The following is a 64,451-nucleotide window of genomic DNA, read 5'->3' as shown; positions in this document are numbered from 1 at the left end:
ACAATGGATCGAGGCAGTGATGACCTCGTCAGTAAATTAAGAAAACTTGAGCGATGCCAAAAACATTTCCCCAAGACTGCAGCTGAGCTCTCCCGGCCGGTGGGGCAGAAACAGGTTTAGGAAGGAATCGGAGGAGCATGGCGCAGGGTGCCGAGAACTTTCTTTGTAGGTTTTTTTGGGGGTAGGTGTGATGTGGTCCCAGGGGCCCTGTGGTCACTGGAACGTGCCTCACGTGCAGGAACTGCCTCTCCTACCCGACATGCTACTGGGGTCCCCCAAACCTTGCTTCCCTAGTGTGTTTGATAGCCACTTTGGAGTTGGTAAACCTGGCTTTGAATCCAGGCTCTGTGACCTTGGGCAAGCTACTCCACCTCTGTTGTCTTCTCTGTCTGTGAAGCAGGAGAGGTATGAGGTCCCGTCACTAAGAGCCCTCCTTCCCCACTTCAGTTAGGGATAACTGGATTAGGCCTGAAACCTCGGGGCCCACATCCTGTCTGCCTTCTCTCATACCTCTCATCCTACCCATGAGCACATCTGGTTGGTTCTACATTAGGAATCTGCTCCCTGCCCAGTCCTTGGCCACAGTTACCTGCTCCACATTGCACATTGCTATTCTAATTTCTCTCCTGTCCACCCTCTGTGCCCAGTTCATCTTCCACTTTGCAGCCAGACAGATTTAATTGGGTCAGGTCACTCCTCTGCTCAAAACCCTCCTATGACTCCCTCTCACTCTGGACAAAAGCCAAAATTCTCCCTCTGACCAGAGGTGGATGTACTGTCCAGGCCCCTCACTCGCCCCAGGCACCTTCCAAAGCCCTGAGTCAAAATTTTATTGGTAATTTTGATTTTTTTAAAGGACGGCCCCTTAAATTGCATAAATTCAGGTCCCCCTAGATGTGGGTCCATCCCCCACGGTGGCCCATGAAACCCTACACGATCCGGCCCCTGTGGCTCTCTGACCTTATTTCTCACCCCTTGCCTCTTTGTTCACTCCAGCCACACTTGTCTCCTTGCCGTTCCTCAACCCTGCCAGGCACACCCCCCACCTCAGGGCCTTTGCACTTGCTGCTCCTTCTACCAGGAAGGCATTTCCCCTTAATAAGTGCAAGGCCCACTCGCTCACCTCCTTAGGGGCTTTATTCACATATCACCTTTTCAGTGAGTCCCCTGCTGACCGCCTATTTAAAATTGCACCCTTCCCCCATCTCAACCTCATTCTCTCTTTTCCTTCCCTGCTTTATTTCTCTCCAGAGCACTCATCGCCACTGCTGTGTTTTATACTTACTTACTGTCTCTCTCTCCCACCACCTCCCCCACTGCATTGCAAGCCACACGAGGGCCCAGGGCTAGAACAGTGCTTGACACATGGTAGGTGTTCTGTGTCGAATGAATGAATGTAACCCAAGCTTCTCTGTCTGCCGCAGTGCACTCAGGCCCTCCCTGGGCAGGGTCCCAGAGACCCGCAGGCCCTGCCTCGCCCCCTGGAACCCCCTCTAGGGGTGGGAGATAGTCATGCAGAAGATCCTGTGGCTGGAAGTAGGGACAGAGTTTGCCCCTGGGACCTGAAGTTGGAGCTTGGGAACCCATTTGCCTTCCTCTCTCAGGCCCTTGGTACTGCTTCATGTGGGAGAGGTAGAGAGCTTTTTCCTCCGATGGAGGAAGGCGGTTCTTCCCCAGCCTTGTTGGAGATGGGTTCCAGCTAGTCTTGGGGGGACATTTACTGGATATTTAGGAGCCTGTGAGATACACCAGCCTGATTCTCTCTTACTCAAGAATCTTGAGTGCCCAGGCCTGGGCCTTTGAAACAGTGTCTATCCTCACCTCTGTTCACTGACCCCCCAGGCATCCTGTGAGTCTTCAGGCTGAAAATACCTGCTGTCTGAGATTCTACCGCGATTGCTCCCTTCCTTGAGAATAAGCATGACCTTCTCTGGGATTCTCTTTAAAACGTCCCCCTCGGTACATGCACACACCTACACCTACACACGTGCAGGAGCACATACTTGTGCATGCACGTGTGGGCGTGTGCACACGCGTACACACGACTTTCTCTTGCTGACCTGGCTCAGAAGCCAGGACACATCCTCTTTTGAAGCCACGGCAACGTCTGGATTATTGAGAACGTATTCTCTTTCTCCAGAAGTCACAAGCCTTGCAGTTCCCAGGATGCTAACCTCACAGCAATAGTCAAGTTTTCCCTGTCCAGGTGCTGCTGGTGTCTCTATCCTTCCTGCTTCCCTGTGGGGCCGAGGGGGAAAGATGTCTGTGGAGTGTTTCCACCTGGCATTCGGGGAGGAGACTGTGTGGTCCTGGCTGGGGACCAGATGAGCTGGGTCCTGCAAGTCACCCCTTCCCTAGGGGCCTATGGGCCAGTCACTGCCTCTCTGGTCCTCCAGAATGAAATTGGAAACCTTCCCACTCTGCCTTGTCTGGGGACTGAGGAGATCAGGAAACACAAGCAGAGGGCATTCCAAAGTAAAGAGCATGTTACCCTGTGTCTGGAGAGCTTTGGAGGGGCAGAAGGAGAGGGGGAGGGGGGCATTATGAAGCCATAGGAGCTGGAGTTCTGTCTACGGGTTCTGTCTGCGAGGGAAGTAGGGTGTTGGTGGCACTGACAAAGTCAAGGAGATGCCCTCCATCTGGGCCTGTTGGTTTCTCTGGGAGAGAGTAGACTCCTCTTGATCTCACCAAGGAGGTAGATTTCAGCTAAGGGAGGGAGAAGCTTGCTGAGACCTTGTCCTGGCTGGAGTGGCAGGGAGCTCCTTGTTAGTGCAGGTATGTTAGATTACTGGTCAGGTGTTGGGTATCTTTAAGGACGGAGCATAGTAGAGTTGGGGAGGATTTCATCAAGAGGCTCCCCCAGCTTCCAACCCCCATTCTTTAAGGAGAGCCAACATCCCAATGGCCAGAGCCTGGCCCTCTGTATTGTCTTGTCTTTGGCCCAAATACCCTCCTCCCCAGATCATTCCTCTTCCTGGGTCAGGTCATCCAGGAGCAAATGAGAAGGCCCAGGGTATCTGAATGGTGTGGCAGGTGGCAGGGTTATTGCCTTCCTTTTCCCAGGAGGCCCTGCACTTCTGAGCTTTGTCCCTACTCAAATTTCAGAGGTTTGGGGGCAGGGCCCCTCATGGAGGGGGTTGACTGAGATGGCCCATCCGGTAAGAGCATACGGGAACTGGCTCCGGGGTCTGATTACCAGGATGCTTGGTGGATGTCTAATGTCCCCAAGCCTCTGGTTTCCTCATCCATAAAACAGGCTGCTAATAACAGCACCTTCCCCAGAAGGCATGGCGAGCAGTAAATGAGACATCTGTAAAGCACTTAGCCAATTTGTATTGTAAAGCCAATACGACTAGCTATTCACATTCATTCATTCGCATCTAACCAGCATTCTTCCTTGAGCAAGACACTGTGGGGACACATGGCCCCTGCCCCTACGTTAGTCACAGACTGCCTGGGAAACAGGACAGTGCACATCAGGCTGTGTGTGTGTGTGTGCACGCGCACGAACAAGTGTGCGGAGGAAGTATCTGATTGAGTTGGGTCAGAAAAGGCTTTCCTGGAAGGGATGACGACTAACAGGAATCTTAAATAGGGAGGCAGTGTCTGATATGAAGAGTGTCTGACGTGGGGAACAGGAAGGGTATACTGGGCAGGGGACCAGCATGAGCAGAGGCTTAGTGGCATACAAAGCCTGGGGTTTACCGGGGAGGGGGAAGTGAGGGAAGGGGGTCTGGAGGTTCTGTGCTGGAGTGTTGCAAGGAAGCATGCTGAAGAGCAGGCATGTCATCATGGGGTGACCACAGTCCTCAGCTCACAGAGTCGTTATGAGGACTCTTGAGTTTGCACTGTATAGGACAGGGCATGGGGCCTGGTACACGGAGAGAGCTCACTGCCGACCATCGTGACCACCTGCAGACGTGTGTGGCAGGAAGACTCTTCTGATGGCAGATGTGTTGTAGGGGTGACACTGGCACTGGGAGGCCAGCCCATGGGACTGTGGTCTCCAGCCACAGCCAGAGGACATGACCTCGACCTCCGGGCTCCGGCTCGGCAGCCCATTCCTTCTGCACCCTCAAGCTGCCAAGGACAGGTGCTGGCTGCTGCTCACCTGGGCCTAGGGGGAGGTTAGTGAGTGGAAGGATCTTCTGGCAGGGAAGCTGGCCCCAGGAGAATAGGGAGGGCAGGGGAAGAAGGGGCTGCCATGCCAACCTCTTCCCCGGGGAGTGGGGCATCAGGGCCAATACTGACTTAGTGTCAAGGGCATTCAGAAAAGGCCGTGTCCCTCCCTCTCCCAACTCTTCTCCTCCTCCTCCAGTCTCCCTAACTTCCTCCTCTTTGGCTCCTTTCTTCGTGTCCACATTTTCTTTCACTGAAGCCACTCTGGGGTTTAGGGGTCCACAGGTGAGTTGTTACTATTGCTGACTCCCTTTGAACCCCTGACTCCCCTCCTGAGAGTCCCCACCCTCTCCCATCACAGATGAAAGCAGAGCCCACATGTCCATGCCTGCAGGGCTCAGCAGGTGACATTCACGAAGGAAGCAGGAGGCCGTGGTCAGTGGTGGCAGGATTAAAGGGGCGCTTGCTTCAGCTCTGGCTGGCTGGTGCCCTGTGGTGGATGGGCTTAGGCTTGCCAGAGCTCCTGATCGGTCAAGAGCAACTGGGCATCTGGACATTGTGGGTAAAAGGATGCTGATAGGGATTATCCCATGGCCTGAGAACTGTGAGGCGAAACGGAGGACACAGGAGTGTCTGATGAGATGCCGCCTGCCGGGCCCAGATATCCACCCCCTGCCCCCTGTCTGGGGCTTACTAAGTCACTCCGAGAGATGGGTACGCCCTCAACAAGTGGACCGACCTCTGCCTCTTGGCTGGAGTCTGGAAGTGCAAGGCCTGCAGACCACCTGAATGCTGGCCATCTGAGATCCTTCATTCATTCTTTCAATAAAGATTTGAGCACCAATTCTCTGCTAGGTTTGGAGATACAGTACTGAACAGATGAAAAACGTAGAGAGTACTCTGGAGAGGGCTTGAGATATATCTTCTGGAACTCAGGAGGTGTTTGTGAACGAGTAAATGAGGTCTGTTTCTGCCCTGGAAAATTTCTGATGTGGGAGGCCATGAAGTGGCCTGTGCTGGCTTGAAGGGACAGTGGTGTTGGGGAGGAAAGGCAGTCCTGCCTTCCCTCCTGGTGTTCTGAGGCCCGGAAAGGTAGGCACATGGAGGACCCCATGGCTGGAGGGGCCCCGAGTGTTGGTGTAGGGAGGGGAGGGGAGGCTGGAACTGTGGGGGGGGGGTACAGGTGGCTGTGAAGCCAGCACACTGATTCGAGAAGCAGATGGGCTGTGAGCCTCTGGTGGACTAGACGGAAGCTCCCATCCTATCTGAGGGTCCAGGACAAAGCTCTCATCACCCCCCCAAAATTACGCCTGTTGTCACCTGGGGACCCCAGCATCAAAAACCCCACCCAAAGCACCTAGTATGAACTAGAGCAAGAGCGCCTCCCCCCGACCCCATCCGCATCAGGCCAGTGAAGAGATACTTCACTTCTCTGTTTTCCTTCTCCTCATCCTACCACAGAGGAGCAGCAAAGGTCTAAAAGAGGTCAGGGAAGACCTCTTGCAACTGCGGTTCTAACTGGACTGGACCGAGTCTGAGAGTCAAAGAAATCAGTAGTTATTGCTTGGGCTGTAGATGCGGAGATGAGAAAGGGGGCATTGACAGAGGTCAGCTGGATGAAAGAAAACACTTCCTGTTTGTACCTTTCATTGAACCAGTTATGCATTACACACGTCAGTCATCCCATTTGTAAGTGAAATACTGTGTTCTCTCTCTGCCGGGCACTCTTCTAAGCATTTGCCTCTAGTAGCTCATTTAAACCTCACAACCACCTTGCAGAGTAGGTGCTGTCATTACTCCCATCGTACAGATGAGGAAGCTGAGGTTAAGTGACTTGCCCAGGGTCACACAGGCTGGTGCCCCGCAGAGTCAAGACTCAAATTTAATAATATGCCATCATGCCTCTTATTACATTTAATAACATGCGGGCAAGAGCGTGTTGGTGGGTGGATCTGGGCCGTGGGCTGCCACTTTGAGGCCTGTAGTTTCAGTGTGTTGGGAAGCTCTGTGGGGGAGAGGTGGAGGGCGGGGGGGGGGTGTGTACTGAACTGGGCCAGGCCCATGGCCCCTTAAGAATCATGGATTCTCACAGATGGGCAGGATCTTAGAGACAGTCAGGTCGACCTTTAACCCCATTGTACTGATGCGGAAACCCATAGGGGGCAGGACTTGCCCAGGATCACCATGGCTCAGGCCCTCTGCCTGTCCCCCTCTTCTTCATAGGCTTCTCACTTGAATTTATGTCCTGGGAACCAGGAAGCCTACAGGATGAAACTGCATTCCTATGATTCTAATCTGAAGGAGGGGAGGGCAGGACTGTCTTGGAAGCAGAACACCTAGGTCTGGGTCCCTTTCTCTTAGGGATGCCTGCCTGCCCCAGGAGTGGGCCATCCTGGATTGAAGAGCAGCCACCACGGTTGGGCTTACCCAGGCCCAGAGGCAGCTGCGCAGAAGGATGGTGCTGACCAGGGTGCTGAACCTGGATGGCCCCTTCCTCTAACACTCAGCCTAGCTGAGGGGGGAGGGAAGTGGAAGGGAAGGAGACTTCCAGCTTCAGGAATGGGTTTTGCACAGAGATCCATGCTTCTCCCCTGGAGAGGGTGTGGGGATCTGGGTACAGCAGTTCTACGAAAGAGCACTGGCTTGAGAACCAGGCTGACCCAGGTTCCCATCATGGTTCTGCCATCCCTTGAGGGGCAAGCCTAGCACGGCAACCACTGCTGCTAACAGTGTTTACCTTGCGGGTGGCTAGAGTACTACACGAGACTAGGAAAACCAAGTACACTGTGGGCACCAGATAAATGCTTGTTTCTTGCATTGGAGAGCAGCCTTATCTTGAGCCCTCAGCTGTATCCATCCATATGGCCTCAGTAATAACTGGCACCCACTGAGCTCCAACTATCTGTTTATAAGACACACTATTTGGTAGGACCCTGCAGCAATCCTGAAGGTAGAGGTATGGCTGACTGCAGATAAGGCCACGCACCAGCAAAGGGAAGTCTGTGAGTCATACCCATACCTGCCTGATGCTCAGACTCCTGCTTGGCTTCGAGTAAGCCAAGCCTACTGGGCTTTTCAAACCCTCTTCTTCTCATCTAGAGAATGAGGACACTACCTTATTATGGTTGTCACGATTTGAAGATATAACGTATGCTATTTTACAAGGGTACATGCATATTTAGACACATATATGAAACACATGTGAGTGACCCATGGGGGCAAGGGAATGGAATGGGTACGGGGCCAAAACTTGAAAAACAATATGAGGGAGTTCTTGCATATGTTAGTCATAGTGTGTCATGAACCAAGAAGACTGGCTGAATCCTTTGCACCTGATAGCCAGGTGAAAGGAAGCGATACAGATATTACACTGGAGCGTCTCAAACTTTTCATGTGCACGTGAATCACCTGGTGAACTTGTTAAAATGCAGATTCTCGTTTACTAAGTCTGGGGTGGAACCCGGGATTCTGCATTTCTAACAAGTTCCCAGGTGATGCTGCCGGTGCAGCTGGTTTGAGTAGCAAGGATAGAGAGTCTTCCCTTTCCTTCTTGGGAGTTCTCAAACTTGCCGGATCATAAGCATCTGAGGAATTCATAAAAAACAGATTTAAAAGCCCGACCCTAGAAATCCGGATCGAGGTGTGGGTTGCAGCCAGGATGTACTGTGTACTTTGAGCAAGCACCACAGGAGACTGTTAAGCCCAGGCAAGCTGGGAAGTGTGGCTGCGGTAGTCCTCTCTACCCCTGCCCTGGTGCAGCCAGACCCAGGACACGGAGTAGACAGAAGCAAAGAGAAACAGGGCCAGCTCTAGAAGTGGGAAGGAAACAAGGCAAGGAACAGAAGATGGGGGACGTGGGGGCTGCCAGAGGTAGGACAAGTGGTCTATGGCAGGTCACCATAAGATAAAGATTTGGAATCAAACGTTTCTTTTCCTTGTAAGCCACTGGGTAAACACAGAAATTTCAAACCAAGCAAAAGCAGTGCCATGAACTGCACTAGACCTGGAGAGGTCATGAAAACTTGCCTACAGACAAGACCCGTCCTATAGCACATCCTGACCAGAACCTTTCGAAGTCAAACCAACCCCTCTGTAGCTTACCAGCCACGGTCACCCCGAGGTGGCTCCTACCAAAGCCATGCTCTTCTCCCCAGGGGTGACGGGTTCTGGTCTCTGTCTTGCTCAGCCTAGGTCAAGTTCTTTTTTTAAAAAACAAACAGAAAACAAAACCACAATGAGATACCACTTCGTACCTACTAGGATGGCTCTACGCAAGAAGACTAGCAAGTACTGGCGAGGATGTGGAAAAACTAGAACCTTCATGCCCACCGTCAGGGTATGGTGCGGCCAGTTTGGAAAAGTCTAGCAGTTCTTCAAAAAGTTAAACTGAATTGCCACACAATCAAGCAATTCCACTCCTAGGTATAGACCCAAGAGAAATGAAAACCTAGGTCTACACAAAAACCTGTACACAAATGTCCACAGCAGCATTATTCACATAGACAAAAAGCGGAAACAACCCAACAACTGTCCATTAACTGCTAAGCGGATAAAGAAAATGTGGTATATATCCACACAATGGAATATTCTTCAGCCATCAAAAGGAATGTAGCCCGGGCGCCTGGGTGGCTCAGTTGGTTGGGCGACTGCCTTCAGCTCAGGTCATGATCCTGGAGTCCCGGGATCGAGTCCCGCATCGGGCTCCCTGCTCAGCAGGGAGTCTGCTTCTCCCTCTGACCCTCCCCCCTATCTCTATCCTCTACCCTCTACCCTCCCCCCCATGCTCTATCTCATTCTCTCTCTCAAATAAATAAATAAAATCCTAAAAAAAAAAAACAAAAACAAAAAACTCTTAATTTGAAAACTTAGAAACTCAAAATTGTACTTTAAGACTGTGTTGCACAGCTAAACACTGAGCAATCAAAAGATCTTAGTCAGGGCGCCTGGGTGGCTCAGTTGGTTAAGCGACTGCCTTCGGCTCAGGTCATGATCCTGGAGTCCCAGGATTGAGTCCCACATCGGGCTCCCTGCTCAGCAGGGAGTCTGCTTCTCCCTCTGACCCTCCTCCCTCTCATGGTCTCTGTCTCTCATTCTCTTTCTCGCAAATAAATAAAATCTTAAAAAAAAAAATTTTTTTTTAAAAAGGAATGTAGTACTTAACACCGGCTACAGCGTGGACATGAATCTTGAAAACATGAAGTGGAAGAAGCCAGACACAAAGGCCACATATTGTGTGATTCTACTAACTGTCCAGAACAGGCAAATCCTTAGAGAGAAAACAGACTAGTGGTTGCCTGGGGCTGGAGGGGGGCTGGGGCGGGGGTGACTGTTAATAGGTTACGGGGGTTTCTTTTTGAGGTGGTAAAAAATGTTCAGGAATTCGATGTGGTGATGGACGACTACACTGTGAATACGCTAAAAACCACGGAATCGCACACTTTAAAAGGGTAAACTTTATGGGTATGTGAAGTATATCTCAATAAAGCTGTTATTAAAAGAAAAAAAGTAACAGGTTATTGAGTGCTGATTTTATTGTTAGGCTTCCACCTTTCGAGTTCTACAAGACATACCCGCAACCATTCCCGCTAGCTGCCTGGGGACTGCTCATGGCTGGAAGGAGGGAAGTGGCAGCATGATGTGGAAGCTGCTGAAGGCCCCGTTCACCTCCCCCCACACAACTAAGACATTGTCTGTGTTCCTTAGTGTCCTTGATACAAGGAGACCCATGCAAAAAGTGGCTGATTCTGCAGATGAAAGTCAGGAAGTTTCTGTTCTCAGAAAACAGAATTATGTCTAAGACCATCCTTTTGACCTTTGCTACTAGAAAACCTAAGTGGCAAATCTGTTGTTCCAATCATCTTTTCCTCGAATCATGGTTCTAAAAGTGATCTACTTTCCCTGCTTGTCTGATGGTTTCTAGTGTGATGTTTCTTTAAATGCTTCCTTTCATAATAAAGGATGTTTGTGTGACCAAAGTGCCCCAAGTCCTTTCCGTAGCAGGTATGAACCAATTCCAAAACAAAAACATTCCACCCATTTGCGGGCCCGTGAGGAAGAAGACTATGACTGGTGATTCCATTTGTAGCTCTGCCCAATCTCTGAGTCTCTCTGCAGAGCAGAAATGTTCTCAAGGCTGTGAGGTGGTCTTTTACCAAATCAGTGCTTGAGATGGGGTCTGCCAGAAATGCCCAAGCCTGCTCATGCTAGCCTCCCCACCCAGGCCCCAGTTTAGTGTACCCCTAACCCACACTCAGACAGGCAGTCCCAGGCTAGAGCATATTAGCACACACCTCAGGAAGGCTCTGGTAGCCTACCCTCTGCCCACAGATAAATAGTATGCCCTAATATCAGGGAAAGAACCCAAGGAGCTGAGAAGTAAAAGGACCCACCCATGGATGAAATGCTAGTTGTGGAAGGAAAGTGACTAGTGCCTTGATCTCTTGCCTCTGAGCCTGGTGCTCTATGGTGCTCTTTCCACTCCAGCAGAGGGGTTCATCACTGACCACGTCTGTCAGGCCTCGGGCTGAAAAGGATCCGGAGAACACCAGAGGTCAGGCGGGCCTGGACAAAGGCCACAGGCTTCTAGAGGCTGGGCTCCCTGCTCCTGCCAGAGTTCAATACCATACCCAGATGGAGCCCATACTCCTCGGCTCCTCTTGTCTGGGCCCCAAGGGGCACCGAGTTACTCTGTAGGTAAGTACCAGACAGAGCCTCGAAACTTCATTCCTTCCTTTGCCCCCGTTTCTACAGGTGGCCACACAGAGAAGTAGACACCACAGTGTTTTAGAGTAGGAAGGGCCCCTCAGATTTCATAGGCAATAAGAAAGCCCTGGGAGGGGAAAGCCCTTTGGGTCAGCTCAGTAAGTCAGTGGCAGAAATGAGATCAGCCTTCCAGTCTGTTTATTCTTCTGCTTAGAGGCTGCCATCGTCCAGGCACAGACGGACCGGAGGATGTGCGCACACAGGCGGGACTGAAGGATGCTGCCCTTCTCAGAATGACGCAGACTTTCTGCAGTGTGCCTGCCCTTGTGAAAGTCATCCTTGTGGCCCTATGGGGTTTCCAGCCCCTCATTTTTGGCCTTGCAACCACACTGGGACCCACCTCAGTGATGTCAGGAGCAAGAAAGCAATTTATGACGGGAAGGGGCCTAAGAAGCAAGAATAGGCCGTGGGTAGGAGAAGAGTCATTTAGCCCCACAAAGATTAAACTCTCGAGTCTCAGAAATGGAAGGAGCTGGGCAGTAAAGAACAGTGGGAGACTGGCAACATGATTTTTGTATTGACATTTGGTTCTTATAATAACATCCAAAATGCGTTCTGTTCTTATGGTGCTACAGCTGGGACAGCATCGGGCCGAGGGGAGATGTTGCCGGAGTCTCCCTTGAGAAGTGTGGGGGAGCTGGTGGTGAGAGAGACACACTGATTTCTCTTTGGGACCTATATGCAGCCAGGTGGAGAGCTGCAGCAGGTGCCTTGGCTCTGACAGGGGGTGGGGAGGCGATCCCAGCCGGCCCACAAACACATGGGCAGAGTCCCTTGCCCCCAGCCCGCAAGAACACGGTTGCTGATGGGGCCAGCGGTGGCAGCTCCAGGACAGTGGAGGGAAGGCTGGGATGTTACATTCTTGAGGCCTTCACAGGTACATGTCATCGAAGCCCGGCGGGGGGAGATGGTCTGGGTTAGGTCTGGAATGGAAAGAGGGGCTGGTGAGTTGGGAGTAATGGAGGGGCCGGGGCACACAGGCAGATGGGCCCTGAGGGCAGAGGGAGCCTGTCCTCCAGAACGATGCGGTACTTTGTGGGGCTGAAGAGCATGTGCTCTACAGCCAGGGCTTGAATCCTGATTCTCCCACCTGGGAGAAGTTAATTCATCTTTCAGGGCCTTGATTTCTACAGGATGTGAAGGGTAATATGCACCCAGGAGTGTTGCTATTAGGATCCAGCGAGTCCCCGACACAGACTAAACTTCAGTAAGTGTGAGAAGCTCTTCCTCCTCTGAGTGCTCCCTGAAGGGGGCTGGGGGAAGGGGGGCACCGAGGAATGGGGAGCTCCAGGGAGCCATCAGGCGGGGGCCTGGAGGCGGCCCCACTCCCTTGGCAGTGGCGGATGCAGCCGCAGCACCTCTGCACCTGCAGTCACACCCCTCGTTCCTGCAACGCTGGGCGGAGCTGCCATCAGGCCCTACTTCCCAGCATGCCTGAGTGAGTACCTACCCAGATGGGCTGGTCCCAATGGGTCCAAAGGGGTCAAAGCGTGCTCCTGGGGGCACAGCTCCTGGAGGAAGACGGTTTGGGAGGCCCGAGGATGGGTCAATGAGTGCTCTTGGGAAGCCAGACCTCAGGGGATCCACAATCATGCCACCTCTCCGACACCTGAAGCAAGAAGAAAAGATGGGTGAGAGGGTGTGGCAAGGAGCTGCTGGAGAAGAGGCGAAGGAGGGGAGAGTGGACTAAGAATGCCCGGGCCAGCTACTGTGGACAGCTCAAGCAGACACAGGTGGATGGTTACCTGAGCGCCAGCAGAAATGGGCAAGAACAAGAAGACCAAGAGCACGCGGCCTGTCCTTGTAGCTCTCCAGGCTCCCTGAACCCACAAAACAGATTCCTGCCATGTCCTACACCCAAGGGGGACAATTCGATCAAGAACAGGTGCCAGAATGTCAAGGTCCATGAAGAACCATCGCAAGGCTCCGCAGGGCACTACTTTAGGTCTACGGACTAGTAGCAGCATTGAGACAATTCATGATGCTGGCTTTCTTGTGGTTTCCTTAGAGGGCCTCAGGGTGATCGGTGACTCCCCACTGGGGCCAGCAGGTGACAGAGGAGCTGCCTGCCTGGCTTGCTCGGCCCTCCCCCACAGCAGAGCTCGCTGCAGGGCTCCAGGCATGGCAGAGTAGAACAGTGGGGGGACTTAGCAGCTGCTCAGCCACGGCGGCCTCCTTCACCCCAAAGGAAGACTGACGGAAAGCTCTAAGGTTAGAAGATGAGCAGGGGCTGAAAAGTCACAGGAGTAAGCTGTGTTGCTGACCCCTCCCCAGCAGTACTCACCCAAAGGGGTCCAGGTCCTCTCCCCCGACAGCAAACGGGCCCAGGGGATCACACCTGAAACAAACAAGGGGCAATTATCACAAGTCCCAGAGCAGTCGGGCACCTGGGTTCCCAGGGGCTTGAAAGCGACGCCCGTGGGGTCACAACTCCACTCCCAGGCAGGGGAGAGCCCTGCCTGAGACCATAACACAAGGGATACTTCAAAGTGGTCTTCGGCACAGACTAACGCTGATAACGTTACAGGGGCAATACTGAAAAGAGCTGACCACAAATCAAACACAAGGAGGATCCCAATACTGTCAAAAATACAAATATTAACCATGGTATCCTCCACATAAAATTTTATTTATTTACATTTTTCTCAAGTTCCTAAACTTTGTGTAAAGAACCCAGAACTTTTAGATCAGAAAATATCCGAACACTGAAACCAGAATGCCAAGACCAAGATTTAAAAGCTTACAGGATGGATCGTGAGATGGGTGCCTGCACACAGCTCGAACAGGGCTCCGCAGCCTTTTTCCATGACGGCCTCTGCAGAGGCCACTTCGTTCCCACAGACACCGCGTATCTGTTTACGCACTGCAGCCCACCGGAGGGCCACAAACCACTGTCACCTTGAAGAGTTTTGCACCCCAACACCAAGAGCCCATTTTTACTCTCACTGGGAATGCGCAAGCTAGAAGCATTACGAGGGTGTGCTTTCTGGAGAGCGACCTGTACTGTCTAACATACACACCATAACAGGCGTCTTTCAGAAGTCTTAGACTCTTTGACCCAATAGTTTCATATCTAAGTATCCATCTTAAAGAATACATCATTCAAATTAAAATAGCACCATAGAGACTTTGATCAAGGGAACTGGAGTTGGCCTAAATAGGGACCAGTTAGGCACGTTATGGTATATCCCTAAATGCAATTATGGAGACAATGTTCTTAGAGAGTTTCAAAGTGAGATGAAAAGATGCTTATGCTCCAGTGTTAACTGTGGGGGAAAAGGACAGCCTAGGAATAGCCTAGGAAATCAACGGTGAGAAATGCGTGTGTGGGTGTGTATGTATAAATAAAACTAGAAAGAAGCACACTGAAAATATAAACAGTGGTAACTTACTCCTGAAATGATTTTCTTTATACTTTCCTGCTTTTTTCTATAAAGGATATGGATATAATAAAACAAAAAATATTTAGAATTTGCAAAAGCGTGCTTTAGAGTCTGCCTGGAGTCCTAGCGAGCGATACGAACCCGGCAGTTGTGAGGTTGGGGTGGGGTGGGGTGTTCCTGCCAGACCTCTGGAGCTAAACAGCGGCTAAAATATGCTTATAGGTAAGGAGCCATTAAGTAAAGAACTGGGAAAAAAATCCAGAAGAAGGTGTTTCTTCAGCCAGTTTTACCTAATATGCTGGAAAGGATACTGTGATTTAGGTGGATGTGGCCAGGCTTCCAAGGGAAGGAATTTTTCCTGACCTAGATGACTGTTCCCAAGTTATGGTTCATGGAGCTGGTGGTGGAAGTTTCTGGTGACCTCTGTTATCATCCTGCCACCCTGGATACACCAGGTGTGCTGGAGAGTTGCGAACACCTTACTTACTGTCCCCATGACCTGCCCTGCTACAGATCAGCAAACAGAAGGGGCTTCTAATGGCTATAAGAACACCTGGGAGAACAGAGCCGTATTGCTCCTGAAACACGCAGCCATCTCTCTTTCTCTCTCCTGGGCCACAGAGCGTGGGGCAGGGAGAACAATGGAGGCTGGAAAGGCAGCTGCCGGGCCCGCCCTGACCACTGGGTACTTGAAATTGTCACAGCATATCCTTTGACTCAACACTTAACACACCCTCACTGTAACACATGCACACTTCTGTGAACTCGTTAAGTGCACGCTCAGAAGCCACATTAAAATAGTCTCAGTCCAGAATGTGTTGAATGAGGCAGGCTACAGGGATTAAAAGAAAGGTAATTTTTGTATATGGTCTCTGGAATCAAGCCCCTACTACTTCATCTGGTAATCAACTGAAGGAGAGTGTTACACACGCTAACGCTACAGGCGAAAGAGCCTGGCTGGGCCCATGGGACCATATGTCCCAGCTGCAACGGGGCCCCTCTAGGGAATGGGAGGGTGGTCCTGACCACACCCAATTTCTTCCTTCTGTGCTCCCCTCTCCTCTTAGATAAAAACAACACTCACTCCTCATTTCAGGTCAGGTTTTGCTACCGAACAAGGTTTGGCACCAGTCTTATGGAAAAAAACCCCTTGGTTTCCAGAGCTCTTTTGATATCAGAATTGCACATAAAAGATTATGAGCCCAGAAAAGTAAAAATTCTCCTTCTCACCTCTGTTCCCCAGCCTCCTAGGTCTTCTATAGATGACTAAGATATCAGTTTCTCATATGTCCTTCCAAAGATACTCTACATATAGAGTGAGCAAATATGCATCTCTCCTACTTTTTTAACAGATGGATGTGCTGCGTTCCTTATATACATTATCTCCTTTTGTCTTTGCAGCAGCCCTCTGAATACATGATTTTTATTCTTATTTTACAGATGAGGAAACTGATGCTCAGAGAAGCAAGGCTTCTTATACAAGGCCACAAGAGTAGTAAGTGGCCAATATAATATTCATCCCAGGTCTGCCCAACTTCAAAACCCATGCTCTTTTAACTGATGTATTGAGACCATTTACATTTAATGTGATTTTATGTGAGATGTTTAGATTTATATCATTTATTATTTGTTTTCCAACTGTTCCCTCTGTTTTTCATTCCTCTGTTTCCTTTTTTTTTTTTTTTAATTAATTTTAGGGCCTCTGACTAGATCTCTTTGTAGAGTTTTTTCCCAGGTGGTTGCTCCAAGGATTGAATATACATACTTAACTTCTTCAGTCTACTTAGAAACAGTATTTTACCATTTCAAGTAGAAGGCCAAGACTGTACCAGCATAGACAGGTCCACTTATTCTTCTCCCTTTATGCTTGAGTTGATCCGCATTACACCAACATACACTGAGATGCTGTAATTTTTGCTTTCAACTTTAACATATTTTGGAGAATTCAAGAGGAGAGCAGTCAATTATATTTACCCAGACATTTACCTTTTCTATTGCTCTTCTTTCATTCCTGATGTTCCAAGTCTCCATCTGCTATCATTTGCCTTCTGTCTGAAGAACTTCCTTTAGCAATTCCTTTTGAGAAGAGCTGTTGACAAAGAATTCTCTTAGTTTCCTTTTGCTAAGAATATCTTAATATCCTTCGGAAATAAATTCTGGATTAAGAATTCTGGGTTAACAATTCTTTTTTCTCCACACTTTAAGAACATGGATCTACTTCTTCCTGGTGTCCATGATTTCTGATGAGAAATCGACATTCAAGTTCTTATTCTTCTGTAAGCAAGTCATTGTTTTTCCCTAGCTGCTTTCATGATTTTTTTCTTGATCTTTAGTTTTTTTTTTTTTTTAAAGATTTTATTTATTTATTTGAGAGAGAGAATGAGAGAGAGAGAGAGAGAGCATGAGAGGGGGGAGGTCTGTCAAAGGGAGAAGCAGACTCCCCGCCGAGCAGGGAGCCCGATGCGGGACTCGATCCCGGGACTCCAGGATCATGACCTGAGCTGAAGGCAGCTGCTTAACCAACTGAGCCACCTAGGCGCCCTTGATCTTTAGTTTTAAGCAGTTTGATTACATGTCCACACATGGACTTCCTTGGGTTTATCCTATTTAGGGTTTGCTGAGTTTTGAATTTGTGGGTTTATGTCTTTTGCCCGATCTGGGAAGTTTTCAGGCATTATTTTCTTCAAATAATTCTTCTGTACTGTACTCTTTCTCTTCTGAGACTCTGATCACCCCAATGTTAGACCTTTTATAATTTGCCCACAAATCCCTGAAACCTCATTTTAAATCTTTTTTTCCCTCTGTCTTGAGACAGGATAATTTTTAGTGTTCTATCTTCAAGTTCACTCTTTCTTCTGTTATTTAACCATTCTGATGATACTCATTCATCCAGTGAGGTTATTTTGATTATTTTATTTTTCAATTCTAAAATTTCCATTTGGTTCTTCTTTATAGCTTCTTATTTCTTTGCTGAGACCTATTATTCCCCTCATTTCAAGACTGTTTGCCCTCACTTCTTGGAGCATTTTTATAATAGCTGCTTTATATCTTTGCCAGATAATTCCAACATCTGTGTCATCTCGGTGCTGGCATCTGTTGTCTTTTTGTGAGTTGACATTTTCTTGGTTCTCTGCATGCCCAGTAACTTAGGATTGTATCCTGTAAAGTCTGAACATTTGTCATGAAGCTCTGGAGGAATCCTGCTATTTTTGTTTTAGAAGGCAATCAACATAGCTGGGTTCAGGATCCAAATTCTGGTTTCAATGTCAGTTCTGTTTTCAAAGCCTTTTGCAGTGCTCTTCAGTTCTGTACCACGTATGTGCTGCACTGTCTGAACCACCTCGGCCGTTGTACTCAAACTGTTATGTGCAGATGAATCAATGCAGGATCTTGCTAAAGTACAGATTTTAATACAGAAGATCAAGAATGGGACTTGAGATTCTGCATTTTTCACAAGTTCTCAAGTGACCTGATTTTGCTAGTCTGGGGAACACAAATGGCTAGGCCTGTCAGAGTACAAGTTCAGGTGGGAAATTCTGGTGGTCTGGGATTATCTACTTTGTTCTGCTAAGTGTGGAAACCTAGGACTGAGGACATGGGGATGCTGAGAAGTGTAGACAAAAGTGTATATACATGGTCACATGGTCATGTGGAGCACCAGTTACAGTGCTCTGAGCAAGTGGGACACTAACCCTTTCCTTTTCCCCACCCTGAGAATATCCTGTGAGTTCAAGGGTGGAGAATGGCTGGGAAGTATTGCATTTAGGCTAGGTGAACAAAGATTTTTAAAAGAAAAAAAAGATATGCATAAATTATACTAACAAATTGTAAGAAAAATGTCACCATAAACACGATTCTTTTTGCTATTCTTTTCTAGTCTTCTTTCATAAACATGCTTTTATAAAATTATAATATTATAATTTTAGATCCCACCGCTTTCCTCCACTTATGTCCTGTATTTCCCAAGTTGTCTGTCTTTGCTATTGACATTTTTAATGACCAAGTAATACTCATTCAAGTGAAGCAAATTTTTAACATTTCATCTTTGACTGTGGGTACTGATACTGCTTCTGGTCTGTGTAACTATAAATAATGGTGCAATTAATAATTTTTGTGCACATGTTTTTTTCCTCTCAGAAATCAGTAACTGTTATCCTCTGCTTGTCCCACCACTGTATGATGGAGGCAAATCTGTTTCTCTGGTCAAAAGATAGGAGTTGTGTTCAGGAGCTTCAATTGTACCTGACTTAGACAATTTAGAAGGTGAGATTGGGTCCTGCTAGCTCAGGAGATTCAGGTAAGATTTGACACTGAGCTGATACAGTAATGGGTAAGACTCTTAAGAACCTTAGGGGAGGGAAGATGTATTTTGCATTTGGGAGGCCAGAGGGTAGACTGTGGTAGGTAACATTTCTTGAAATGGCCCTGCTCAGAATTCCATGCTGTCTAATCCCCAGAACCTGTGTATGTGATGAGAAATCACTCTTGTGATTGTTTTATGTAATATGGCACAGCTGACTTCACAAAGGGGCGATGATCTGAATAGGCTAATCTACTCATATAAGACCTTAAAAAAGTAGAAAACTTTCTCTAGTTGGCAGCAGAAGAGAAGGTGGAAGGGGAGAGTCAAAGCATGAGAAGGGCTTGACAAACTATTGCTGGCTTTGAAGATGGAGGAGGCCACGTGAGAAGAGATGTCGCAAGTCTTCAGGAGCTGAGAGAGAGGCCCTAAGCCAACAGCCAATGAGGAAAGGGGACCTCAAGTCATACAAAAACAAACAACTGAATTTGGGTTCAATTAGTTTACAAATGTTATGGGGATGATGCTTTTCTAAATAATTTGAAAGGAAATGGAGACTAATTCCAGCAATATGGCAAGGATAGGGAAACATCAAAATATAGTGGGAATGCCCAGTAGTACAACTGTTCAGGAGGACAACTGGGCAACATCAAAATCTTAAAAACAGGCTTAGTCCTTAATGGAGTAATTCTACTTTCAGCAATGTATGCTAAGGAAATATCCAGAGATGTGCTCTAAGTTTGAAAGCATGTTCACTGAGGTGTTAGCTGTGGTTGCACCAAATTAGAAATGACTTTGGCTAAAAAACCCCATGCGCATCATCCTTGATTTGTCTCTCCTTTGTCAAGCTAACCCATCAGCAAGTCCTGTCAGGTATACTTCCAAATATACCCAAGATCATCTGCTTTGTCTGCCATTTACTACCTACCACCACTGTTTCTTGCCTGGCTGCCTGTGTCAGCTCCTGACCTGGTCTTCCTGTTTCTACTCTTGTCCCTTTATGATCCATTCTCTACAAAGGAACCAGAGAGATTCAAAAATAAAATGTAAACAGTATGAAGTCCCTCCTTTGTTAAGCACACCCAGGGGTTCCTACTGCTTCTCATCTTGCCCCCAAGGCTCTGCATGCCCTGGCCCATGCTTACCCCTAGAGTGTCATCACCCACCTCTCTACCCCACCAGTTTACTGAGCTCCATCACACTACTTTCTCTTTGTTCTCGGAACAATCTAAGTCAAGATTGTTTCTTTCAAAATGATTGCTGACATGTGTGCTACAAGGAGGAAATACTAAGGGCTGAATCCTGCTCCAGTGTTTATGAGCTGTGTTGGTTTGGGTAAGTTAATTAACCTCTCTGTGCCTCAGTTTTCTTTTCTATAAAATGGAGATAACAACAGCACCTATCTCATTCTCATTATGAGGAATAAGGGAGATTACAATTTACACTTAATGTAACTGCTTGGCACACAGTAAGGGCTTACTAAATATTAAGTTGTCAGAACCTAACTGGGATTCCTCAAAAGAAAAGTCAGTGGTTCAAGGGGTCCCAACCAGACTGCTTTCTACCCCAAATGTTCTGATGGGTCCCATTACCCAGGATCAAATCTAGCTCCTTAGCACACAGCGCCCCTCGTGATGTGCTCCTTACATTCCCCTACTCCTTCCGTATGCCAGTACAGGCAAAATATGATGCCCCCGTTCCCTCCCTTGTCCCCCCAACACACACACACGAGATGATTTCACAGCCTCATTTATACCCACTGTCCCCTCAGCCATACATGCCAATTACTCCCAATATCACACAATTTTTATTAGTCCTTAAAACTTCGCCCATCAGGTATTATCTCTGTGAGGCCTTTCCTTCTATCTTGTCCCACTCAATCCTTCAGAATAATCACCCTTCTCTCTGTGCTTTAGCAGACCTCAGAAATACATCATTGTTTTTAAAAGACTTATGATCTGGAATGAACAGGGCCATCAGCCTTGATCGACTGTGAACTCCTTGAAGGCTGGGTCCATACCTCGTCATGTATTCCCAGTGCCCAGTACAGTGCTTGACATACAAGCAACACTTAGACCTACTTGGGAATAAACAGATTGTGAGACAGTCAAAGCAAAGGTCTTAGAGTTAGACCCAAGTTCAAATTCTGGCTTCACCACCTAACAGCTGTGTGATTTAGGGCAGGCCCTGAAATCCCTAAGCCCTAGCTTTCTCTCCTGTGAAATGTGACAACACTATCTATTTCTCAAGGTTGTTTTAAGTATCAAATGAGAATGTTTACAAAAGTGTAACACCTGGTACATAACGAAGAGTTCAATAAGTGGTATCCAATATTCTATTATTATATCACAATTTCCGCTTTATACTGATTGTGATCAAGTTACTTATTATAGATGAACCTCAGTTTCCTTACTTGTAATGGGGATAGCCCTTATCAAACTCATGGGGTTGAGAGGATTAAATAAGAACATATGGATGAAGGCCTAGCTTGTTGCTTGGAATAGCTGACACTCAACAAGCAGAGGCTGTATAATTATTATTATTATTATTATTATTATTATTATTATTATTTTTAAGATTTTATTTATTTATTCATGAGTGACAGAGAGAGAGAGAGAGAGAAGCAGAGGGAGAATCAGGCTCCCAAGGAGCAGGGAGCCCGATGCGGGACTCGATCCCAGGACCCTGGGATCATGACCTGAGCCGAAGGCAGACGCTTAACCGTCTGAGCCACCCAGGTGCCCAGAGGCTGTATAATTATTATTGAACTAACTTGGCCATCCGTGGAAAAAACCGAAGAGATCAAGTTTATTTGGCTCCAAGAGGAAAAGCAATGAGGGCAAATTTTAAGAACAGGGAATAATAGCTTCATGATTAATAATTTAATGAAATTAAATGAAAATTTAATTATTAAGGTGACATAGGATAATTCTTTTCAAAATATGGTGCTGGATATCAATATAGTAAAATATCAACCTATCTTGTACCACACATGAAAATTAATTTCAAATGGATTACAGATCTAAATATAAAAGGTAAAACAACAAAGCTTCTAGAAGAAAATATATGAGAAATTCTCCATGACCTTAGGGTAGGGCAAAGATTTCTCAACAGGTCAAAAAAACACCAAACATAAAGAGAAAGCATCGATAAACTAAATTACATACAAATTAAGAACATTTAAATTTAAAAAAACACCACCGACAGAGTGAAAAGGCAAACTATAGAGGGAAAATATTTGTAATACATTTATCTGACAAAGGACCTAAATCCAGAATATGTAAACAATGCCTACAAATAGGCATAAGAAGACAAGACAACGAAAGAGAAAAATGGGCAAGAGATTTGAAAGACTCTTCAACAAAAGGGGATATCTAAAAGGGCTTGTAAACATTTTTTAAAACGAAAAAGAAAGGATGCAAAATGTCCTCCATAGAATCCTGGGGGTCCCCTGAAACTTGTTTCAGGAGGTCCATGAGATCAAAGCTATTTCATCTTAGAAGCTATGTACTTTTTTTCACTGTGTTGAATTTGCACTGATGGTACAAAAGCAGTGGTGAGCAAAACCACTGAAGCCTTAGCACGAATCCAAGCAGTGGCCCTGAGCTAGCTGTCAGTGTGCCCTCCCTCACCAGCCACGCGCTACACACATCTAGTGTCACTTGAGAATGTCCTTGATAAAGCAGCAAAAAATTACCAACTGTTCTAAAACTGCCATCTTTGAACACACCTCTTTTTTACTATATTCTATGTGATGAACTGGGAAACAGGCATAAAGCACTTCTGCCGCATACAGAAGTACAATGGTACTTATCAATACTTTTGCAATTAAGTTGCTAGCTGAACTGGCCATTTTTTCATGGAAAACCATTTTTACTTAATGAAGGACTTGACAGACAAACCACGGCTATTCAGACTTGGGCTACATAGTAGACTCAAAACAATGTGAGCCTGTTACTACAAGGAAAGCAACTGACATTGTTGCCAATGATAAAATTGAAGATTTCAAGTGAAAATTAGCAAGTTTTCCAAATTTCCAAAATTTGGAAGTTTGTATTCAAATTTGATGGCTTCCCAGTACTGATGGTGATGAGATTGGTAATATTAATAAATGGGATTTGATATTGGATAATCAAATGAGTCAGCATTTAGCAAATCTGCGTAACTCAGTGAACCAGTATTTCCCAAATGATCAATACATCTTCTTCCAATACCATACCTGGGTAAAAGATCCACTCAAAGGACATGACAGACCAGTGGATTTAATTTTTATTTTTTAAGATTTTATTTATTTACTTACTTACCTACAGCGTGGGTGAGCAGGGGGAGGGGCAGAGGGAGAAAGAGCGAGAATCTCAAGCAGACTCTGCACTGAGCACAGAGCCTGACGTGGGGCTCGATCCCATGATCCTGAGATCATGACCTGAGCCGAAATCCAGAGTCAGACGCCCAACCAACTGAGCCACCCAGGCACCCCTCAAAACATTATTAAACTACTCTTCTCTTTTATCTAATAACTTGTCTTGGTAAGGCTTCAGCAAAAACGTCACTGCCTGCAGACTAAATGCAGAAGCAGAAACGAGAATCTAATTGTCTTCCATGCCTGATGATAAATAGGTCTGCCACAATGTGAAACAAGTCATTCTTCTCGCAGAATTTTTGTGTTTGGGAAAAAAAATATTTTTGTAAAAATTTCTTATTTGTGTTAACATGTGATGGGTTTATTATTGTTGTTTTTAAGTGAATGAAAGTGTATTTTTAGAATTTCAGCTGTAATTTTTAATATGGTAAATACTGATTGATAAGAACCCAAGCAAGAACTCTTCTTTTTAAAAAAAGATTTTATTTGAGAGACAGCAAGCGAGAGAGCGAGCGAGAGAGCATGAACAGGAGGTAGGAGTAGAGGGAGAGGGAGAAGCAGACTCCTCACTGAGCAGGAAGCCTGAGCGGGACTCGATCCCAGGACCCCGGGATCATGACCTGAGCCAAAGGCAGTCACTTAACCAACTGAGCCACTTAAGTGCCCCAAGAACTCTTTAATAATTCAAAATTTAATAATTCTTCCTCAATAATTCAGAGTTCAAGAGGGTTTCTGAGACCAAAAATGTTGAGATCTGCCAGCGCAGAAAATTTAACTCAATGAATCAAAAGAAAAAAACTATATACAGATGCATATAGCTTTACTATTTAAGATGAGAAATTGAACATGCTTAAAATACCCCATGGAGGTTAGGCAAACTGTAGCATATCGGCAAGATAAAATATCAGATACTAAAAAAGATATATTTAGCACTTTAGTAAACAGATTATGAAATTTTAAAAAGAAAATGCAGAACACAAAATACTGGAAACATTAAAAATATGTAAAGACAGACTGGGACTGAAAATGAATTTTGAATGACAAGAGCTCTATATCTAAGGGTTTATTTTTAGTGAAGCCCGTTAAGCGTAGGAAAAACTGGTTTTTCAAAACAGCAAATAGGATTTGGGGCATACGGTCTGACTGAGGACAGATGGAGCAAAGGGAAATGGGTTAGAATCGTAAGACAACAACAACAAAAGTTAGGCTTAGATAAAAAAAAAACCCTTCCCTTAGAGATGGTCTGTTTTCAGTAATTCTTCCCTAGAGATCTCAGGAGTAGGACAGACCTACTTCTCACTACCAATTCTCCATCACAATGGAACGTCCTCTCTACGTGTAATCCTGGCCTAGAAGCCAGCATCAGACCCAGTAGCCCTTGACAAGGTCTGGATACACATCTCCACATACTTAGGGAAGCAAATCTCTTTCTGCACGACGACGGACACCCTATGTGCTTGCTTTTGGAAGTTCCCAGGGGTGGGCTACACAAGATGGGGGTGTGGAAGGCGAGCGGTGAGACACAGGACCGTATCCTACGGAAGGAGGCAGAGGCTCTTTCCCACTCAGAGTACAAGCCGCGGCTGTTCAGTGATGGGCTAATGAACACCCTGCAGCAGCCAGATGGGCCCGCTCCCATGCTGCTCTTTTTCCCTCCTTCCTGCCCTCAGGCCCCACCCCCAAATCCTGCATTTGAGGAAAAAACAAAAAGGTGAAAGTGTGAGTGCTGGTTGCCTGGCAACTTGGTGGTGGGGGGGGCCCTCATAAAGGAATCGATGTCATTACAGACATCTGTGCTGACAGAGGAAGGGGCTGGCGAGGAGCGGGGGTGGAGGGGGGGTGAGTGGCTGACAAAAAGCCTCCTAAACATTCGCCTCTTCTCCAACCATCTCATGTAGTTCAGTGTCCTAGTCCTGGGAGACAGACTGGCTTGAGAAAGACCTAACTGAGGGAGGGCAAGGAGATGGGATTTTTCTCCACACTCCGTGTGCACTCACTATACTGAACTTGTACACAAACTGATTATTACATGAACTAATAACACTGAAGGGTGCAGTGGGGAGAGCATAGGCAGAGCATAGGGCCCAGTCCTCACCCTCACAGTTAGGTAACGCTGGGCAGTTACACTACGTCCTTATTCACCGTCTCCTCCTGTGTAAAGCGGGGATGCTACTGATCTTCTCACAGGCCTGTCTGGAAGATGAGCCCCCATAAATGAAAGCACCTGGTTCAGTGATCAACACAGCCACCAGCCAAGAAACGGCAGTTACTCTTCCCCTTGATAAGCGCAGACAATGTTGATGATAAATGGACAATGCTCATAAGGGGCTGGGCCTAAATGCAGTCACCCAACACAACCTCCAGGTCCACACTCACACTAAGTGGCTCTACTGCATCCAATCCTTTTCTGGGGGAAGAGGCTAGTCTTGAAAAACATAATCAAAGGTTCTGTCTTTGGGAGGACCCTCCACTCATTTCACCTTCAGTCTGGTTTTGATCTCGACCTGCTACCTGAATGGGATCTTATCAAACCTTTACTGTATTCTCAGCAATGAACTCGACACACCACATCCTGAGAGACCTCTGAGACAGGCGTAGTAATTCTCAAGGTGCAGATGAGGAGACCAAGGTGCTCCCAGGCTAAATGTGTTCACTGAGGGACAGGTAAAGCTACAACGTCAGGGTTTGAATCTAGCTGATCAACTTCCAAGGCCTGTGCTCTAGACCGCCATGTAATACTCTCTCCTTGATACTGGGGAGGTGGGGGGGGGGGTGGAAAAAAGGGACCAAGTCCCACGTGCTAAGAGTGGTATGCTGAAACAATGAGTCTAGCTTTCTGCCTTACTACCGCCCCCCTCCCCGCCCCCACCACTGCACTTGGCTCTAACCACTTCCTATCCTTCCGGGGCTCTGCACAGGTCTGGCCTTCAATGCTGGAACACCCTTCCTACCCTACTCTTCACTGACTGACACATCCTCCGCATTCTTTAGGAGCCTGCGGAGAGGTCAGCCCCTTCTTGGGGAAGCCTTCCCTGAACACCAAGCGTGGTTCAGGTTTCCCCTGCATATGCTCCCTAGGACACTGGCCTTCCCTGATAAGATGGCAGCAGGAGAAGATGGCGTCACTGGTCTTCTCGAAAGCACCCAAGGCTGGATCTAGTGCCTCACACCTAGTGAGCTCAAGAAATACTGTGAACTTAAGAACCTAAGTGGCTCCTTAGCATCTACATTTTTAAATACTTTTTATTTTAAAATAGAGTCATAGGAAGTTGGAAAAACAGTGCAGAGAAATCCTGTGTACCCTTCACCCAGTTTTCTCCAAGTTATACCACCACAAAGCTCCCTCATGCTACCTCCCCCACCTTTATAATCACACCTACAGCCTGCCCCCTCCCTAACCTCTGGCAAACACTAATCTGTTTAGCACGTCTATTAATACTGTTATTTTGAAAGTGTTGTGTAAGTGGAATCGTACAGTATGGGACCTTTTAGAATTGGCTTTTTTCACTCAGCACAATGACCCTGAGGTCCACCGTAACCGTGTGCATCAACAGTGCGCTCCTTTACACTGCTGAGTAGTATTCACGGGGTAAGTGTGCTTACCCACTCACCAACTCGGACATCTGGATGGTTTCCAGTTTTGGGCTATTACAAATAAAGCTACTATGAACATCTGTCTACAGGCTTCTGCGTGGGCATAATTTTTGTTTCTCTAAGATAAATGCAGAGGAGTGCAATTTCTAGATCTTACCAGGAAGTGTTTGCTTAGGAAACTGCCAATGTTCTTGAATGGCTGTACCATTTTACATTCCCACCAGCAATGGATAAGAGATTGAGTTTCTCTGCACCCTCTCAGCATTTGGTATCATTTCTATTTTTAATTTTAGCCAATGAAGGATTTCATTGTTTAATTTCCATTTCCCTAATGGCTAATGGTTCTGAATACCTTTTCATGTGCTATGTGCCATCTGTGTATCCCTTTAATGTGCTATCTCTTCACATCCTCATCCCATTTTCTAATTGTTTTTTTTCTTTAACCTGTAGAGTTTTGAGTGTTCTAGATCTTTCTAGATACGACTGCTCTGTCAGGTGTGTGGTTTGTAAACATTTTCTCCCAGCCTGTAGTTTATGTTCTCATTCTCCTAACAGGGTCTTTCACAGAGCAAAACATTTTTAATTTTGATGAAGTACAATTTAACCATGTCTTTCTGTTAAAGATTGTGCTTTTAGTGTCCTGCGAACGCTTCAGCAAGCCCTAGATTCAGAAGATTTTCTCCTGTGAGTTCTAAAGTGTTGTAGCATTAAGTTTCACATTTAAATCTGTGATCCCATTTGTGTTACCAGCTCACATTCGTTCTGAGCCCTGGGCTGGTACCGTTGCTGAACTCATTATTATTACTGTTGTTACTGCTATTATTTGGTAGATTCCTTGGGATTTCCTATCTTGACCATTATGTCATCTGCAAACATGAACTGTTTTATTTCTTCCTCTCTTATCTGTATCCCTTTTATTTCTTGTCTTAATGTGATAGCAAAATGTTCGGTACTACGCTGAGTAAGAGTGGTGAAGAGTGGATACCTATACCTTGTTTCTAAGGGGGAAAGCATTCAGCAGCTAATTTTAAATAAATCACTTCTGCTGGTATGATGATGAACCCATAAAATACCACTTAGGTACTAACAAACTACTCTCTAGTTGAAGGAAAGACATCAAAGTCTCAATCATGAGCAATCTCTTATAGTCTGAACTCAGGGACCTCATTTCTTTGTTATATGTTCACATTTCCAATAAAGCCAAGGCTAGGAGCTTTTTTTTTTTTCTTTTACAGTTTGAGATATATTTCACATATTATAAAATTCATCCAGTTAAAATATACAGTGCAATGGTCTTTAGATGTTCATAGAGTGTGCAAATATTCTAGTTAGAACATTTTCTCACCCCAAAAAGAAACCCTGTACCCATTAGCAGTCATTCCCTATTCGTGCCCACCAATCCCTCCACCTCAGTTCCTGGCAATGACTAATCTACTTTCTGTCTCTATGGATTTGCCTATTCTGGACAATTCACATAAAATCATACAATACATATCTCCTCTCACTTAGTAAAATGTTTTCAAGGTTCACACAAGTTGTGACATCCATCAGTACTTCATCCTTTTTTTACTGCTGAGTAACATTCAACTGTATGCATCTGTCACTTTGTGTATTTGATCATCGGCTGATGGATATTTAGGTTGTTTCCACTTTTTGGCTAGTATTAATAATACCATGGACATTCACGTACAGAAGTTGTACGTGATTATGTGCACAAACAAGTACTATTTCACTGTGGTTTGGAGTTCCATTTCCCTAATGATTAATGATGTTGAGCATCTTTTCACATGCTCATGGGTCAATTGAACCATTTTTAAATTGGGTTGTCTTTTTATTACTGAGTTGTGAGGGTTATGCATTCTGGATACAAGTCTATTATCAACTATGATTTGTAAATGCTCTCTCCCATTCTGTGGGTTATCTTTTCACTTTCTTGACTGTCCTTTGATGCACAAAAGGTTTTAATTTTGACAAAGTCCAATTTGTGCTTTTGGTGTTGTATCTAAGAAACTACTGTCAAGGTCATGAAGATTTATTCCTGTTTTCTTCTAGGAGTGTTATAGTTCTCTTATGCCTAGGTCTATGATCCATTTTAAGTCAATTTCTGTGTGAGGAAGGGGTCCAACTGCATTCTTTTGCCTGTGGATATAGAGCTGTTCCAGCACCATTTGAAAAGACTATTGTTTCCCCATTGAATTGTCTTGGCGCGCTTGTTGAAATCAATTGCCCATGGATGTATGGGTTTATTTCTGGATCTTAATTCTATTCCCTTGGCTTTATATGTCTGTCCTTATTCTAGTACCACACTGTCTTGATTACTGTAGCTTTGTAGTAACTTTTGAAATTGGAAAGTGTGCGTCTTCTTTTTTCTTTTTCAAAATTGCTTTAGTTATTCTGGTTCTCTTGCATTTCCATATGCATTTTAGGATCAGCTTGACAATTTCTGAAAACAAAAACCAAAACCCCAGGAAACAAAAAACCTGCGAACAAGAAACTCTGGGATTGGGACTGCATTAAATATGTAGATCAATTTGGAGAATATTGCCAATATTAAATCTTCCTATCTATAAACACAGGATGTCTTTCCATTATTTAGATCTTAATTTCAAAAATGTTTTGTTGGTTTTCAGTGTACAAGTTAACTTCTGTTCAATTTACTCTTAAGTATTTTCTCTTTGGGGGGGGGGTTATTATAAATGGGATCATTTCCTTAATTTTCAGATTGTTCATTGCTAATGTACAGAAATACAACTGATTTTTGTGTTTTTTGATCATGTATCCTGTCACATTGCTGAACTTGTTTATTTTAAAAGCTTTTTTTTAGAAGGTTCCTTCAGATATCCTATATACGAGGATCTCATGTAATTGGCAAACAGTTTGTTTTACATCTTCCTTTTTAATCTAGATACTTTTCCTTTTTCTCAAGTGATTGTCCTGGCTAGAATCTCAAGTATGATGTTGTATGAAAGTAACAAGAGCAGACATTCTTGTTTTGTTCCTGATCTTAGGGGGAAAGCATCTGGTCTTTCTCCATTAAGTAGGATATTAGCTGTGGGCTTTCTGCAGATGCTATTTATTGAGTTAAGAAACTCCTATTGCTAAATCCTTTTATCATGAAAGGGTGTTGGATTTTGTCAAATGCTTTTTCTCTGTTGAAATGAACATGTGGTTTTTGTCCTTTGTTCTATGAATGTGGTATGTTACACTAACTTATTTTCAGATGTAAAACCAACTACTTCTGGGATAAATTTCTTTTGGTCATGGTATATAATCCTTTTTCCACGTTGCTGGATTTGTTTTGCCAGTATTTTGTTGAGGATTTTAAAATCTATATTCAAAAGGGATACTGGTTTGTAGCTTTCTTGTGAGGTCTTTGGTTTTGGTATCAGGGCTCCACAGATCCAAACAAGGTCCAACACTGTATTTAGTTGACATAACTCTTTTAATAACAGCCCCACTCTCCCTTTTTTCCTCATGCCATTCATTTATTTGAAAATGAAAACAGGGTTAATTTATCCTGTAAAAAATTTTCATGTTCCAGTTTTGGCTGGAATACATGTATCCTCATGTGTCTATTTTAACTCATTCTTCTATCCTTCATGCTTCTTTTAATCTGGGAGTTATATCTACATCCAGGCTGCTGTGTAATTACGACTGCATCATATTAGAAGACACTTAATGTCTGGCTATCCCATTTTTAGTGTTAAGATTGATCTATGGGCTCAGGTGCTAGCATAGCAGCCTGATCTATTCATTATAAAGTTCTCCATCAACCTATTACCTAAGGGTTTTAGCAAACATTGACGATTTGTGCCTAGGTACATTATTTCAGGAGAAGTTGCGACATGGTTATTTTTGATTCTTTCGGTTCTTCCAAGGCTAAGAATTTTAATCTTCATAATTATAAACTCCAGGTCTGATTCCCAGTTAGGGTGGCAGAGCCTCCAGGTGCCACTGTGGAAGCCCTGGGGGGATTTTTGCTTGCCACCTGGTTGGAGGGTCCTCACAGCACTTGAGGCAGATGCCAGAGACTCGCACGTTCTACATAATTATTTCTACATTAGAAGAATGACCTGCATCCCACACAACTTTCAAAGTCTTGTTAGGTATTCAGGGAGGTGTAAAGCCTTCATAAATTACCCAAGTCTAATGAGACACTGTCCATCTAATGTTTTGTTTGCCATTCTCCTAAGAACTGTTCATCATTTCTGAAAAGTCACGTTAGTAACAGCAATATAGTTTATACTATTTGAGTTTTGCTCCAATACATCTGTATATGGCAGCTTTTGTTATTGTCAAATTCAACATAATTCCATACACAAGCCCAAGTGTCTGACTAAATTTTCCAGTGTAACTGTGCTCAGGCATCTACACAATCAAATAGACATTATCTTATTAATTACTCTCTATTTCTCATTTATATGATAGTTAGGACTTTATACTGATTCCTTTTGAAGTATGCTTCCAATTAGATTATCTATGAATTTCATTTCAAGAGAAGTAAAGGAGATTTCACAGAATATTTGTTTTGACATGGGCATTGAGTCTGAAAGAGCTGAGAATTACTATCTACTTAAAGTGTAAAAATCCACCCCAACCCCTTTGATTGCTGTCCAGTGCTTGTTCTTCAGTCTTACCACCATATTCTGGCTACATCACAGCCAGAACACTGCACTGGGATTTGACACGTGAACTGCAGCCCTGGCCCTGCCTCTTTATTAGTGGCTGGTGACCTCAGGCAGGTCATCTTACCTCTGTTCCTGTCTATAAAATAAGGAGGTTAGATCAGACAAGCTGTTCCCAACCCTTCAACTACTTTTTATTATTCAATCTCCCCATAGGATTTCCAAAGAGTGCCAAAGAGACTTACCAATTGTTATTTATTGTAATAAATTAATTTCCCATTTTTTTTTAACTAATCAAAGATATAGAACTGCAAAACAGGGTAGTGAACACTTACTGAGTGCTTATTATGACCCCACAGTGAGCCCCCAGTCCCCAATTACTACCACACTGGGGACTCCAAATTGGGAAGCGCTGTCTCAGCCAGAGACTAAGGTCTTCCGCTGGTTCTTGTCTCTTTTCTCAGAGCACGAGAGTCTCCTGTCGTAGATGCTGCCACCCTAACCTGCTAAGATCCTGGATGAGACATGCTCATACCCCATGCTGTTTTGGAAAAGTTCTGAAGTTGTCAACGAGGTTAGGTGACTACCATGAATGAAATGAAACAGACAAGACAGTTGGCCTACATCCCCTCTGGGAAGGTACTTCTGCATCTGCATTTCCCTGAAATGCCTAGCCCTGGCCCCGGCAACCCGAAGAAGCTGGGTAGTTAGGGTGACTAGGAGTCGCACCAGAACTCACTGCTCCACTTACGTCTCCATCCACCAAGACTCTGACAATCTGTTGCAGACACATGGAGGCCAGAGAGGGGACCAGGTGGCAGGATGGCTATGGCTAGAATCCGGTAGAAGCACGGGCTGGCTGCCCGCCAGGGGTTCTGTACTCACCAGGGAGGCTGCCGGCTCGTGTGTGGGTGCTGTGGCTGAATCCGGAGGGGGTCCACCTCTCTGGCAGTGGCAGGCGGAAACTCCTGGTGGGGACTGCTGACGCTAGCCTTGTCCCAGGGCTCATGGATAGGTGTGATGATTCCAGACACAATGCGAGACCGAAGTTCCTCACTGTTCTTGTAAGTCCTGTAGGAAGGAGACGAGGTGGCAACTGCTGGCACCTGGCTGGCAACCCCGTATACACTATTGTGGCGGCGGCGGCCCTGACAGCTCTTGGCTTTGCGCTTGGACTGTTTGCAAAAGTGGGAACGGGCCGCCCGGCGGACCTGTGTGAGGGGGGCAACAGCCCGGTGTCGTCTCCGAGATTTGGGCCTAAGCTTCTTAGGCATCTGAGTTGCCCCTCCTCACTCACCACCCCATTAGAAAGAGCTGACGGTGCAGGGGGCACAGGGCCTGGACTGGCTGCTCCTCCGTACCTGCCCAGCCCTATCCTCAGCCTCATTGTGTGTTCATCACGTGTCATGGGAAGGGTCACGGATGGCCAAGGCTCTTGGGGAGATGAACCAGGTTCCTGGCCTAGGTAGGCAGGGCTCTGGGGGCTCAAGGTCCAGTTCTGTCACCAACTCAGAGCCGTCAGAAGGCTGCGCTGGGCCTCTTTTTGTCTGCCTGTGACAGCCAAGCATTGTGAGCTGTAGCTGAGGTGTTGAGGCAGGATGAGGTAGCGATGAGTGGGTAGCGCTCTAGAATTCCGAAAAATCTGGTGTTTTAAAATGAGCCATATCCTGGGCCAAAAAGCAAATCTTAAAAACTGAAACTGTACAGAGTATGTTCTCTGACCATATGGAATGATACTAAACATCAAAATAGAAAGAAGTCTCTAAATACATGGAAATTAAGCAACCCAATTCCAGATAACCCTCAGGTCAAAGAGAAGGACATTTAAAAAAAAATACAAAGCACTGACTAAAAATAAATACCTAACATATTAAAATAAGTGGGAGAGAGGTACTTGGGTGGATCAGTCGGTTGAGTGGCCGACTCGATTTCGGCTCAGGTCATGACCTCAGGGTTGTGAGATCGAGCCCTGTGTTGGGCTCCCGGCTCAGCAGGGCATCTGCCTGGGATTCTTCCCCTCTCCTTCTGTCCCTCCCCCAACCTGTGCACTCTCTCTCTAAAATAAATTTAAAAATCTTAGAAAAAGGGGCGCCTGGGTGGCTCAGTTGGTTAAGCGACTGCCTTCGGCTCAGGTCATGATCCTGGAGTCCCGGGATCGAGTCCCGCATCGGGCTCCCTGCTCGGCAGGGAGTCTGCTTCTCCCTCTGACCCTCCCCACTCTCATGCTCTCTCTCTCTCATTCTCGCTCTCAAATAAATAAATAAAATCTTTGAAAAAAAAAAAATCTTAGAAAAAAATATGTGAGGATATGGCTAAAATAGTGTTGAGAGGAAACTTCATAGCACTAAATGCTTATATTGGAAAAGAGGAAAGAAATCGATAATCAAAATTCTGACCTCAAGAACCTAGAAAAAGAGCAAATTAAACCAGAAGCAAGGCTGAAGTAAGGAAATAATAAAGATTAAAAATCAATAAAAGAGAAAAATAGGAAAATGAGAGAGAAAATTAAATTAAAAAACTGGTTCTTTCAAAAAATGAATAAAATCGACAAACTTCTAGCAAGACTGGCAAACACAAAAAGAGAGAAAACACAAATCACCAATATCAAGAATGACATGGGATATTACAACACATGTATAGCCACTGGAAGGATAATAAGAGAATGCTAACAATAACTTCAACAACTTAGAGCAGACCAATTCTTCAAAAACCACAAACTAACAACTCAGCCAAAATAAAATAATCTAAAGAGTTCTATTACAGTAACAAAATTCATACCTAAGCACCCAAAACAAGAAATCTCCAAAGCCAGATGATCTCAGTGGAGAATGCTACCAAACACTTAAAGAAGAATTAACATCAATTTACAGTTATTTCCAGAAAATAGAAGAGGAAGAAACATTTCCCAACTCACTTTATGAGGCCAGGATTGCCTCATATATATCAAAGCCAGACAAAAGAGAGCATAAAAAACAAAACTACAGACATTCATTTCCCATGAACTTGGATGCACAAATGCTCAACAAAGTACTAACAAGTTGAATTAAAAAATATATAAAAAGAATCATCACTGTTGGTGTGCAAGGCTGGTTCACTATTCACAAATCCCTACCATATCAATAAGCTAAGAAAAATCATATGATCCTATCAATTGATGCAGAAAATGCACCTGACAAAGTCCAACATGCAAATCCATTCATGATAAAAACTCTCAACAAACTAGGAAAAGAAGGGAACCTCTTGAGCTTCATAAAGAACACCTACAAAAACCTACAGTTAACAAAATACTTAATAGGGGCACCTGGGTGGCTCAGTTGGTTAAGTGTCTGCCTTCAGCTTGGGTCATGATCTCCAGGTCCTGGGATCGAGCCCCACATCAGGCTCTCTGCTCAGCAGGGAGCCTGCTTCTCCCTCTCCCTCTGTCAGCTGCTCCCCCTGCTTGTGAGCGCTCTGTGTCAAATAAATAAATAAAAACCTTAAAAAAAAACCCACGATAATATACTTAATAATGAAAGACCTGAGTTGACTAGAGGATATTTCTGAAGCTAAGTGGGAGGGAGAGACCTGGGAGTAGGGAAGGAGGGAACAAAAGATGAGCTATGACTTCCCCACCCCCCCCGCCCTTTTAAGGTTTACTGGAATGGGAATAGAGGTAGAAGTCCTACAAATTAAGTTTGTTTCCCTTTAACTGGGAAGCCACCGAACAGGTAAAAGTGGCAAATATGGATTGTATTCCCATATGGCTTAGGTAGTATGTTCTTGGGACCTTAAATACTGAGTTTTGGAACAAGGCTGCTCATACATATGGAGCAATAATAATACAATAACTAATATTTACTGAGCACTTACTATGTGACAGGCACTGTCCTAAGTCCTTTACAACCATTAACTAAGTTTTCAGAACACCTATTAGTTACAAATCCAGTAAATAAAGTAAGAATTTGAATGAAAATAACATTAAAAATAATGAAAGACTGAATACTTTGCCTCAGACTGGGAACATGGCAATGATGTTCTTTCTCACCACTCTCAAATAACGTAACACTGAAGTTCTAGCCATTGCAATAAAGCAATAAATAAATAAGAAGAAAAAATATACAGATTAGAAAGAAAAGAATAAAACTTCCCTTTTTGCAGATGACATGATAGTCTACCTTGAAATTCCCAAGAAATCTACAAAAAACCCTCCAAGAACAATGAGTTCAGCAAGGTGACCAGATAAAAGATCAACACACAAAAATAAACTGCATTTCTATATGCTAACAACGAATATTTGAAAATCAAAACTAAGAGCAGAACACAATTTATAATCACCCCCCTCCTCCAGAAAAGAAACAGCAGAAACATGTTCAGGATCTACATGCTGAAAATTACAAAATGATGATGAAAGAGTTCAAGTAAGACTTAATAAATGGAGATATACCGTGTTCATAGTAAAAATGTCAATTTTCCCCATTATAGGTTTAATGATCTATAGGGTTAATGCAACTCCCAGCAAGTTTTTATTGACATAGACAAGCTTATCCTAAAGTTAGTACAGAAAGGCATGGGCCCTAGAATAGCTCAGACTATCCTGACAAGGTAAGTGGGAGGAATCATTCTACTCAATTTTAAGGTCTACTATGTAGCCACATTAATCAAAACTGTGTAATACTGGCAGAGGGACACACATAAAGACCAATGGGATAAAATAGAAAACCTAAAAACAGGCCCACATAAGTACAGACAACTGCTTTTTGGAAAAGTTGCAAAAGCCAGCTGAATGAAGGAAGAACAAATGGTGTTGGAGCAACTGGACATCCATAGGCAAGAAAATGAACCTCTGTCTAAACCTCACATCTTATATATACAAATTAACTTAAAATAGACCACAGACTTAAATGTAAAATATAAAACTATAAAAAGCTTAGGAAAAAACGTAAGAGAAAATCTTGGGGCTCTAGAGCTAGGCAAAGCATTCTTGACACCAAAAGCATGATCCATAAAATTGATAAAACAAGTATTATGAAAATTTAAAACTTTGTGAAAGACCCTGTTAAGAGAATGAAGAAACAAACTACAGGCTGGGAGAAAACATTTATAAGCCATCATCTAAGAAAGGACTTGCATCTAAAATATATAAAGAACTCTCAAATATACAACAGTAAAAAAACTCAAAACAATCCAATTAGAAAATGGGCAAAAGACACAGACACTTTGCCAAAGAAGATACACAGATGGCAAATATACACATGGAAAGATGCTCGACATTATTACCCATTAGGGAAATACAAATTAAAACCATGAGGGAATACTACTACATATCTATCAGAATAACTAAAATGAAAAAGAATGACAACACCAAATGTTGGTGACGATGCAGAGAAACGGTATCACTCATACACTGGTGGTGGACATGTAAAACAGTACAGACTCTAGAAAATCATGTGGCAGTCTCTTAAAAAAACTAAACATGCAACTGCCATTGTGCTCTTGGGCATTTATCACAGAGAAATGAGAATTATGTCCACACTAAAGCCTGTACCTGAATGTCCACAGCACCCTTACTTGTAATAGCAAACAACTGGAAACAACTAGATATCCTTCAAGGAGTGGTACACCCATACCATGAACTACTACTCAACTTTACAAAGGAACAAACTATTGATGCATGCAACAACTCGGACGGATGACAACAGCATTATGCTGAGTGAGAAGAGCCAATCCCGTTAGCTTAAGCTTACATATTGTATGATTCCATTTACTTTTTTTTTTAAAGGCAGAGATTTTTTTTTTTTAAGATTTTATTTGTCAGAGAGAGAGAGAGCACGAGAGAGAATGCACAAACAGGGGGAGTGGCAGGCAGAGGGTGAAGCAGGATCCCCTCGGAGCAGGGAGCTCAATGTGGGACTTGATCCTAGAGCCCTGGGATCATGACCTGAGCTGAAGGCAGACGCTTAACCGACTGAGCCACTCAGGTGTCCCTTAACATTCAGGAAATAAGAAAATTTTAGAGATGGAGAATAAGTGGTTGCCAGGGGGTTAGGGATGGGGAGGGACAGTGGGTGTGACAATAAGAGGGATCCTTATAGGGGCAGCTGGGTGCCTCAGTCAGGTTAAACGTCTGACTCTTGATTTTGACTCAGGTCATGATCACAGGGTTGTGAGATTGAGCCTTGCATCTGGCTCCATGCCTGCTTGAGATTCTCTCTCTCCCTGTCCCCTTGTCCCTCCCCTCTCTAAAAAAGAAAAAAAAAAAAAAAAAAGAGGGATCCTTATGGTGTTAAAAAGGCTCTGTATCATTTTATCAATGTCAATATCCTGGCTGTAACATCTAGTACAGTTTTGTACAATGTGATCACTGAGGTAAAATGTATAAAGGATACAAAGAAATCTCTGTATTATTTCTTGCAACTGCATTTAAGACTACAATTATCTCAAAATAAAATTTTTTGTTTTAATTTTTAAGTAGGCCCCACGCCCAGCATGGAGCCCAACATTGGGCTTGAACTCGTGACCCTACGATCAAGACCTGAGCTGAGATCAAGAGTTGGACCCTTAACCAACTGAGCCACCCAGATGCCCCTCAAAATAAAAAGTTTAATTAAAAAATACGTTTCTATTATATAACCGTAAGATAAACTGAGAATACTAGATCAGTGCTTTCCAGTTTTCTCTCGCACAGAAGGGGGCCCAAGGAGGGTAAGAGAGAAAGCCCAGGGACTTCAATTTCCTGCCCTTGCCCTTTCCACCAGAGCGATTTTACCTTCGCTAATTTAATATGTCAATCCTAAAGAACACTATGAAGACAGAGTTCCCTGGTTCAGAAGTGTAACACGTGCAATGGCTTGCAAGAGCTAAGGGCCTGTGGTCTCTACATCCCTACAACAAGCAGGTTCTTGCTCAGAACACGGAACTCTGGGGACGCTGCTGCTTCCCTGACCAAGTTGGGTGGAAGGGGTACATCTAAATCCTCTCTCCTTTCAATCAGATGAGCTGTGTGTGGTACAGCTGGAAGGCCTCTGATCTCCTACGCAGGATGTGCGTTTACCCGCAGGACTCAAGTCGAAGCTCCTGCACAATTTCTAAGCCTTAGTGGCACTGCCATTTTGGTAGCAGCAAGACAGCCTGGAGCCTGTCATCCTGCAAGGGCAGAGCCCGAGGGGCCACGGCAGAAAGCAACGGGCCTATACTCCTGAGCAAGTCAGAGTTGGCTCACCGAGCGGCACACATTCCCACCTAGTGTGGACGAGACATGCCCTGATGACCTAACAAGGAGGGCTGGATGGGGGAAGGTGACCAGAGACCGGCAGTTCGGTGTCGCTGGCAGTACGACGGAGCGGGAGGGAGGGCCCGATGATCAGGAGGCAGGTCCACACCCCAGCTCTCAGAGCCTCAGTTTCCATGGAGAGGGTGCCCGGCGATGAGACATTTTTCCCTCTGTATGTTTACTAAGAGCTGCTGCACCAGCCCTGAGCACTCTGGGCTGACATCTCGTTTTGTTCTCAGAACACTCTGAGGTAATACTGCTGGTTCCGCATTTCAGTCATCAAAAAAAAAAAAATAAAACACTCCCCCAGCACAAAACCCCAACAGATGTACTAAAAAAAATAAATAAATAAATGGAGACACTCACCGTTTCTCTCAGTACTGCTGAGGGAACTAAATGCTGTAATGAGCATGCTGGGCCTAGTACAGGACCTGGGTTCTTCCACAGGTTTCATCACCTTCTCTTGCAATACAATTCCAGAATGAAGAAGTCAAGAGAAAGGCTCCGTCCTTTCCTTACCCACTTTAGGGGTGCGGGGGTCTTGGAGTGGGCAGCACCCGAAACAGCAGCTTGGGCTGCTCCCTGGGCTGGCCTCACTGCACTCATTCCACTGTCCACCATATGCAGAACAGGCCCAGGCCCAGGCCCTGCCCTCAAGGAGATCACAGGCCAGGGTGGGGAAGACCATCTCTAATCATAAAATACCCACTTATTAAATGCTTAAAACGGTGATAAGAAACCTCAAACGTGGTGGCGGGGGCAGGAGAGGCTTCTCTGAGGAACTGATGTTTCAATGGGAACTGAAGGAAGAACAGGAGTTGACTGTGTGAGGAGGTCGGGGAGAGCGCTCTAGGCAGGGGGGAGAGATCTCAAGGGGGTGGGGCATGGTGGCCCATGGCCCAGGCACAGCAACTAAGGGGGAAGTGGTACGGGACAGGGTTGCAGGGGTTAGGCTTTAGGCCTCATCAAGGATTTTGTTCTTTATCTTAAGAGCACACAACATTCACTGGAGGGTTCTGAATATTTTTCAGATTAAAAAATTTTTCTTAATTGTGGGAAAATACATATAAAATTTACCAACATAACCATTTGTTAAGTGTATAGCTCAGTGGTGTTAAGTATGCAGATTATTGCATAATCACCACCACCACCACCACCCATCTTCTGAACTCTCCATCTTGCAAAACTGAAACTCTGTACCCAGTAAATAATAACTGCCCATTCTCCATTTTCCCAGCCCCGTCATCCACTATTTTACTTTCTATCTCTATGAATCTGACTACTATAGGTATCTCATCTAAGTGGAATCATAAAGTGTTTGTCTGCTTGTGAGTAGTTTATTTTGCTTAGCATAATGTCCTCAAGGTTATTCCATGTGGAAGCATATGTCCAGCTTTTCCTTCCTTTTTAAAGCTGAATAACTGTAGGTATAGACCACATTGTATGTATATCACTGTACATATATACTACATTTTGTTTATCCATTCACCTGTTCTAGGTATTCATGGATACCTACATGGCTTCCATCTTCTGGCTATTGTGAATAATGCTTCTATAAATGTGAGTATACAAATATCTATTCTGGACCCTCTTTCAATGCTACTGGGTATATGCCCAGAAGCACAATTCTCGGATCATATGGTAATTTAATTTTGTGAGGAACCACAACACTATTTTCCATAGTGGCTGCACCATTTTATATTTTCACCAACCGTGCACAAGGATTCCAATCTGTCCACATCCTGGACAACACCTGTTATTTTGTTTTTTGTTTTTGTTTTTTTGATAGTAGCCATCCTAATGTATGTGAGGTGGTACCACTGAAGGATTTCAAGCCAGGGTTTTAACCATGACTACGTTTTAAAAAGGCTGGTCCGACTACTGTGTGGGAAATCAGCTGAAGGGTGGGGAGCTGGAGTAGAAGCAGGGATCTCCTCACATAAAGACTGCATGGAAGAGGGGCAGAGACAAAGGGGTGGCCTCAATCACGGAGGCAGATGGTTTGCAAGTCTGAGGGGAGTGCAGTGGGTTCAAAATGGTTATTCCCAATTAGATACAATAAAATGCAACAGGGTTTCTAGGCAGTTCTGGCTGTGAATTTATTCCGATGCCAGGCTTCCTCTTAAATCAAGGAGGTCAATGAGGATGGCAAAAAAGTCTTATAATGGAATAAAGGGGAAATAATTGGGCCTAACCATGTAACAATTTCATTACACTTGTGGAAAAAGAAGCATTCACCTAAGTACCCTCTGAACATAATACCCTGACTATATACATCCTCAGTGGGACAGAGTTGAACAAAAAGAATTGGAAAGAAATTGTATGTGAGACTTTATTTGGTTGATTTATTCTTCGTTGATACTGATGTAGCAGGTCAGAAACTATGTGTGTATTTTAGGATCAAACAAATGAGTACATATGTTGAAAAGAGCTAAAGTACAGAATAAAAGAGTAAGAATCCGATGGTGTTAGATTAAAAATGAAAGCATCAGTTTAAAATTTAAGAAAAGACTTTAAGGAAAAAGATTCCAAGCTCTATTCACTCACTGAAAGGGCATAGAAGCAATGGCATCCTTAGTATTAATGAACACATTCAGGGCCCAGATTTTGTTTTTTAAATATGATTCCCCACTAACAGAAATCATGGCTCCTTAGAAAACCAGCTGACTTCAAGGCAGGGGCAAAAAAAGTACAAGGTGAGGCTGGAACATCTTACTGTGTTAGAAAGTATGAAACACTCTACAAATGATGGGGACATGTCAAAAGGGCAGAGGAGGCAGCCTAAAAGGGTTCCCACTGGTCAACTCTGGAACAACTTAAGCATCCAAAGAACGATAGAAATGGACCATAACTTAGGATACAAAAGAATCTTTAAGTCTACACTGGTATTTTAAAAAATAAAAATAAAGGGGACAGGAAGAATAGAAAACTTTTTTTGTAAAAAAAATGTTGATAAATGTAGAAAGAATGATTAAGATAGAAAGTTACTGTCTTACATTCATCTCTGTAATAACAGACTTAGGTGAGAATCATCGATAGATGCCAAGACTGCTGGATGAAAGACTGCTAGGAGCAGAGTACTCATGGGCTGCTGGTATAATCCCACAGATCACTATTAAACACAAAGGAAAACAGATGCCTTTACTAGAGAGAAAGCTGGCAGACACCACCAAGTGATCAAACTGAACAGAGTCAACGAGACAGACCTCTGCACCTGATGTGAGACACTGAAGAGAACACAGCCTCACCTACGAAATGCTCTTGTCAAAAATGTTCAGGCTGAATCAAATGATGAGCAAATAACCTAATAAATCTGATCACTAGGAAACAATCTGAACATTCTACATGATAAGTGACCTTCAAAAATACCAAAGCCATGGAAAACAAACATCTAGGAAACTGTTCTGGATTAAATGGAATTAAAGAGCCATGAAAATAAATGCGATATGGGATCTTTGGTTGGGTAAGAAAGAACCCGCAAACCAAAAATCCAAAACACTAGCTAAAAAGGACACTCCAGGATGACTGCAGAAATATCAAACATGGACTGTGTATTAAGTGATACTCCTGCATCTGCGCTACATTTCCAGAGTGTGAGAACTGTCCTAAGGTTATACAGGAGGATGCCCTCGTATGAACAAGGAGATACCACTGAAATATTTAGGGGTGAAGGTTCACAAAGTCTGGAGATAATTCTCAGGTGGTTCAAAAACAGAATAGACACAGAAAAATTAAGCAAATGTGGCAAAATGTTAAAAAGTGGTAAACCTAAGTGATAGGTATATGGGTATTTACCTCCTATTTTTTGCAAACCATCTTTTCTGTGGGGTAGCAAATTTCAAAATAAAAAGTCAAGAGAATGAGAAAATAAGCCAGACTGGGAGAAAATCCTTGCAAAACACATATACGATAAAAGATTGTTACCCAAAATATACAGAGAACTCTTAAAACTCAACAGTAAGAGAACAAACCAACCATGGGCCAGAGACCTTAACAAACACCTCGCCTAAGAAGATATGCAGATGGCAAATAAGCATATGAAAAGATGCTCCAAGTTGTATGTCATTTGGGAACTGTAAATTAAAACAAGATACTACTACACGCTTATCAGAATGACCAAATCTGAAAAACTAACACCAAATGCTGACAAGGATGTGGAGCAACAGGAACTCTCATATGTTGCTGGTGGGAATGTAAAATGGTGCTGCCACTATGGAAGACAGTATGGCAGGTTCTTCCAAACATAAACATACTTGGGGCTCCTGGGTGGCTCAGTTGGTTAAGTGTCTGCCTTCAGCTCAGCTCATGATCCCAGGGTCCTGGGATTAAGCCCAGCATCGTTTTGGTCTTCCTGCTCAGTGGGGAGCCTGCTTCTCCCTCTCCATCTGCAACCCCCCCCCCCCCCGCTTATGCTCTCTTGCTCGCTCTATCTCAAATAAAATCTTAAAAAAAAAAAAAAAAAGGTAAACATACTCCCACACTGCCAACAGTGAACCTGAACGTAAACTATGGAATCTGGGTGAGAATGTGTACTGATGCAGGTACTTCCATTACAACCAATGTACAGGATGCTGATAGTGGAGGCTGTGTGGGGGCGGCTGGAGGGGAAGGTGTTCATGGGAACTCTCTGCACTAGTTGTTTGATTTTGCTGTTAACCTAAAACTGCTCTAAAAACTGAAGTCCACTTAAAAGAAAAAGTTGAGGTGGAGACCCGATTAGGTACACCTTTTCTCCAGGAGCCTACTGGGACTGACCCCACGGGCCCGACCCCCCCCTCCCCTGGAGCCACTGCAGCACTTATGGACTCTTGCTTACATCATTCTACTTCATGTGGCATTTCCCATGTGAATCTTCTCTTAAAATAAATTAAGAGCAGAAAAGAGAATTTAGACCTTGCAGATAATCTAATCCCACTTCCTCATTTCACAGATGAGGACATGGAGGTCAAGAGAAAGAAAATGTCCAAGTTAGAGGTCTGGGACCTAGGGTCTGGACTCCGGCTCCAGTGCTCCCTCCTTTGTAGCTGACTGCCTTCATGACACAGTACTGGAAGTGACTATGCCCAGGAGACAAAGATCATTCTATTAACCTTTCTTGACTCTCTGGGCTTCTCCACCCCATTCCATTGTTTCTCTCCTTTTTCCCAGGGAAAAGTCATCACTTAGTACCTGTGGAAGTCAGCCAGGTGTTCTGAATCGATATAATCATCCAAATTCAGGGTCAAATCTGACACCTGCTGTGACCCACTTTCCTAGAAAAATGAAAACAGAAAACAAGAAACTGGGGATATTTCTGGACTAATGGGAGAATAACAATTAAATATTCAAGTTAAAGAACTATACATGCACAAAGAAACACACCAGGAATGTCTGTAATATGCGAAATACCCTTTTTTTTTAAGATTTAATTTTCTTATGTTAGTCACCATACATTACATCATTACTTTTTGATGTAGTGTTCTGTGATTCATTGTTTGCGTAACACCCAGTGCTCCACGCAATACGTGCCCTCTTTAATACCCATCACCGGGCTAACCCATCCCCCCATCCCCCCACCCCCCTCCCCTCTAGAACCCTCAGTTTGTTTCTCAGAGTCCATAGTCTCTCATGGTTCGTCTCCCCCTCCGATTTCCCCCATTCATTTTTCCCTTCCTACTATCTTCTTTTTTTTTTTTTTAAACATAAAATGTATTATTTGTTTCAGAGGTACAGGTCTGTGATTCATCAGTCTTACACAATTCGCAGCGCTCACCATAGCACATACCCTCCCCAATGGCCATCACCTAGCCCCCCCATCCCTCCCACCCCCCACCACTCCAGCAACCCTCAGTTTGTTTCCTGAGATTAAGGAATTCCTCCTACCAGTGAGATCATATGATACTTGTCTTTCTCTAACTGACTTAGCCAAATAACCTTCTGATGCTTGGGGACTGCTCTGATTTAAAAATACTGCCTTTCTCAGGCAGAGCCCACTAAACCTACTTCCCAGGATCTTTTGTAGTCTGGGCACAGGCATGTCACCGAGGTGCCAAATGGCCACATATCTCTGACTTGGAGGTGGGCAACAAGGAAAAGCAGGCCCAGCAAGGGGCAGACATCTTGCTGACGAGGGGAGCAGCCGAGGCATGAACGGCTCACGAGAAGGGGCTCCAGGGCCTGCAGCCTAAGCCCGCACCTCACGCCTAGGCGGTGGCAGCAGCTGCAGTTTCCGTGGTGTGGTTTTGAGGCACTGTCTTGAAAGCCCGGCCTTGAACCTGTTCCTCTAGCCCTTCCAACAATTCAATGGCTATCCCAGGTCTTTTAATAAACCCAATCTGTTTAACTAACTTGAGGGAATTTTATTATTTATAACTAAGAACTCTGATACAAGATGTAAATGTTCGTCAAAACGGAAAGGGGTAAGATGAACACAAGGAAAGAGAAGGAAAAATAAGATAAAAACAGAGTGGGAGGCAAACCGTAAGAACTCTTAACTCTAGGGAATAAACTGAGGGTTGCTGGAGGGGAGGTCGGTGGGGGGATGGGGTAACGGGGCGACGGGCATTAAGGGGGGCACTTGATGTAATGAGCACTGAGTGTTATACACAACTGATAAATCACTGAATTCTACCCCTGAAACTAATAATACAGTATATGTTAACTAAACTGAATTTAAATAAAGGGAAAAAACCCAGAAAGGGATAAATAAATTACGGTATTACAGAATACTACATAGTAGTTAAAATGAATAAGGTATATCTATATGCATTCCCATGTAAAGACCTCCAAAAGATATTGAGTGAAAACAGCCAGGTACAGTGCAATACAGACTGCATGCTACTTTTATATGAGCACACAGGGACAACCAGGACACACTTAACAAGAGAGTCATTGCCCTTGGGGTGCTTATAGTCCAGTGGCAGAAGACAAACATCAAACCAAAGAACAACTAAGTACATAATTGTGGTAAGGACCAGCAAGGAAATAAAATGATGAAGTAGGGAGGCGTAGTTCAGATTTTTCTGGCAGGTGAGAGTAGGTCGTCAGGACTATACTTTTTGAGGAAGTGAAAAATGAGAAGGAATTAGCAGGGGCTGAAGGGAGGAGGGTGTGCGTGAGGCAGTCCATGGTGTGGGGAAGAGTTTTCCCTCCCTGGAAATGAGAACTGTAAGGGCGCCAGGATAGCAGGGAGCTAGGCTTATCTAAAGAACTAAAACAAGCCCTTGGCCTACAGTAAGCTTTTTTCCATCCCTGTTGTTACCGTAAGGATTTACCCTAAATTACGTAATTATTCCCCTGTGATGAAGTCCCTCCCTTGATAATACCAGAAGGTGAACATCTTTGAGCACAAAGCTTTTCTATATGGAGGACTCCTGTCTTGGTTCCACAAGTGGGGTCACTGGGTAAAGTCCTCATAAATATTTAAGGCTCTTGATCTGTACTGTTAAACGGGCTGCACAAAGGTGATCCCAATGTCCGCTCCCACCAGCAGATGCCAACATGTCCCTGAGACTCACCAGCACATTAATGATCATGCTGTTCTCCACGGTGACAGCCTTCACAAGGAGCTTTCTGGACCCATCCTTAGACTCATACCGGAGGACATACAGGTCTTTATTGCTATTCCATTCGACCGGCAGCAGTTCTGATTTCTTATCACTGGGACCTGGCTGAGAAGACACCAGGGTTGAGAGAAGGAAGATCTTCATAGCTCAACACAGAGCTATGAAGGGCCTTGAGGACAATCTAATCCCACTGCCTCATTTCACAGATGAGGACATGGAAGTCAAGAGAAAGAAAATGTCCAAGTTAGAGGTCTGGGACCCAGTCTCTGGACTCCGGCTCCAGTGCTCCCTCCCTTGTAGCTGACTGCCTTCATGACATAGTACTGGAACCTGTCCAGAATCTGCAGCCTTGGTTTGATAAGAATCTCCTCGCCAGTCACCTGAAGGGATACTGCGAAATTCTAGGATGGTGTTTTTCTAAGTTCAGAACCCGGACCATCTGCAAGAGGATCACCAAAGTGTTGACTAAAAATAAAGATTCTAGCGTACTCCCCTCCAGACTACTGTAGTGGTTTCACAAAAATAATGAACAATTTTCATACACACACAAAATGGAGCATATGTACAAGATAAAACATCAGTGAACACCTATGTGCCACCTGCTTAAGAGATCACCGCCACCGCCAAAGCCTCCAGCAGGGTACTCCTAATGAATCTCGCTTATTCCCCTCATGGGTAATCGCTTCTCTGTATTTTTTAAAATGTCTCTACTTTCCCTGCTTGCTGTATTACTATACATACAACCCTAAAAATATATTGCTTCACATGTGTTTGAATTTATATAAATGGCATCACCTTTATCGCTTCCTTTTTTGTCAGTTATTGTAAGATTTCGCTGTGTCAACACATTTAACCACGTATGGTGCACTATATGGCGCTCCACGCAGCACAGTTCACAGCTGTACGGGGTGGTGGTGTTCGAGCACACTGCCAGGCACACGCTCGCCTGCTGATGCCTATATGGACCGTGTACAGGTCCGCTGTTACAAACGCTGCTGCTGTGAACATTTGTGTATACCTCTGCTAGGACACAGGTGGATGCATTTCTATAGCGTACGTGTGGGAAAAGAACTTTTAATTTATAAGATAAAGTCAAACTGTCTTCCAAAGAGGTACGGGTTTATACTTCCACCAACACTGTATGAGAGTCCTCGCAGTTCCATGTGGCCAGCAACATTGTCACTGTCCAATTTAAAAATTTTTGCCCTCCTGGTGGGTGTAAAAATGCATGACTGTGAGGTGTGAGGTCTTCTTTTTCCTTTTAAACAATCCTAGGGCTTTCCTTTTACACACTAAAGTTTGAGAAATCGTTTTTAAACTACAGGAAAAAGTAATAGAGTGATTTCTAGGTGGGGAAAGATTTCTTAAGATCCACAAAAGAAAAAAAGAACTGTCTTTGAGACTGTTCCAAATTGGACGCTTCTGTTCAACAACAGACACGGCAACATTAACAGGCAGCCACAGGCTAGGACAAGATGTTTGCCATAGCTACAGATGAAAAAGAATGAATAACTAGCACATTAAGGGAATGCCTGGAAAATGAACAATAAAAATTGGGAACCCACTTGAAAAACTGGCAGAAGATATGAACAAGCCAAAGAGCAGATAACAGTATATAGAGGGCCATTCAACTTCACCAGCACTCAAGACAAGTGCAGGCTGAAAGGATGAGGTTCCGTGTTACACCCGTCACACCAGTATTACCCATTTCTGCATTTTTGTTCATGTGAGTGTGGGGACCCTCAGACACTGCAGGTGGCCACTTACACTGCTGCAAACCCTCTGGAAAGCAGTCTGGCAGCATGTGGTGCGCACTGAGGTAAGTGGACACCCTGTGACCCCAACCTCCATTCCTGGAGGAAACTCTGTGCACAAAGGCACAGGGGACATGACAAGGGATCTTCATCACAACTGTGTCAGAACATCAACATGAAGGTGAAATGAAAAAATATGCTCACAGTGGGATACTACATAGGAGTTAGAAGGAACAAACTAGATCAAATTGTAGCATCACAGATAAAGGTAAAAAATAAAACTTAAAATATAACTTAAAGGGCGCTTGCATGGCTTAGTCTATTGGGTGCCCAACTCCTGATTTCAGCTCAGGTCTTCATCTCTTGATCTCAGGGTCATGAGTTCAAGCCCCGTGTTGGGCTCCACGCTGGGCATGGAGCCTACTTAAAAAAAAATTTTATATATACATAAAAAACTTAATAGAAGTTAAGAAAAAATGAAATCTACAGCCTGGTACCATTTATGTAAAAATTTTTTTTAAAACACACAAAAGTAATCTATATATTTTTTCATAGATACGGATTTATATGGCTAAACATGGAGCAAGTGGATTGGGAAGCTCTGCACTCAGGAGAATATGGTGGGAGGAACTGGACCAAAGATGAAGAACAACAGCAAAAGACAAAGGTCCAGCACCACAGCCTTTACATACATCAAGGACAATGGGAGGCCAAGAGCAAAGAATCGTGGGTCTCTCCACTTTGGTCACCCGCTTGGTGCTCAGGAATCCAATGGGGGAAGTGGTCCCAAATACAATTCAAGATGTTGCAACTGCCATGGTTTAAAAGCTGGCTGGATGACAAGGAAACTCACAAGCCTGAAGCAAAGAAACGAGAGTGACAAAAAAGAAAAATGAAACGAATCAAACCAGTCTGCCAAGTGAGAAAGAGAAACAATCCCTCACTTCCAACTGGGTACATTTCCTGTTAACAGGTTTAGTGGATTTAAGGTTTACTTTGGAAGCTAAGATTTTGATAACGTGCCTTATCTTTGTTCTGTCAGAGGCCTTTGAACTTATATGTATATCCTCTACATACAGCATTTAACCCACCAGAATTTTTCCTTGGAATATGGTAATTTGGTCTGCTCACTCTTCCACAGACTCTGGCTTCTAGGGCAAGAGAGAACCCTGGGGTCAGATGAGGCTGACACCTCTTGTTGCAGGGGAACTGATGGTCCCAGCCCAAGGGCTGCCCTGATATGGGGAAAAGAGGTGGGATCAAGAGGGACTGGCCCTGGTGATAACAGGCCAGATTTGGCATTTCAACTGCGTTCTAGGCCCTGACATCAAATATCAGGCCCCCCAGAAAGCTGCAACTGGAAAGTAGCCAAAGCATATGGCTGTGTAGTTTAATACCCTCAGATGAAAAATTTAAGGGCTCAGAGGGGCTGAGAATTGCCTAAGGTCACAGTAAGTCAGATGCAGAGCTGGGTTTGGCATTCAGAGCTCCTGGCTGCTTGGTCTATGGCTGGAGATTTTTCCCAGCCAGATCCACTAGACTGGCCCCAAGAAAATAAGGATAGCTGTCCACTTAGGCAACATCCTGGGGCTGGAAGCATTCTTCAGTGGCCATGAGTTCATCCCTGGGTCTCTGGGCTAAAATGCACTCAAAGAAACACAAACAGATCACTTTGGGCATTTCCTCTCTTTTGTCATAACCTTTAGATTCCTACAAAAGAAAACAAAATTCTCAAACCTGTATCTATAGCCATCTCTAACCCCTTGCCACCTAACTCACTTGACACCTCTGTAAAGCTCTTAGGAGGAATGGTACTAACTCCAAAAAAGTAATCCAAATTCAAATATTGGATTTTTATTGAAGCCAGTGGCCTCATTGCTCTTCTAACCGAGTTTTACATACACAACTGCCCTGCACAACAGGAGATAAAACCAAAGAGAAAAACAGACTATTTAGCTTTCTATTTAACTGTCAATATACTATATGATGAAGCACACACTTCTGGGACCTTCCTCTCTCCTTATCACCCCTACAAGGAGGTGGCTGGAGAGGCAACATAAACATTCTCTGAGCGTGGCAAACACTCTTGGTCTCAGCGGAGTCTGCTGGTCCCAGGACAGAAAATTAAACCCTCTCTTAAATAAACTAATAGATGCCTCTCTAAAGGGCTTCTACTCCCATGAAAGTTGACTCAGCAGCGTAAGTCAGAGGAGGACAAGTGCAACCTGAGCTTGAGCAGCACTTCAGGGAAAGTGCACAGAAGCAAAAAGACACACCAGAGAGCAGTACAAACACCCAGCCCCAGAGGGCATGCATGATTTAGCGCTGGGGTGGACACATGGACAGTGGTTAGTGCCTTTCAAAACCCTCCTCCCCATTCTCCTTGGCCTCCTGCATGACATCTGGGGCCGGCGTCTTTTTCTGGCCTGCATGATCTCAACAGGTGGCACCACAGAGTGGAATTAGATGGACCTTTAGGAATCAGGCAAGGATCTTTTTTTAAAACCTGTACTAAAATGAGATTGTATTCCTTCTGCACATTTCACCTGAAAAACTGGGGCCTAGAGTATTTGGCAAGGGGATGATGCCAAAGGAGGCAATGACCTATATGAACTGATGTCCCTAAGCTGTCAGAATTCAGAGCTGGGGAGAGGTGTGTGAAGGGACGAGTGGTGACAGCAGATCTGTATGTAGTGTTGGTATGTCCTGTGAAGTGGGGAGAAGAGAGGGAGTCGCACAGGCCCTCGATAAGAAGTTCCTGTTCTGGGGCGAGAGATTCCAACTGTGTCAGAGCAGAAATAGCAAGCTGGGAGTAAACAAGGTGAGGTCCATGAGGAGGGGCAGAGAACAGGGCAGACCCGTTATATCTGAAGGACAGGGCAAAGGGTGGGGGGAACTGAGGGCCCATGGACGAGACCCAAGGGCAGGGCCAAGTAAGTCTTCCTCCCCTCTCCAATTCCACTGCACTCCATGCCATTCTACACATCAGCTTCCTAGACTTCCCAGGCAAAGCTGAAATGAAATGACAGGGGCAAGTGAAAGAGTCATTCAGGATTGGAAAGGTGAAGTGGGGGCAAGTGAGGAAACAAAGTTTCTGTTGGGAACACTATACACTGGAGCAGGAGCCCAATACTCGTGGGTGGAGACCCCATCTCTACCGGGTTCCAAGGCCTGAGATGTTGAAAGGCAGGGTAAGTGGAATGTAGTGCAGGATGGACAGAAAGGCCAAGAACAGAGCTATCTGGGAGGAAAATGTGGTTCCTGCTTCCAGGTGTGTATGTGAGTCCCCTTCTTTTCCAGCCTTATAACCAGTCTTAGATTCCACATGAGGGAACAAGTATGTGTGAGCCTGGAGGGGCATGCTAAGGGTGTATCTGGGGTTCCTGTGAGATACTTGAGGTCTGGGACGAGGAAAAAAAAAAAAGAGCCAGATATCCATGACAGTTCTTGTCCTTCTGATGTGACTCCTGTTGGTGGGCATTAAGCGTGAGAGGAGGTGGTGGTCTTGCTCACTGCTCTAAAGGACAAAGGAATGGGGCAGCAAGGAATGGAAGGGAGTGCCTGGCTCTCAGGGCTCGGGATGTGTAAACTGTGTTTGAGGAGGGATCCTTAAGGCTCTGTGTCAGGAGAGGAAAACTTAAGATGCTGGATGTACATCTGAAAAACTAAGAAAGGATTAGGGAGTTAGAACTGAAGCAGTTAGAAATGAGAGTAAGGTTAAAATCTCATCACAAGAGATGCAAGGGGTGAGATGCCCTACTCCCCAGAGCTGATGCAGATTGAGGGTGAGAAGGCAACAGTGAGGGTCAGGCTGGGAATCCTGCGTGTATGTGGGGTGTGTGGCTGGGAGGATATTTTCTCTGATGAAGTAGAAGAGAACTGAAGGGGCAGAAAGGGGGCCAGGCCCAGTTCTCCCAGGAAGCTAATGTGCAGGATGATGTAAAGGGTGAATGTCACAGGGAAGGGGCATGGAAGATGAACAAAGGCTCCCCCGAAGAATTATGCAGTAGGCAGGGCCCAGCAGTCCTGGGGCTCTGTGGGTGTGACGACAAGGTCCCCAGCTCTAAGAGGCAGAGCCTGAGGATGGGAGAGCGGGAGGGGCTGACCCTGTAGGGGCAGCAGTTGGGGAGGTAACCTTAGCTGGCTCTCACATCCAGGGTGCAGGGGTGTACCTGTGGGGGGTGGGGGTGCGGCACAGTGGCTGTTTCCCAGAACCTGAGCTGGGGATGACAGCGGTGAGTGGGCTGCACTGGGCCCTTCAGTAAAAGGTGAAAAGTGTGTGTGCTCTCTGGGCCCGTGCTGAGGAGTAAAGAAAGGGTCCCTGAGGGCGGCTGAACAGATCAAAGATCACCCGTATAAGCGTGCTTGGATTCAGATTATCCGGTGGAGGCCCGAATACAATATTGAGTACCGCCCCCGTCGCTGTGTGGGAAGGAGCTCGGCGGAGTTCAGGCAGGTGAGGAGTGCTCAGGGGAGCTACGCCCCCGTTTCGTGTCAGGTCCACACGATCCGGGCCTGGGAGACTGCCAGGCTGTGCCGAAGCGAGCTTTTGTTCTTGGGTTTCCAAATCACGTTGCCCCAGCTGTGTTGTGAGGGGCGCTGGGCCTGGCCAGTAGAGCAGCTCCCCGACCCGCACACCAAACCGAAGGTGCCAGAAGCCCCAGGGCCGGGACTCGGGCGGGGGAGCGTCAGGCGCTCCGGCCCAGAGCTCCGGTCCTTGGATCTCGGCAGAAGACACCTCACCCCACCACCCTGGCCCCGGGCCGGCTCTCTGGAGTACCTGGTCGCCGACACCCAAGGCGTAGTAGCCGTGCGTCACCACCTCCCAGTGCAGAAAGCAGATGAAAGCGTCCTGCGCGCAGGTGATGGCCGGCGCCGCCGATGCGTACAGTACTTCCAAGCCCGCCATGGGCGCCCTCGGCTCCTGCGGGTGGAGGAAGGAAGGGAGACAGTGCCGTAAGCCGACTGGCTCCTGCGACTGCTGAGGACTACCCTCCGCTACTCCACCCGCCCAGGCCCAGGCCCCACCTGCGGCCAAAATGGAGACGCCCGGGGGCGGAGCGCGGCCGCCGGAAGTAGCTCCAAGCGCCGGCTCAGTAGCGCGAATGCGCCGGCTGGAAACTGGAGCGGGGCACTTAAAGGTTCCGCCAGGCAGCTCGCAGGCGGGGCGGGGCTCTTTAGAGCGGGAATCTCCTTTTTCCAGGTCGCTGGAGGGACCGCCACAGGCCGGATGTTAAATTAGGTCGCGAAGAGAGGCCACCTTGTCTGAGCCACAGACTTCCCATCCGCAGAACGGGATGACATAGGGGCACTTGGAGGTCCGTGCAAGCCCAGAGGTGGCATCTAATTCAGGCTAGGAGTCAGGGAGGGCTTCTTGGAGGAGGGGATGCCCAGTGACACTGAACCATAATGGAAGAGTGGGAGGGAATTGAGGCACAAAAGTAGTCCCGTAGAAGGCACTGGCCCACGCAAAGGCATGAAGGTGTGAAATGCGGCTAGTCCTGTGAGATGAAGGGATCAATGCTGCCTCCTGAGTGAGACCTTCCCCCATCTCCTCTGCCCACAATTTCTCTGTCCTCAGTGCAGTTGGCATCAGTGGGGTGCCAAGGAGCAGGCATGGGACAGCAAGAGCCATCAACCTCAACGGGGAGGAGAATTTTATAATTGAAGCTTAATAGAATGGCTGGTTTATAATAAAAAGCAGACTGGCCAGTTTTCTTACTGCTTTTAACTTTTTTACAGCCAAGACACCCCCATCATTGCCTGTACCTGGGCAGAGAGCTCCCCCACCGGTCCCTTGGTTCAGCCACTGCTTTGCATACAGTTATAGCTTGAGTCTCACAGAACTTTGGTTCCCTATAATACATCATCATCCCTGCATTAGTCATCCCTCAGAAGCCAACATGAGACAGGGATTTGAGTGGTTTATTTGGGAGCTGATTCCAGGAAATAGCAGCAAGATGGCGGGGAAGGGAGACTAGGAAGTGACCAATAGGTGTTATGTGATCAAGCCAGGTACCTCTGGGCACCTGAGCTCAGTCCTGTCCAGCAACTCTGGGAGACACATTTCCCAGACTTGTCCCAACTGAGGGTGAGAGAATTAAGGTGGTTTTTTGCACTCACTCCCTGGTTGAGGAGTGCTTCTGGGGGCATGAAAAACCCTCAGGTAGAGAATTGCAGAGTTTAGAGGAAGTGGCCTTTGGTGCTTAGAAATGACTGCTAAGGAGTGAGGTGGACACCATGGCCTCTGCTATTCCCCAGCTCCCCCACCCCGACCCCCAAGGGTGAGCCGCGCCTTGCTAGTCTGTGACCCAGCCGGAGTAGTCACTACCATCTGTATATCACAAGAATGAGGTAAGCTCTGTCCCTTGCACTAGGCTGTGTGCCCTTTGGGCCAGTACTGTGTTCCATCCACCCATGAACTCCAGGGTCCTCCATTGATGAGAACAAAAGAGAGGGTCCTCTGGGACCAGAGGGTTGTCTGTGTCCTGCCCCTGGTCCACCCAGCACTTTCTGGGCACTTACCACCATCGACAAGAGTCTCAGTTGTCCCCGTGAGGCCTGTGATTAGCTGAGAAAGGAAGCAGGTAGAAGGTGCTTCCCCAGCTGGGCCCTCGCTACCTGGGCAGTGCAGAGCCCATGCCAGGGATAAGGGCAAGGGCCCAGGATGTTGAAAGGAACATGGGAGGTGGCTGCAGCCACCAGCTCCTGGTTGCCAAGTGACAGCAATGTGAGGATTCCAAGCTCCCTGGAAACTGTCTCCCTGGAAACTGTGAAGAGGTGAGCGGAGGGGCAGGGCCCAAATGGGCACTGAGATGGAATTATTCAGCACTGGAAGCCTTCTTCTTTTTTGGCCTAGCATCATTCTAACAACCTCACCTCCTCCAGGAAGCCCTCCATGATTAATAGTGTTCAGTACGGGAACCCATTGGATGGATTGGAATGTAAAGATTAGGGAAAGCTGCCTCTAGCTTTTAGAGAGTTGCAGGAACTGCAGGAGAGCACCAGCAATGATCACAGCTGCCTCTTGTCCTAAGGCAGTATTCAGGGGAAAATCTGCAGAGGTGGCTACAAAACTGAAAAGAAACTCTGGATCCACGGCTATTGGAGAAGCAATAAGGTGCTTCTGCTGCCTCCCATTGCCTGGATCTAACCCGGGGAATCCTGCCGACAAGTCATTCTGGAAAAGGGCAGGCCATTCTGGAAAAGGGCAGGCAGGACGGGGATGGTATTGAGGCTCTGACAGACAAATTGACCAATACTATCTTATTTAATTCCCATCACTCTTTAAGGTAGAAACTATTATGAACTTCATTTTTAAAGTGAGAAGAGTAAGGCACAGTAAGGTTGTACAATTGCTCCTAAGTGATGCAGTCAGGATTTGGACCAGATGGTATGTCTATACAGTAAACCGCCACATGGCTATGCCCCGAGATAGCATTGAAGGGGTTTGCTGGAGAACCTCAAGGTTCTGAGGTCTGCACAGGAGAAAGTGAGAGAGTTGTGACTGAGTTTTTCAGACTTCAGCTGGAGGCTGGGAAGGCTGGGAACAGGGGAAAGGGTATAGGCTGGGGACAGAGAAATGGTCTAAGCAAGGGAAGCCTCTCCAACCACAGGGACGCGAGGAGGGCCCATGCAGAGACAAGAGAAGCCACAAGAGGGCGCCTGGGCCCACCCAAATGCCCACGTAGGGAAACCAGGCAGGGTGAGGTGCTTATCTCCCTTGTGCTCTTTCTAAGGGGAGGTTCAGGGGAGCCTTAGACTGGGGACCCCACAGCAGGCTGTGTCCTCAATGTGGTCAGAATTTTCACGCACGGAAATGCCTGCTTGTAGCTCTGTGCACTGTTGACCCCAAGGGGAGACTGTCCTCAGGGAACCCCAGTCCCAGTGGTCAGAGGGTCTGTTCTGCTCCTTTCTGAGGCCATTCTCCTTCACGAAGGCATCTTTGTATCCATCCTTTCTCAGACTTGGTCCTGATCCTCTCCCCTGCCCCCCTGCCTCAGCCACGTCTAGTCCCAGCCCCAAAGTCCCATCAGGCCCTTGCCCCACCTGGTGTGGCAGGTGGCAGGGGTGACCAGCCTCATCTTAAGAGGCCAGAAGCTTTGCCTATTGCTCCCCTAACTAGAGCATCAGCTTCATGAGTGCAGGGATGGCATCTGTTTGGTTCACTGCTGCCCCTCCAGCTCTTAGAACAGTGCTTGGTATACCTAGTGGTTCCCAATTAATATTTGTTGAATCAACAAATAAATGAACAAATGCACAGATTGGACAAGTGTCTAGATCTTGGAGTCAGGCAACCTTGGTTTACATCTCAGTCCCAGTACTTACTCTCTGTGCAACTTGGGGCAGATGACTTATCAAATTGTCAAGTAGGGATTATAATGGTGTCTCCGGTGGGGTTGTCCAGAAGATTCCTGGGGATGATGTCACTAAAGTACCTCCCATGGTGCCTGACCCATGGCGAGGGCTCCTAAGCAGTGGCTCATCATTTGAGCTAATGAGCCCTTAGAAAGCAGCTGCTATTTATTGAGGATTTACCATGTAACTGGCACTCAGCTTACGTTCTCCAATTCCATTTTCTTAACTACTTGGTGAAAGGTTGAGGAGCTCAGAGGGGTTCAATAACGTGCCCAGGGTCACAAAGCTGAGAAGAACAAACTTGGGTTTCTGTCCAGATGTTGAAGACCACAGCGTGCAAGCTCAGACTTCTTGGGTTCAAATCCTGGCTCTATCACTTACAAGTGGTTTGACTTTGGGCATGTTTCTTAGTAGGGAGATGTCAGGAGGGGCAGAGGCCTGGGCCATTCTTTCAGATTTGGAGGAGTCAAAGACACCACCAACTATAATGCTGCAGCTTCATTCCCTTGAGATTGAGCGACCTGCCAAGGCCTCTGGAACCTGCTTTTTAACCCCAGCACCACCTGGACCCCCAACACACACTGGGCAATTTCCAAATGTATTCTTTGGACTCCACCTGGAGCTGGAGTTACAATGTAGTCAAATAGGCAGGACACACACACACACACACACACACGAGCTTCGGAGGAAGAAAGGTTTGGCGTTAGCTGTGTAACCTGGGCTAAATTGCTCTGCCTCTCTGAGCCCTAGTTTCCTCATTTGTAAAGTGAAGGATAATAAGTAGCGTCCCATAGGAGCATCATCTAGAAAATGCCCATGGCAGCACTGAGTCCTGAGCACTGGAGGTAAGCAAGGGGCAATGGGAAGGTCGATTTACAGGGCTATTGCCAGAAGGATCTAGCATTGATTTCTACAGCCCTGTTAAAGGTCATTTTCAGAAAAAGGTAAAATCCTGATTTTCATACATATCTGGAAGGGAGCATGTGTTAAAGACGTTATTTTACTTGTTAAACAATGAGGGAATCAGACAGATGTTAGAGCCGGTTCAAAGAAAAAGTCAAAAAGACACGAATTCATATGGACTAAAAGAACTGAATTAGAAATGGAGGTAAAGCTAGTTTCTCCACAAAAGGGAGGGAAGTGAATTCTACCAGACAAGACAGAGTGTGCATGCTGATGAGTTACTTACCAAAGAGGAGCAAAATAGCTCAAAGACAATGAACAGGGTGAGAATCAGACCACGGGAGGATGTTCTACTCCTTTCTCAGCAGCCCATTTTGGCCCAGACATTCCAGGCCCAGTTTCTCATCCTAGCAAGTGCAGTGCTTCTCAGCTCTTCTGGGATCAGTGTCCTCATCTGTAAAATGGGGTCACTAACTGTCTGGCTCCCAGGGTAGTCATGTAGGTGGCACAAGCTGGTGGAATCTAGTGTCTAGATGGGGCCTTGCGCATGGGGTGGATCGGGCCCTCAGTTCATTCTCCTCACAGCTCGATACAGAACAGACCGCTATAACCTCTGATAAGGGGACCAAGGCTCACAAAGGTGGTCGCAATTGCCCAGTGAATGGAAACTGGGTTAAAACCCAGGTCGGTCTGGCCTCGCAAGCCCTGTGATGCTGTTGAACACCTGTGTGACCCGAGCCTCCCCTCGCTGACCTGTCTGTCCGTCTCCCCAGGAGGGTTGGATCCGCTGACTTCTGAATGCCACCTCCCAGTCCCTCCGCTCCGTGGGGTGCTCCGTGGCCAGAGCAACTGTGGGAACGGCCTGGTGAGCAGGTGGCGTGAGTATTCCGGTCAGGGACACTGACGGCCAGGGATGTGCCAGGGATGCAGTCCAGCCTCTGGCGTGCAAACCTCAGCCTGGCCAGAACCACCATAGTTTCCACCGTGCTCACAAGCCTGGTAGAAAGGGCCAGCCCTGGCTGGACTTTAACAAGGAAAAAAAAAGATGTTTTCTAATTGCTGGGTCAAACTCCAGGTTGGCGAGGATGGGAAGGATGAGGCCCAGGCCAGCTCATCAGAATCAGTGTTTTCCCTCTGCCTACCCACGGCCTAGCGGCTGTCCTGCACACAGCTGTCCTCTTGGAGCATCCCTGTGACAGCTGCAAGGCAGGTTGTTCTGCTTTGGGTCAGGGCCTCCCATGCACCCAGCTCTCTGCCAGGTCCTTTGGTGGAGCTAAGGGAGGGGCCCCTGTCTTCAGAGGGTTTCACTGTCATGTCTTCATCAGGGACGCGGTACTTAGGATGCTTGGTGTGCAAAGGAAGGAAAACCCAATGCAAACTGGTTTGGACAAAAAAACCCCCAATTTATTGGCTTATGTAACAAAATTGTCTGTCCTAAGGAGACAAGTGAAATGAGGAGAAAAGGAGGATAGGAGTGAGGCAGGCATGGGAGGATGCAGAAGATCTCCCTGACAAGAGACATTTGAGCAAAGACCTGGACGAGGTGAGCAAGTGAGCCAGGAGGAAGTCCCAGACAGATGGGACAGTAAGTGCAAAGGCCCTGAGGTGGGAGTGTGCCCAACATGTGTGTCCGGAGCCTAGGAAGGGAGGGGGGAGGTCGGAGTTGAGGTCAGAAGGGGTCACCTAAAATCCTGGCTTCACCAGTTGTTGGCTGTGTGCCCTTGAGCAAGTCCCTTCACCTCTCTGTGCCTCAGATTCCTCATATGTAAAATAAAAGTAATGATAATAACAATACTTACCTCATAGCTGTGGCCAAAATTAAATTAGGTGCTATGTGCAAAAGGTTTAGAAAAGTAAAAATGGTAGTGTTGGGCTTCTGAAAATTCTCTCTTCTATAAAAGCACTGACAACATGGGCAAAAATTGTCAGAATCAACATTTTCAGAATTCTTGAAATTAATCAAAGGCTCACAGCAATCAAGGAAGCATTTATTCAAGGAAAATGGCTAAATTTTATTAAGAAGTGACCTTTCTGCCCCCTCTCCCCACCCCCAACTCCATGGTAAACTTAGAATCCAGCAGCCTGGCAGCCACCAGAGGTGACAAAATAGGGTTGCATCTCCTTCAAAGCCTCATTCCCAGAGGATTGTCATTATTTGTCCTGTCTGATGGTTCTCTGGAAGACCCCACTTGCAAGCTGTCTTTATCTGACCTGACCCTGAAAAAGCAAAAAAGCTTTTCCTCCTGGGGGCATTTGACAAAAAACATTTAGAGGCAATTGTTTAACTTTGGGGCAGCCTGAGGTGGTGGATAACATTTGGCAGGAAACAAAAGGCTTACCTGGGCTAACCAAAAGGCTTAAAAAGAAAAGCTGAGGAATGGAGTGTCCATAGAGGGCTGTGAAAAGCTCTGACATATTCCTGGGAATCTGGAAGGACGTGTATATGTATGTTTAGGGCTCCGTGCACCTAAGACTGTGCAGATGCGTAAGAAATATCTGAGAAGATCCTAAGCTCTCCCTTCTGGCTATCCTTAGGGCTGGGCACAAGCAGGAAGTGAAGGCGAAGGCAGAATTATCCAGCACTTGGCCTGAGCGCTGGGAGCATGCCCCAACATGCACAGACTGCCCCTCAGCAAAGACTGGGAGACTTACCCATTCCTGGCGCTTAAGGTTATCTCTGCCCAACAATTCACTGACCACTAAGGTAACTGAACAGGGATTTCAGTCCCGCATGCGAAAGAATACAGACTTTAGAGAATTCATTCAGAAGTCACTAGAACAAACAGCAGCAACAACAAACCCTGGGGATAGAGAGAATCTGACTTCCAGAGTCACCACATTACAGCATGTAAAATGTCCCATTTTTTCAACAAAAAAATTATGAGACATGAAAAGAAATAAGAAACCATGGTCCCTACCCAGGAGAAAAACAGTCAATGGAAACTGTCCTCAACAAAGCCCAGACAACAGACTTGAAGCCCAGACAAAGACTTTAAATACACTATTTTAAATACATTCAAAGAGCCAAAGGAAGCCATGTGGAAGGAAGTAAAGGAAAGTAAGAATGATGTCTCACCAAATAGAGAATTATAAGAGAGATAGAAATTATATAAATAGAGCCAAATGGAAATTTTGGAATTGAAAAGTACAATAACGGAAATGAAAATTTCACAAGAGGGACTCAGCAAATGACAACTGGTAGGAAAAGAATCACTGAACTTGGAGTCAGGTCAACTGAGATGATCCAGACTGAAGAATGGAGAAAAATGAACAGAGCCTCAGAGACTTATGGCACATCATCAAGCATAACATTATGTGCATAACACGCATCCAAGAAGGAAAGGAGAGAGAGAGTCAGAATATTTGAAAAAATAATTTGATGAAAAACATGAATCTAAGCATCCAAGGGGCTCAACAAATTCCAAGTAGGATGAACTCAGAGATCCACACCTAGACACATCATAATCAAACTGCTGAATGTCGAAGAAAAAGCAAGAATCAAAACAGCTAGAGAGAAGTGACTCATCAGGTACAAGGATCCTCAACAAGTTCACAGCTGATTTCTCCTTAGAAACCAATGAGCTCAGAAGGCAATGAGATGAGATATTAAAAGCCTGGGGGGAGAAAAAGACTGTCAATCAAGCATTCTACATCCAGCAAAACTATCCTTAAAAAGTGAAAGAGAGGGGGTGCCTGGGTGGCTCAGTCAGTTGAGCATCCAACTCTTGATTTTGACTCAGGTCATGATCTCAGGGTCCCTGCCTTGGGCTCCTCACTCAACATAGAGTCTGCTTGAGATTCTCTCTCTCCCTTCTTTCCCTCTGCCCCTCCCCACTCTCACTTTCTCTCTCTCTCTCTCTCAAATAAATAAATACAATCTTTTAAAAAAATGAAAGAGAAATTAAGACACTCCCAGATAAACGAAACCTGAGGGAATTTGTTGTTAGCAAACCTGACCTTCAAGAAATACTTGTACACTGAAAATGAGAAGACGTCATTGAAAGAAATTAAAGATTGAAATAAATGGAAGACATCCTGTGTTCATATATTAGAAGATATAATATTGGCAATACTCCCCCAATTGATCTACAGATTGATTGCAGTCCCTATCAAAATTTTCCCAGCTGATGATTTTGAAGATATTGGTAAGCTGATCCTAAAATTATATGGAAATGCAAGGGACCCAGAATAGTAAAAATAATCTTGAAAGTAAGGACAATATTGGAGGGTCCACACTTCCCTGTTTCAAAATCTACTACAGTGCAATAAAAACTGTGTGGTACTGGTGTGAGGACAGGCATTTGGATCACTAGAGTAGAATTGAGAGTCCAGAAATAAAGCCATATATTTATGGGCAATTGATTTTTGACATAGATGCCAAGATAATTCAATGGGGAAAAGAATAGTTTTTTTAACAAATGGTACCGGGCAACAGAATATCCAGGTAGAATGGAGGTGGATCTCTATCTCGATCCATATATATTAATGAACTAAAAACAGATCAAAGGCTTAAATCTAAGAACTAGCACTAGAAGAGTCTTAGAAAAAAATTTAGGAGTAAGTTGATTTCTTAGATGTGACATCTAAAGCACAAGAAACCAAAGCAAAAATTTAAAACTTTTGTAATTCAAAAATACTACCAAGAAAGTGAAAAGACTACTCACAAAATGGTAGAAAATATTCGCAAATCATTTATCTGGTATGGTTATAGTATCCAGAACATATACAGAACTTTTATAATTGAACAATAAAAAAACCCCACATAGCTCAATTTAAAAATGGCCAAAGGACTTGCATAGACATTTTTCCAAAGAACATATACAAATAAACACATGAAAAGATGCTCAACATCCATCAGTCATTAGGGCAATGCAAATCAAAGCCACGATGAGATAGCACTTCACACCCATTAGGATGGGTCAAATAAAAAAGTGCACAGTAACAACTGATGGCAAAAAATGTAAAGAAATTAAAACTCTCATACATTGCTGGTGGGAATGTAAAATCATGTCGCCGCTTTACAAAATAATTTGGTAGTTCTTCAAAAAGTTAAATGTAGAGTTACCATGTAATCCATGAATTCCAATCCTAGGTATATACTCAAAGGAACCAAAAACATATTCACACTAAAACTTGTACATGAATGTCCATAGCAGTAGTATTCACAATAACCCCAAAGTGGAAACAACCCAAATGTCTATCAACTGATAAATGGATAAACAAAATGTGTTATACCCATCCAACAGAATGTTACTCAGCCACCAAAAAAGAATGAAGTACTAATACATTAGATCACATGGATGAACCTTGAAAATGTTATGTTAAGTGAAAAAAGCCAGACTGAAAAGGCATATATTGTATTCTATTTATAGGAATTGTCCAGAATAGTCAAATCCTTAGAAACAGAGAGCAGATGAGTAGTTGCCAGAGGCTGGGAAGAGGGGCAATAGGGAGTGAGGGAGTGACCACTAATGGGGATCGGGTTTCTTTTTTTCCCTTTTAAAAAATAGACTTTATTTTTTAGAGCAGTTTTAGGCTCACAGCAAAACTGCGCAGAAGGTACAGAGATTGCCCATATACCCCATCCCCTGGCATAAACACGGGCTCCTCCTCTTTCAAAACCCCACACCAAAGCGGTACATTTGTCACAATCAGACCTACATCGACACAACATTATCACCCAAAGGCCAGAGTTCACATGAGGGTTCACTCATGGTGATGGGGTTTTTTAGGGTGATAAAAATGTTCTGGAATTAGGTTGTGCCAATAGTTGCATAAACCACTGAATTGTACACTTTTCAAAAAGGTGAATTTTATGTGATTATGTGAGTATCTTTTAATGTGAATTACCTCTTAATAAAAAATGTTAGAACAGTGCCAGACACAGGGTAAGCTCATGAAACATTAGCTGTTTTTATCTTAAAAAAAATTTTTTTTTACCAAACGTAGTAGGTTGGGGGAATAAATTAACTATAATTTGTCTTATTTTGACCTCTACTTATTAGAGAAGAAAAAATGGGGGAGGGGAGCAGAATAAGAATGATTCTCAAGTGTGTGCCGCTCTTTTATAAAGCATTCTCAAATCTTTTTCTAAAGCTGCTGGCCCACCCACCACAAGGCAGTTATAACCCTTGGTCATTACTGTGATTATTTTTTTTATCACCTCATTATTTTGTCTCTTTCCCCCCTCTAGGTGAGCGGACAGTTTGTCTAATTCACCTGGCACTTCTAACGTACAGTTGGAATTCAATATACCCATTTGTTGGGTAAGTGGATGAATGAAAGAATGAACACCCCCATGATCTCGCTTGAACTGCAAACCAACACTATGAGGTTAGACTAGGTTCATTAGCTCCACAAAGTTAGAGAACTGAGCCTCAGTGGGGGCAGGTGATGAGCCAAAGGTGCTGCTTCCTGCTCTGAGGAGGCACAGGGACCTGGAAAGTCCATCTTCCTCTGCCCTCGGGTTCCTTCCTCTGGCCAATGCTGTTTCTCTTCCCAAACTGAGTGTAGGACTACTCTTGCCAAGTTTCCAGTCACCCCCCCAAGAGTTATTCCTGACAGTATGTCCCCTCCAGGGCTTGTGATCATCCTTGTTTCAGAAATGCCTGGGTCACACTTCTTCGTCACTAAAATGAAATTCAATTTTCTCATTCCTAAAATGGGTAGAATCCATGTTCATGTGTGTTCAGCATGATCTACAAATGCAATGCAATCTCAATCAAAATTCCAAGAAATCTTTCTTTCTTTCCTTTATTATTATTATTATTATATTATTATTATTATTAGTGAAAAATGTCAAGCTCATACTAAAATTTACATGAAAATCCAAACAGCCATGAGTAACCAATAAAGTCTTGAAGAAGAAAGGAAAATTTACTCTAGCAGGTATCAGGATGTATTATGTTAATGTATTATGGGACCAGAAATCAGAACAACATAGTTTTAGTAGAAATGGAATGAGTAGAGGCTGGAAACAAATCCACACATATGTGATACCTGATTCAGGACAAAAGTGACAGTGGAATACAGGGTATACTATAAATACATGTACTTTTCTTTTCTTTCTTTTTTTTTTTTTTAAGGTTTTATTTATTTGACAGCAAGAGACACAGCGAGAGAGGGAACACAAGCAGGGGGAGTGGGAGAGGGAGAAGTAGGCTTCCCGCGGAGCAGGGAACCCGATGCGGGGCTCGATCCCAGGACCCTGGGATCATGACCTGAGCCGAAGGCAGACGCTTAATGACTGAGCCACCCAGGCGCCCCAAATACATGTACTTTTCAATAAATGGCAGTAGGTAAACTGAATATGGAGCTGGGGGAAAAAATGAAATATTGATTCTTAACATCATACAAAAAATTCCAAGTGGTTTATGAAATCAAATGTGAAAATTAAAATGATAAATAAAATAGGTAAATACCCTCATAAGTTTGGGTTAGGCTAGGTTTCCTCAAACACTTCAGAAAAATACTAACCATAATGAAAAATAGTGATAAATT

General features: G+C 45.2%; 1 protein-coding gene across 2 annotated transcripts; it reads right to left on the bottom strand.

Moving 5' to 3' along the window:
- Positions 1-9,630: 9,630 nt before the first annotated feature.
- Positions 9,631-52,786, bottom strand: PSMF1 (proteasome inhibitor subunit 1). Of its 2 annotated transcripts, XM_045885597.1 has the most exons (8): positions 52,719-52,786; positions 52,471-52,614; positions 45,889-46,041; positions 43,562-43,644; positions 32,029-32,214; positions 13,166-13,219; positions 12,332-12,490; positions 11,377-11,804 (listed from the first exon to the last, which is right to left on the bottom strand). In XM_045885597.1, the coding sequence occupies exons 2-8, from the start codon at positions 52,597-52,599 to the stop codon at positions 11,753-11,755; spliced, it is 816 nt and encodes a 271-aa protein (XP_045741553.1). In that variant the 5' UTR covers positions 52,600-52,614; positions 52,719-52,786; the 3' UTR covers positions 11,377-11,752. The 2 variants fall into 2 exon arrangements, with proteins under 2 accessions (XP_045741554.1, XP_045741553.1); XM_045885598.3 differs by lacking the exons at positions 11,377-11,804; positions 52,719-52,786 and adding an exon at positions 9,631-10,642 and having other exon boundaries at positions 52,471-52,712.
- Between the last annotated feature and the right edge of the window lie 11,665 nt (positions 52,787-64,451).

The sequence above is a fragment of the Mirounga angustirostris genome, unplaced genomic scaffold, assembly GCF_029215605.1.
Source record: "Mirounga angustirostris isolate CCGP_5_RB_7025 unplaced genomic scaffold, mMirAng1.0.hap1 SCAF_10, whole genome shotgun sequence".
In the NCBI taxonomy this organism is placed as follows: Eukaryota; Metazoa; Chordata; class Mammalia; order Carnivora; family Phocidae; genus Mirounga; species Mirounga angustirostris.
The sequence above is the reverse complement of the archived record's forward strand: the minus strand, read 5'-3'. Positions and strand labels throughout refer to the sequence as shown.

What these genes read in the sequence shown, in the direction of transcription:
- PSMF1 (XM_045885597.1), bottom strand. Translation starts at nt 52,599, where the DNA reads ATGGCGGGCTTGGAAGTACTGTACGCATCGGCGGCGCCGGCCATCACC. An exon ending in CACCTGGCTGACTTCCACAG is followed by an intron (nt 32,215 to 43,561) that starts GTACTAAGTGAT and finishes TCCTTCCTACAG; the next exon opens with GACTTACAAGAACAGTGAGG. An exon ending in ATTGGGACCAGCCCATCTGG is followed by an intron (nt 11,805 to 12,331) that starts GTAGGTACTCAC and finishes TTTCCATTCCAG; the next exon opens with ACCTAACCCAGACCATCTCC.